At 41.4% G+C, this 57,366-nt stretch overlaps 1 protein-coding gene across 2 annotated transcripts; it reads right to left on the bottom strand.

Annotated features, from left to right (window-relative positions):
* Window positions 1-16,260: 16,260 nt before the first annotated feature.
* On the bottom strand, window positions 16,261-51,159 carry LOC149456116 (omega-hydroxyceramide transacylase-like). 2 transcript variants are annotated; one of them, XM_089685403.1, is made up of 7 exons: window positions 50,766-51,159; window positions 41,136-41,368; window positions 36,077-36,142; window positions 31,138-31,347; window positions 20,077-20,230; window positions 18,944-18,983; window positions 16,261-16,507 (listed from the first exon to the last, which is right to left on the bottom strand). In XM_089685403.1, exons 1-7 carry the CDS (start codon window positions 50,962-50,964, stop codon window positions 16,474-16,476), a joined length of 936 nt encoding a protein of 311 aa, XP_089541529.1. In that variant the 5' UTR covers window positions 50,965-51,159; the 3' UTR covers window positions 16,261-16,473. The 2 variants fall into 2 exon arrangements, with proteins under 2 accessions (XP_089541529.1, XP_089541530.1); XM_089685404.1 differs by lacking the exons at window positions 16,261-16,507; window positions 18,944-18,983 and having other exon boundaries at window positions 20,069-20,230.
* Between the last annotated feature and the right edge of the window lie 6,207 nt (window positions 51,160-57,366).

The raw sequence follows: 57,366 nt of genomic DNA, 5'->3' as shown, positions 1-57,366 counted from the left end.
TAATGCCGACCTGAAAAATTCTAGTTTAAAGGCATTTTAACCACTTGCCCTCCTGAGGATTTACCCCCCTTCCTGATCAGGCCATTTTCTGCGTTACGTCACTGCGTTACTTTAACTGACAATTGCGCAGTCATGCAACGCTGCACCCAAATGAAATTTCCGTCCTTTTTTTCCCCACGAATTGAGTTTTCTTTCAGTGGTATTTGTTCGCGTGTGCATTTTTTGTATTTTTTGCGCTATAAAAAAAAAGACCGACAATTTTGAGAAAAAACAATATTTTTGACTTTTTGCTATTAAACATGTCCGGTAAAAAAAATGTAAAAAATAAAATTTTGTCATAAATTTACACTAAAATGTATTCTGCTACATGTCTTTGTTAAAAAAAATCCCAATACGTGTAAATTAATTGGTTTACATGAAAGTTATAGCGTTTACAAATTGCAGTATATATACTGGGATTTTTTTTTAATTTTTTATATTTACTAGTAATGGCGGTGATTAGCGAATTATAGCAGGACTGCGGCAGACATTCTGACACTGGGGGGAACTGACATCCCCAGCGACAGCAATACAGTGATCAGTGCTAAAAAAAGCACTGACACTGTACTAATGGCACTGGGCAGGAAGGGGTTAACATGAGGGACGATCAAAGGGTTAACTGTGTGCTGGGAGTGTTGTACTAGGTTGCGGTGTCTTTGTGTTTCACTGTAATCACACTGCTTTGGATGGCTGTGCTGTGCCCGAGCTGACAGGGAGGAGAACTGTTAGTAAACAAAACAGTCCTCCTCCCCATCAGAGATTCTCGGAAATCACCGGGCGCTGGCGAGTAATCACCAGCTGGGACCCAGTGATTGACAGCCGAGCGCGCACCCCCTACCTACAGGTGTTTTTCACCTGCATGAGATGTGTTTTGATAATGTAGTATTACAGTGTCATTTTTTGCCTTGTATGCACAGCCTATAGTAGAGTAAATCTTCACATTTAGGTGTCAAATAATTCTGTTTGTGTTCAAACATGAGGTATATGGCATGGCACTGCACAGGTTAATACATGACCTCTATCTGCAGTCTGAGAACTGACACTTTCTGTGAAGAAGCTACATATCCCACAATCCTTCACTTCTCAGTCTAGCAATGGTGCATACAGTAATTAGATCTACCATAGTTTAAACAAACATAGCATTCATAGAGAGATCACCATGCTGGAAGAGATGTGTTTTTATCACATTAGCACTCCCACATGTGATTCAACACAGAGGAAATGGCAAACCATGATTTGAATTCTGCTTGACTCAGAACAAAAACATGCCTGTCCTTTCAGCAAATAGGGACAAGCTAGAATGAATACATGGACAGAGAAGGAATTGATCAGCCATGTCACTATGAGCTGCAGCCACAACATCATTACAAGTTAATGCAAACAAACAACACGGGATATAACTAAACTCAAACCTAGTAAAAGTGATACTAAATTCTTGCATTTTTTCTTAAAAATAACAAACATGTTATACTTACCTGCTCTGTGTAATGATTTTGCACAGAGCAGCTCAGATCCTCGTCTTCTCGGGTCCCTGCTGGCGCTCCTGCCCCTCCCTCCTGTTGGGTGCCCCCATAGCAAACAGCTTGCTGTGGGGGCACCCAAGCAGCTGTGCTCCTGAGACGCTGCTCTGCGTGTCCTTGTGAGATGGGGAAACAGCTCTCATTGTGAATTAAATGTTTTGAAATGTTTTACTGACATTCTGAGATTTAGCCACAAGATGTCACTGTTTTTCTAACACAGCCTCAGACTGCATAGATATTTCTATATTCAGGAAGGGGTGGGGTTTTACACATGGGAGCTCAGTGAACAGGAAGAGAGACTGCAGCCATGTTTTGATGATGGTGAAGGAAAAGAGCCATGTGAGCAGAGAATGTATTGGCATCCAGGTGTGAGAACTGCAGCTAGTGAAGCTGATGGTGTTCAAGACGCTGATCCTGTTCAGAGAAAGGAAGATCGCTGCCAGGAAGGCTGATGAGATCGCATGCTTGTTGGAGAGACATTTGTTCTGTTCGGAGTCACCAGCGGATGCAAGGCAGACCCGGGTCGGTAAGATCGTGCACGCACCTTATTTCAGTGTTGGCGCCTCCAGAGACTGAGACAGGCCTATAGTTAGTTAGTTAGGGTCTCTGTTTGTGTCAGGCCACAAGTGTTGTTACTGATCATTGGAAGGACTCCACAAGTTAAAGTGACATTTCACATTGGAGAGCTGATAAAATCCCACAAACTGAAGCCAGACTGGCGTTTTGCTCAGAAGGAATACTCAGGCATGTGCTACAGGACCAGTTATGGGAGGGGGAATACTGTAGATTTGTGTAAGATTGTAAGCTGTTGTGCTGCACCGCAGGCTAGCCCATACCATACACCCATACACTGATTCTTGCTCTTTTAGGGTAATAACAAGTAAGGTGTGGCAGCTTAGTTCTGCCCGCCAGTAGGTAAATTACTTCGCTTTCTACCGTCATCCATCAGAAGGCACCGTGCTGTGCAGCACAAGGGTCTCAGCCTTTGGGCTGGGTGTATGTAAATTTATTGTATGTTCCCAGCATTTGTGGTTGTGTTTATTTGCCACATCTAAGTAAAATTCTGTTGTGACAAAACCTGGTGTTGGGGTTGCCTTCCTCGTTCGTGACTTCACTGTATCCTGGGGAGCCCACCCTGGTACACAGCTTACAACTTGGCGTAGTCGGCAGGATACAGTGACCGTTATGGACGGGAATGCGGCGGGAGATCTTCCCCCGGCGCCAATGGCACCGGTCCAGGACCCAGCTCAGGGTGCGCTGATGCAAGACTAAGTTGTCCCAACACCGCTGATACAGGTGGCCCCCGCCCTGCCCATACCAGTAGGGTACATTCCCGTGGGGGCGCTGTTGTATCACCTGCCAAAATTTGACGGTAAAAATATGACATTGCAGGACTGGACTGAAAGAGTGCGAAGTGCGGTTAGAATGTGTAACCTGACGTCCGAGCTGTGGGCAGAGGTTGCATTGGGGGCTCTAGAGGGTGACGTCAGACGGACAGTAATGGTAAGGCCCAAATCTGAGAGAGACACCCTAGAGAAAATATTCTCCCTGCTGGAGAGAGCCCAAGGGGGGCGTGCTAAAGTAGTGCAGCTGCGGAGCCACTTCTTCAACCGACCACAGCAGAGGGCGAGACCCTGATGCAGTACTCCAATGCCCTACAGGAGACGCTAAATGAAATACAGCAGCAAGATCCAGAGGCCATGGGAGCTTTTCAGGAGGTGGACCGGCTACTATGAGACCAGTTCATAGTGGGGCTCTCCAACACGTTCTTACAGGACAAATTGCAAGAGATGACCCGGACAGTGCCCAACATGACATTCTACAGCATCTACTTAGCCGCTGTGGAGATAGAGGAAGAGTGCATACCTGTGGCGGTGAGAATAGTGAGTAGTACCCATGCTACAAGAGGTCAGTCTGCATTTGAAGACTCAGAATCCTTAAAGGATGTGGTCCAGGCCCTGCGGACGGAATTAAGAGAACTTCGGCTGGAAGTATCCCAGATGAAGGCAGAATCTCCCCGGTCTCCGGAAATGACCTCAGCACCCCGCGCGTAAAAAGGGGACCCCTCTGTTGGGCTTGTCGACAGTACGGCCATATGGCCAGAGAGTGCCCAGAACAGATGAAGTCCGAGCCGACGTTAAACTTCCGACCGCCGCAGTAGCTGGGCATCCTGCAGCGGTACACCAGAAGCTAAGCCCTAAGCATGAGGAACACGACCTGTATGCCAGCAGCCCCGTGATGGAAGCTGAGTTGGAAGGCCAGAAGGTACGCTGCCTAGTTGATACAGGGTCGGAGTGCACCCTTATGCTTCTGGAGTTCTTCGAAAGACACTTTGGACATATGATGGAGCCGGAAGACGGGAGCGTCATCAAGCTGACGGCTGTCAATACAGCATCAAGTTCTGGTCAGGTAGGGAGAACGGCAAAGCTGACGCACTCTCCCGAGTTCCTGTAGGGTTGTCGGCTCAGAGTGCCAATGAGGAGCTAGAGGACACAAACTCCTGACCTTGGTCGATTACCCATGCTCCCGGACGTGGCACATTCAAGTGGGGTGGCGTCTGGGATGCCAATGGTGCTGGGAAAGACATTGGCTGATTGGGAGAGGGTCCAGGATAGCTGCCCGGACCTGTGGAAAGTGAAAGAATGGGTCCGGACCAAGATCTGGCCTCGGTCAGAGGAGCGGGCTTGTCTGACTCCCGAGTGCCAAAAGTTGTTGAGGTAGTGGGATAAGTTAACTGTTACCCAGGGCCTCCTGTGTCGGACCATATACTTGCAGACAGAGTTGCAGTACCGGCGACAGATTGTCATCCCCATGGCATTGGGACCTGAGGCTGCCCGGGAAGCCCATGAGAGGGGTGCCCATTTTGGGAGCGATAGAACGTTCAAGTGGCTCCAACGGCTCGTGTACTGTCCCAATTTGGCAGACATGGTGGCCGAGGCATGTCTTAAGTGTTGGCCCTGCGGGCTGAGTAAGAGTACTGAACAGTGGGCTCCTGCCCAGGCCATCCGGACATCAGCACCCCTAGAGCTCCTTATGATCGATTATGTACAGATTGGGTACTCTTCCTCGCGACACTCGTACTGCCTAATCATGACAGATCATTTCACAAAGTATGCGGTGGCTGTACCCACCAGAGACCAGACGGCAGAGTGCATCCTGTACCCGGAAGAGGCCAGTTACATACAGGTACATTGCTGTGCCTGTATGGGCCGCCTGTCCGCAGTACATTGTGGGCAGTCCGCAAGTGGCTAAAGGAAACGTGTACTTAGGGAAATATGGAGGTGGCCATTGTTGACCTCATTTTATAAATAATCTAGTTGTTGGAGTTTCTTTGTTTTCAGAACTTTAAGTCAACCTGGACTAAGTATGATGCACGTAAACCTATAATGATAATGAAGTCATAACTCCTTATCTGCATATTTGTTCTCAATTATTCATAAAATATCTAGCTGCAGATATCCACGACTGTTTGTACAGCCAGCAATTATCTGTGGTCAAGGACAGATGATCATGGCTGAACATTGTGTCTAGCTATGGTCAACTGTCCATAATCACTGGCTGTACAAACAGCTGTGAACAGACATAGATAGCTGCAGTCACTCTGAGTCTCTCATTACAATGTATAGACTGAGCTCTTTGCACCAGACTTGCCAACCCTCCTTGACTATTTTTTTACTGGCAAAACACGGAAAATTTACTGACAGGGCTTATATTTTACTGACCGGAAAAATGTAAACAATATGTATATATTAACTGCTTCCCGATCGCCCTATAGCAGAAATACTGCTACAGAGCAGCATGGGTGCGCAAAATCATGTATGTATATGTGATTTTGCATTTCCGGGTAGGGGGTGCACGCACGCCCTACCCGCTCCGCCATTCGCAGCCACGGCTGCCAATCATCAGGTCCTGGCCAGTAATTACTCGCCGGCGCCCAGTGATTTCCGAAGATCACAGACAAGGAGGAGAACTGTTTTGTTTACTAGCAGTTCTCCTCCCTGTCAGCTTGGGCACACTGCTTTAGATGGCTGTGCACAGCACAGCCATCCAAAGCTGTGTGATTACAGTGAAGCACACAGACACCGCCCCCTAGTATAACACTCCCTGTACACAGTTAACCCTTTGATCGCCCCACATGTTAACCCCTTCCTGCCCAGTTCTATTAGTACAGTGTTAGTGCTTTTATTTAGCACTGATCATAGTATTGGTGTCACTGGGGATGTCAGTGACACCAAGTTAGTTTCCCCCCGTCAGAATGTCCGCTGCAGTCCCACTATAAGTTGCCGATCGCCGCCATTACTAGTAAAAAATCACACTATAACTTTCACGTAAACCAATTAATTTACCCGTATTGGGATTTTTTTTTTTTAGCAAGGACATATCGCAAAATACACTTTGGTGTAAATTTATGATGAAATTTTATTTATTTTATTTTTTTACTGGACATGTTTAAATAGCAAAAAGTCAAAAATATAGTTTTTTTCTCAAAAATATTTTTTTTATAGCGCAAAAAATAAAAAACACACAGGCTATCAAATACCACCAAAAGAAAGCTCAATTCATGGGGAAAAAAAGGACTTCAATTTAATTTGGGTGCAGTGTTGCATGACCTTGCAATTGTCAGTTAAAGTAACGCAGCGCCGTAACACAAATAATGGCCTGATCAGGAAGGGGGCTAAATCCTCAGGAGGGCAAGTGGTTAACAATTAAATTGCCTGGCTTTACAATTAAAAAGTCTAAGATCTGGGGAACCTTGGGATGAAGGAGAAAAACAAGTTCTGCGGTGTGCATAGCATGCTGTGGTAAACAGTGGTCATGGTCAGGTTGAGCCTAACACAAGTTAGGATAAGAAGGGGGTAGGGAAGAAGAAAGGGGGGGAGAGAGAGATAGAGAGGAAAAAAGAGAGAACTGGGAGAGAGATGGAGAGGGAAAAGAGAGAGATGGAGAGGGAAAAGAGAGAGCTGGGAGAGAGTTGGAGAGGGAAAAGAGAGAGCTGGGAGAGAGATGGAGAGGGAAAAGAGAGAACTGGGAGAGAGATGGAGAGGGTGGGAAACAGAGAGCAGAAGCTATTGTTGCCATACGCTAATACACTTTTGCAGATATCTCACTGCAGAGCCAGCAACTGCTGATCTGTTTTCAATGTAGATATGTGAGAAACAGAACAAAACCTAATTTTAAACAAAAGAAATAAAACACACAAGGTGAGGGCCTAACTTACTTGAATCAAGGAATAAATACTTTAGAAGAAATAAGATACTGCAGTAAAATGGGCCGGCAGCAGGACAGTTTTATTCAATGATAATAGGCCTAACTGGTGCACACCTAACTTTTATTTTATCTGTGGGGTGGGGGGTGCAATAAATGTGAGTGACATAATGTGGGGTGGTTTAGGTACCTCTGAAACAAAAACCATTTTATTATTTTTTTTTTAAATTGGTAATAAACTCTCCTTTCAAATTTTTACCTAGATGCAAGCTTATAATGAAACATACCTGTAGGTAAAATGAATATCTCCGAAATGTTCACCGTTTAGGAGATACTCTACAGGGCAGCAACCAGTTACATAACTGGGGCATGCTATCTGAAGGAACGACATACCTGTGTCATTCCTACAGAGCTGTGTGCGTGGCCAAAACTCCAGTGTGCATGCGCAGAAGTGATGTCATCAGCTTGGCCATTCAAGCAGTTGCAGCCCAGGATCCCAGAAGAAAGACCGGGTGAAGATGGAAGGCCTGTCAGCGGTGACAGCGGTTCGCTGGAGGGCTTTGCTCGAAGGCAAGTCTTTCATAATGTGCTAGTATGCAATGCATACTAGCACATTATGACTTTACTTTGCAGCAGAAAACTATTTTTTTCCCCAACGAGTTTACTACCACTTTAAAGGAAGCCTTGCGGGGGAAAAAAAAAAAAGGACTTTGCTCTGAACAGGCAGGCAAAATTGACCAATGAACTACAAAATAAGATTAAAGTGGTTGTAAATGTAAGCTCCTCTCCCTACTTTCTCTGACTTGGCTGAGAGCAGTGGAAGCCATTGACTCCTGCTACTGTCAGTGAAAACCAGTGCGCAGAGAGCGGGAGGTGGGGGCCGAGCCGGGCTGAGTCTGAATAGACTCAAGCAGCTTGGCTGGGGAGTGAGCCCGCATGAGTGACCATCATAGGAAGTGGCTTCCTATGGTGGGCACTCTGCATCAGGGAGGAGCCAGGAGCGCTGACGAGGTCCGAAGAAGAGGAGAATTGGGGCTGCTCTGTGCAAAATCATTGCAGAGCAGGTAAGTATTACATGTTTGTTATATAATAAAAAAGAAAAAAAAACACATGAAGCTTTACTATAACTTCAATGATATGTACCATAGCTTGTGATTCTTTCACACAGATCAAATAATATGCACTGATTTGGGTTATTTGTACCAAAATATTGTAGCAGTATTAATTTTTTTCAAAATGTATGAAGAAAAGTTAGTTATTTGCAAAATGTTATAACATAAACTTAGAAAAACTAATTTGTTTTAAAAATTTTCAGTCTTTTTTTGTTTATAGCAAAAAAAAAAAAAAAGTGATTAAACCCCACCAAAATAAAGCTCTATTTGTGAGAAAAAAAAGATAAAAATGTTATATGGGTGAAGTGTTGCATGAGTAATTGTCATTCAAAGCATGAGAGCGCTGAAAGCTGAAAATTGGCCTGGGCAGGAAAGGGGTGAAGTGTCCAATATTGAGGTGGTTAAGGACAAAGGAGATAAAGTATACTGTAAATAATAAGAGCAAAAAAGGGAGCAAAGCGGTTGATAAATGTTTGATTGCTCAAAAAGCTAGCAAAAAGTACAGCTTCCTGACTCTTACATCTCCCAATGCAGTTTGTCAGCGTTCCTACAATAGCTTTCAATACAATGATGTTATGCCTGCTCTGTGCACATATTTTATAGTAAAGGGGCTGGATTATCCAAAAACTCCCTAAATTACCTTTCTGAGCCCACAGGCCTAGTTCAAAGGCCATGCAGCACAATATCGTTTTAAAAAAATACATTTCAAATCAATTGTAGCGGTCAACAGGACCCGATTGCTCTGCAGCACAACTGTCTTTTCTTTCTTGGGTTTTTACAGGTTTGAAACTGTTATAGGCTTGATGTTTTCGTATGAAAAGGCATAGCAATCCTTCTGAACAAGATCTGCCTATCTATGATCAGCCTGGCAATATTTATAAAAAAAAAAAAAAAGACAAAATAAGCTCTAGAGAAAATGTGAAATAAGTATAATAGGATAAGAATAAAAATAATAAAAACCTTGCCATCCAGGCTGTCTGGCTCAAAAGGCAAAACATTGATGGAATAAACTTTGAATGTTCTCTTCCTTTGCAGCTCTTAAATGATATGTGATTAAATTCCAAGAACCACCAAGCAAGCTAATGCTGAAAGATGTGCAAACGTGTCACAATAAAGCATATCCATTTGGAATACCAACCTTTCATAACACCCATCGATGAAAGTGCACTAGGATACATTTTTCTTGGTGCATTTTCTTTAGCTCACAGAAATTTGTCCCTGCTATGAAAGGGTTAGCTGGTTGTGCTTGTCACTAGGCCAAATGTTCCTAGTCCTCCCCTCATCTCTAAAATAGTTATCTTAAAAGATGTGGGGGTAATTTTGTCATTGTGATGAAATGTTGAGGAAGACAAAATGTCTGTGTTTTTGTTAGATTGTTTTTAAGGGTACAGTGGGCTTTAAATGGCTCCTGAGCATTACAAATTTCTTTTAAACTATCCTAGCCTTGCCCCTGTGCAAAAAGAGAAACCTCATTAACTTTATTATTTAAAGAATTCTAAATTAAATAAACTAATCTACCCTACATTCCTCCTCCAAAAAACACCATAAGAACAGAGGAGGAAATAAGCTGATTTAATTCCAAGAAAATGTTGTCTAAGCAGCACAATAGCTCAATGGGCAAAACTAAAGTCTTGCAATTTTTACAAGTTTTTACCAATGGTGAAGTTGCTAATTTTGTCGCAGTTACTCCACTCATCCCCTACTTTCAAGGAATCAGGTTTTAACAGGTTTTTATTCTACATAGGTGTAAAGAGAATCTTTTGTAAACGAGTGATGCACTCATCTTCCATGAAGTAGTCACAGAGCCATGTTTTCTCAATCAAATCAATGTTCTTCACTTCCAAAGATGTCCAAGCTGCAGATCTTCAACATTCACTGTTTTGTCCAGTCCACCAAATACGAACATAAAAACTAAAAGACCATCCCAAAACATAGATCCCAGTTCCCCAATGGTCATAATGTGGATTTAGATCTGACATTCTCCTGAACAAATGTCTTGCCCGTTAAAAGACCGGACTTTATCGGCACAACATAAGAGACATCACATACACATCACGTGTTCAAAATAATAGCAGGGTGTTGAAAAAAGTGAATAAAGCTGAAAATCCTTCTAATAGCTTTTATTTCCATACACACAATTGCATTGGGAACACTACACATTCTATTCCAAATCAAAACATGAAGAAAAATATATCAAATTTGTGTTGTTCCTCTAAGTAAATCGAAGAAAAGTGAATATTAGACTGTTCAAAAAAATAGCAGTGTTTGTATTCTTTTTTATAAACTCAAACATTCACTATATAAACTGAAAAATGTTTGAAGATTTTGCTTTCCTTTGAATCACTTAATTAATATTTAGTTGTATAAGCACTGTTTCTGAGAACTGATGTACATCTGTGTTGCATGGAGTCAACCAACTTCTGGCACCTGTGAACAGGTATTCCAGCCCAGGATGATTGGACTACATTCCACAGTTCTTCTCTATTTCTTGGTTTTGTCTCAGAAACTGCATTTTTGATGTCACCCCACAAGTTTTCTATTGGATTAAGATCCGGGGATTGGGCTGGCCACTCCATAACGTCAATCTTGTTGGTCTGGAACCAAGATGTTGCACGTTTACTGGTGTGTTTGGGGTCGTTGTCTTGTTGGAACACCCATTTCAAGGGCATTTCCTCTTCAGTATAAGGCAGCATGACCTCTTCAAGTATTCTGATATATTCAAACTGATCCATGATCCCTGGTATGCGATAAATAGGCCCAACACCGTAGTATGAGAAACATTCCCATATCATGATGCTTGCGCAACCATGCTTCACTGTCTTCACAGTGTACTGTGGCTTGAATTCAGTGTTTGGGGGTCGTCTAACAAACTGTCTCCAGCCACTAGACCCACAAAGAAAAATCTTACTTTCATCAGTCCACAAAATGTTGCGCCATTTCTCTTTAGGCCAGTCAATGTGCTCTTTGGCAAATTGTAACCTCTTCAGCACATGTCTTTTTTTCAACAGTGGGACTTTGCGGGGGCTTCTTGCAGATAGCTTGGCTTCACATAGGCGTCTTCTAATTGTAACAGTCCTCACAGATAACTTTAGACCTTCTTTGATCTTCCTGGAGCTGATTGTTGGCTGAGTCCTTGCCATTTTGGATATTCTTCTATCCATTCGAGTGGTAGCTTTTCACTTTCTTCCACGTCTTTCAGGTTTTGGTTGCCATTTTAAAGCATTTGTGGTCATTTTAGCTGAGCCGCCTATCATTTTCTGCACTTCTTTATATGTTTTCCCCTCTCCAATCAACTTTTTAATCAAGGTACGCTGTTCTTCTGAACAATGTCTGGAACGACCCATTTTCCTCAGAATTTCAGAGAGAAATGCACTGTAACCAGCATGTACAACATTTGCTGCCTTCCTTCCTTAAATAAGGGCAATAATTGCAACCTGTTTTTCAAAGAATGAATTTTGAACATGCCCCTTTCAATGAGTGATTCAATTACACAGAATCAGCAGCATGCATGTCATGACTGTTGGATCTGTTGGATTTCTATTACTCTACTACACCTGCTAGTAAATTATTTGCCATGTAGAAATATCATTTCTACCAAAATCAGTGATTGATCAGGTTAGTGATGATGTCTGACTGCTATTATTTTGAACACAACTGTACATTATTGGAGATGTCAAATACGTTTTATTACAAAGGTTAAAATAACAGAGCAATGCAGTAATAAAATTAAAAACAGGGGTGAACCCCCAAAAAGTGGAAACTCCCTGCAGCAAATACTCTCTATGGAACATGGAAACAAGGCACCTATCTAGGCAATTACATAAACAAGCATAGCTCCAACATGTATAAAGTGCTACAGGTGTACTTGTCCAATTCCAAAGGTCAACGTGTTTTGCATATTTGTAGCTTCTTCAGGACCATAGAGCTGAGAGGGTATCACTAAATACATTAAGCAGATAAAACACATATTAGCACTTTGAACATATATGCAGAATATTTTCGTTATTTCATCACAGAGATTGTACGCGCACACAGACATCTTACGATAGGAGGCACATTTATTGGTCTGGGGGGGGGGGGGGGGGGGGATAGGAGCACTCAGGACACACCAGGCCCTGCAAGGACAATGGCAAGCAGCTCCAAAATTGAGCATACACCCTAAAACAGATAAAATTATATATTAATCTACCACCACCTTTAAAGTACAGGCCTAAAGAATATATGTAAATGTAATAGTATATATAGTAGCTGGGGTTTCAGAGCACAGTGCAGCCTTCTACTGTAGCCCCCATGGAGGCCTTAGTCAGTAGAATATAATTGATCTGGACAATGACCTTCGCTAGCTGGGGAACATCAAGAACATCTCTAGTAGGCTCAGCATAGGGAGAGTAGGAATGAAGAATTACCCTGAGTGGGTGAAAGCTGGGCATTACTTTTGTGTGCTGCAAGTTATTGGAAAGCAAGATCTGTTACATTTACAGTAATGCAAGCAGAAAATCAAGATCCAAATTTAGCTTTTATTGTGTGCCTGACTGTGATCTATACCTGAAAAGGGAGTATACACCTGGCGTATCTAGGTTAGGGCTGGCAAAAGCTATGAAAAATAAAAGTGTGAGACTTGTGGCGTTATGACTCCTTCAAGGAGTGCGGACCAACATCAGCCAAGTGAGGCCTGAAGCCTGCTGGTGGTGCCCAAGTCAGGAACATATGGTGAATGTTAGCCAAGTCTTACACACTATCAAAATTATAAGCCATCTAGGACATGTTCTGTGTACTAAACAGTGGTGTATTTATGTTTTGTGCTGCCCTAGGCAAAACAAAAATTGCCCCCCTCCCCAGCGCACTCCCACTGTCTCTAGGGCACCAACATTTGCAGAACTTGCTGGTCGGCCACATCTTTCTGTGAAGATGTCAGTGGTATAAGCGGTGTGAATAGAGGTGATTGTTTGCCTATAGGCTCCGATGATGGAAATCTAGCTCTGGAGCTAGTTTGTGCATGAAGTGGAGGAAGACGAAGAAACACTGGATTTGAATCATTCTGCATTGCTGGCATAACATGAAAAGTGGATGTAATAATTTGTAAACTGTTTTTGTGACACATTGGTAGTTTGCTATAAATATGTGATATATGGCAGCTTCATCCCCAGCATCTATTTTCCGCTACTGTATATTTGGGTTATGTTTATGCTTGTACAGTTGTGTCCAAAATTATTCAACCCCCAATGCTGTAAAGGGGTTTAGGGACTATAGTGTACATTTGGAATTGTATTCAGAATCAAATCCTACAAGGACGTTGTAACTACCCAAATGCAACTAAAATGACATCAATTGTTTATGTAATACAGTAGTAAATGGTTCTTATGTGGTTTCTTCATTGCCACAATTATTCAACCCCTTAAAGACTACCACTCTGAAGAACAGAGGTTCATACAGGTGCTTTCCATCAGGTATTGAAAACACCTGTGGATGTCACCGAGCAGCAATCAAGCATAATAAGCACCAATTAGGCAGCTTTAAAATGACTGTGATACTCAGCTCCTTCTAGACATTTACTGGTGTGGTTACAAACATGGTGAAGGCAAGAGAATGGTCCAGGAAGACAAGAGAAGAGGTGATTTCTCTTCACAGGAAGGGCAATGGCTATAAGAAGATTGCAAAGATGTTAAACATACCAAGAGACACCTTAGGAAGCATCATTCGCAAATTCAAGGCAAAGGGCACTGTTGAAACGCTACCTGGTCGTGGCAGAAAGAAGATGCTGACTTCGACTGCTGTGCGCTACCTGAAGCGTAGAGTGGAGAGAAGTCCCCGTGTGACTGCTGAGGAACTGAGAAAAGATTTGTCAGATGTGGGTACAGAAGTTTCAGCCCAGACAATAAGACGCACACTGCGTAATGAAGGCCTCCGTGCCAGAACTCCCAGGCGTACCCCCTTGCTGTCTCCAAAGAATAAGAAGAGTCGACTGCAGTATGCCAAAAGCCATGTGGACAAACCACAAAAGTTGTGGGATAGTGTTCTGTGGACTGATGAAACAAAATTAGAACTGTTTGGGCCCATGGATCAACGCTATGTTTGGAGGAGGAAGAACAAGGCCTATGATGAAAAGAACACCTTGCCTACTGTGAAGCATGGTGGAGGGTCAATCATGCTTTGGGGCTGTTTTGCTTCTGCAGGTACAGGGAAGCTTCAGCGTGTGCAAGGTACCATGAATTCTCTTCAGTACCAGGAGATATTGGATGGAAACGTGATGCAGTCCGTCACACACCTGAGGCTTGGGAGACGTTGGACCTTTCAACAGGACAATGATCCCAAGCATACCTCCAAGTCCACTAGAGCATGGTTGCAGAGGAAAGGCTGGAACATTTTGGAGTGGCCATCGCAGTCACCAGACTTAAATCCGATTGAGAACCTCTGGTGGGACTTAAAGAAAGCAGTTGCAGTGCGCAAGCCTAAGAATGTGACTGAACTGGAGGCCTTTGCCCATGAAGAATGGGCGAAGATACCCGTAGATCGCTGCAAGACACTTGTGTCAAGCTATGCTTCACGTTTAAAAGCTGTTATAACTGTAAAAGGATGCTGTACTAAGTACTAAGATTGAATGTCACTTGGGGGTTGAATAAAACTGATAATGCTGTGAGCACAGAAAAGACATTTGTGGTTATTTCATTATAACTGTTATGTTATATTTGTCTGACCTACAAGTGCCTCTTTAATGTAAATGTAAGCAAGATGACTGAATGATCAAAAGCAATGTCAAACTGGCCAAAACACTCAATTTCAGTGGGGGTTGAATAATTTTGGACACAACTGTATGCTCTAGCATAGAATTGTGAGCAATGATATTGGCATATATACTTCACCCCTCCCTTCCCACACACTTACCCAGGCATGTGTATTTCCTAACTTTGAATAACTTATTGTTTCTGTACCTTGGTAGGTCCAGTAATACCAGTAATAATAGGTTTCTTGTCAGATTAGTCAAAATGCATTTCTAGCACTCGGCTCACTCTATGACATAAGACAGACAGAAATTAACCACTTCAGCTCCTGAAGGTTTTACCCTCTTCATGACCAGGCCATTTTTTGCTATACCACAATGTGCTACTTTGACAATTGCACAGTCATTCAACGATGTATCCAAATGAAATTTATATAATATTTTTCACACAAAAATAGAGCTTTTTATAGAGTAGAGTTTTCTCTTTTTTACGATAAACGAAAAAGACATAAAAAAAATTAATATATTTTACTTCTTGCTATAAAACAAATACATTTTTTTAAATCGAAATTTCTTCCTATATTTGCGCCAAAATGTATTCTGCTACAGTCTTTAATAAAAAAAAAAAACCATCATCAATAAGTGTATATGGATTGGTTTGCTTGAAAGTTATAGCACCTACAAACTATGGTACATATACACTGGAATTTTTTTTTATATACTACTAATGACGGTGATCAACAAGTTATAATGGGACTGCAGGAATGTGGCAATCGACACTACCTGAAACTGACTAACTGCCGCTGACATCACTAGTGACAATAATATAGTGACAATACTATACACTGTCACTGTACTAATGACTGCACCACCATGCAAAAATGCAACACGTCTGCCAATACGTGTGGGTGCCATTACGAATTCATGGCACCCCAGGGTGTCTGCTAAAAAGAGCAGCGTGGTTTGCCAACCAGGTGGGAGCATGCCCAGGAGAAGTGGCAGATTGTCTGAGGACTAGCTGTAGTTGCCTTGTCTACCTGTGACTCTTCTGTAGGTACTGTAGCATGATGCATATGGTCTTGGGAGCCTGAACAGAGTCTTCTAAATGTGAGAGACAGTGAAACCTGGGAATAGATGTCATCAGAGAATGTGCCTGGCTCAGCAAAGCTATAGATGGGACATTTGGAGGAGAGTGTCAGTATACCAATGGAAGAACCTTGCCTACCCCCAAACTCTTAGATGTGGGTCCTGTTTTCTATTTTTCCATTGCACTGCAAAGATCTGAATGATTTAAGTCCAGAGCTTTTTTAGCTCTACTGTTACCCTGCTTTGGAGAGTCTTTTCGTGTCTTCTTCCTTTTATACAGCTGGTGCATTTCATTGTTTGATCACATGGACTTTTTTTTATTCCACTTGCTTAGTCATTTCCAGTTCATTTCTTTATTATGCCAGGACTTCTGTGCCCAAGTCATCTGGAGCATGTGTGAATGCAGATTCAATGTGTTTCTTCCTTGGCACTATTAACCACCTCATTGCAGTTCAGCTCATACAGTCCATCTGTAATTGTAGCCTTTAGGATATCCCCTTTTATGATGGCACAACTGTCACCTTGGAAGGTCACAACATTGCCTTGTTTTGTGAGCTGCTTTACTGACAAAAAAGATTAGTTTCTTTTCAAATGTTTTTTATTGAAATTTTAACAATTACATCAAAATAGAAATGTCCAAGATAGAAAATAAGTACAAACTTATCTTAGCACCATGGTGATAGCACGCTCTTAAAATTAAGAAAGATATCATATACTAGGCCTAGTCGGCCAACTAAGGTATACATAAACAAAACTAATCAATAATTGCACTTTTAGCTACCAACAATATTGGTTACAATTTAGGTATATTATACCAACATAGTGCACTAATTGCCATCACAGAAGAGCAGACCAATGTATGGCCGGATTTTCAGGTAGTATAGCGTTAGGGAGAAAAGAAAGGGAAGGGAAAAGAATGAGAAAAGAAAAAGGAGAAAAACAAAGGGTTAGAGGTTACAATCCATTTCTTCAGATTCACAATATGATAATCTCTAATTTGCAGAAAAGAGTGTAAGCCTCTGTTTGGTACAGTGTTCCCTATGTCAGCAAAAGTGCTGTAACCTAGATCCCTTAAAGGGTTGGTATTGAGATTAGGGATAAAGTATTCATACGCTGGTAATGGTATATCAATTTGAAGCTTGGGAGAGGATGATGATATTTTGTTCAGGTCAATTATCCACGCTTCAAGTGTTGCGGAGATGGACGGAAGAAATTTATTTAAGAGTTTGGGTGTAATGGATCTAGCTAATAGTAAGGCTTGAAGATCTTTATTGGGAACCACACTCTGCTCTATTTGTACCCATAATTTATCTGACGGGAAAGACCATGCCAGAAGTTGATCTAAAATGGCTGCATAATAGTAAATGGAAATTACTGGAAGACCTATACCTCCTTTAGATTTACAGTATATCCCCAGGAGCAGGACATCGCACATGAATGATGGAGCGGGCAGGACTTCCGGTTACCGTATTTTTCGCTCCATAAGACGCACTTTTTTCCCCCCAAAAAAGGGGGGGAAATGTCAGTGCGTCTTATGGAGCGAATATAAAGCGGCCGGTCTGGTATTTTTGCGGCCGCCATGTCAGAATACCGGGCCGGCCGCTCAGCTGTTGTCTCCTGCAGGGCCTTACCTGTTCCTCGCTCCAGCGCTGCACAGTCTTCCCGCACTGGCTTCTGTGACAGCCGGGTGCCCACTGCGCATGTGCTGCACTTTGTGAATGATCCGGTGTCTTCTGGGACACATGACAGGTCCCAGAAGGCGCCGGGCCATTCACAAAGCGCAGCGCTTCTCACGCATGCGCAGTGGGCACCCGGCTGTCACAGAAGCCGGCCCGGGAAGAAGAGGTAAGGACAACTCCGGAAGTGGGAGCGGGTACCTGAATTTGACAGGTACCCGCTCCCCCTCCCTCCCCAAAGGTCAGCAGTCTCTGGTCATTCCGTGCACTGTCTGCAGTCTCTGGTCATTCCGTGCACTGTCTGCAGTCTCTGGTCATTCCCTGCACTGTCTGCAGTCTCTGGTCATTCCCTGCACTGTCTGCAGTCTCTGGTCATTCCCTGCACTGTCTGCAGTCTCTGGTCATCCCCTGCACTGTCTGCAGTCTCTGGTCATCCCCTGCACTGTGTCCGCAGTCTCTGGTCATCCCCTGCACTGTGTCCGCAGTCTCTGGTCATCTCCTGTACCGTGTCCGCAGTCTCTGGTCATCTCCTGTACCGTGTCCGCAGTCTCTGGTCATCTCCTGTACCGTGTCCGCAGTCTCTGGTCATCTCCTGTACCGTGTCCGCAGTCTCTGGTCATCTCCTGTACCGTGTCCGCAGTCTCTGGTCATCTCCTGTACCGTGTCCGCAGTCTCTGGTCATCTCCTGTACCGTGTCCGCAGTCTCTGGTCATCTCCTGTACCGTGTCCGCAGTCTCTGGTCATCTCCTGTACCGTGTCCGCAGTCTCTGGTCATCTCCTGTACCGTGTCCGCAGTCTCTGGTCATCTCCTGTACCGTGTCCGCAGTCTCTGGTCATCTCCTGTACCGTGTCCGCAGTCTCTGGTCATCTCCTGTACCGTGTCCGCAGTCTCTGGTCATCTCCTGTACCGTGTCCGCAGTCTCTGGTCATCTCCTGTACCGTGTCTGCAGTCTCTGGTCATTCCCTGCACTGTCTGCAGTCTTTGGTCATCTCCTGTACTGTGCCTGCAGTCTCTGGTCATTCCCTGCACTGTCTGCAGTCTCTGGTCATCTCCTGTACTGTGTCTGCAGTCTCTGGTCATTCCCTGCACTATGTCTGCAGTCTCTGGTCATCTCCTGTACTGTGTCCGCAGTCTCTGGTCATCTCCTGTACTGTGTCTGCAGTCTCTGGTCATCTCCTGTACTGTGTCCGCAGTCTCTGGTCATCTCCTGTACTGTCCGCAGTCTCTCGTCATCTCCTGTACTGTGTCCGCAGTCCATTGGTTCAGAATATTTTTTTTTCTTGTTTTTTGCCTCTAAAACCTAGGTGCGTCTTATGGTCAGGTGCGTCTTATGGAGCGAAAAATACGGTAATTCTATTCCAGTCTAGTGGAATGCACACTGGAACACCAGTGACACTTCCTGGTTTATTACTGCGAACACCTGACTGCATATAAAACATTGTAAGTGCCTTTTTAAGCTGGTTTATGATTTAATAAAACGTCATAGGCTTCTCCTTTCCTTCTGCTGTGTATGCTCGGTGGTTATGGGAGGACTTAAGAGGCAAAGTAGGAAACAACATGTTACTTTGGTAACTTCTCTGACTTACCACACATTGTCCCTGGTTTCCATCTTCGGTCCTGAGGTGCCTATCATACCAACAAGCGGAGTTAGACTTTGTGTAAACAAGGGGTCTGGTTTATTAATACAGATTTTCTTTTTGACTTTTAAAAAAGTATTAATATTATTTTATATGAGTAAAAAAATAAAACACCTATGCTTATGTGGTTACCTGATGAATAATACCTTCATAAAATGTGCAGCTGCTGTTGTGAACAGCTGAGTGTTTTGAACAGAGATACAAATAAATGAAAAACAAACATCGCTCACACTTATATCTATACAAAATTGTGAATTAATGCAATATCAAAGGAAAACTGGCCCAAAATAGTAAAAAAAAAAAAAATCATTTTTTTTAAATTTAGCTGTGTGTTTAGTACTACCATAATCTACCACCAAAGAACAACCCAAAATAAATTTTCCAGCTCTTGACGATTGCAGTGATACCATATATGTGCCCAGAAACAATAGTGCACAATTTGTTTTGTTTTTTATTTTTAACTAAAACACACTGACACTTATATCAATTTTTTTTTTTTTTTAACAAACTTTTTTCCTCTATGCAAGGAGTTAGAGAGATACAATGTATCTCTCTCCTCCATTCATAGAGGAAAAAAAAAAAAAAAAGGCTATCAAAGCGATCATGTGACCTGGAATCAGGAGTCCCAGGTCCCGATTGTTAGAACGGGCCTTGGGGCTCTCAGTGACAGACAGATATGCAAATATACGGCCCCATGGAAAAAAGCCCAGTTCTGTGAGGCCACATATTTGTGTGACGTTGGCGTGAAGGGGTTAAAGATATCTGCAACGACTAATATTTGGTGTTCCAATTCCTGTAGACAACAATCAAGGCACCAGTGGAACTAACATTCATGCAAACACTAAGTTCATTAAATGGGTGGAATTAAAATGAAGAGCACCATATTAATCCATTCCCTAAATTAGGTATATTGTTCATAGCTTTAACCCTGTATGCAAGGGTCTATAATGAAGTCCAATAGCATTCAGCCAGTCAGAATTTGTATGCTTCCAGCGCATGGTTCCACTGTTCCAATTTGTGTTTTATATCTCCAGTACTGTTCTTCTCACTTCATTAAATTTAAATACTGATCTTCTATTTACCTGGTAACTTTTCATGTTGTCTCAGTTTATTGTCCTTGTTTCTCAAGACTCCATTGGTATGGTTTTGATCCCCAAGGTACAGTCGATGTTTACCATTCTTAATGAGATATAGAATAGCATCTTTATAGCCTTGGTAATAAAAGTCATTTAGCACCTGTGGGTGAAGAGGGTGATCTATTAAAAAGGTATGAACCATTACTTTCTACCTGTGATATTCATGCAATCTTTACTGCCAACTCTAGCTTACATATTGTTTCTCTTTCTGGATAAAAGGAATATATTCCACTTATTTTTATTTATTTCATGCTCAAAGCCATGCCCCAGTTTATGACTATGCAGTATAGCTTAGAGGAGAAGTCTGGGTGACAAAAAAAAAATTTAAATATTCAAACTCACCTCTTTGTTGTGCCATCAGTGTGATGCTGCAACTGTCCCATGCTGGTTCTAACACCCCAGTCACATCAAAGCCAATTTTGAAATCATGCGAATTACAGTGAGGTTGCACTATTTCAAAATCGGGTGACTTGCTGATTTGAGGTGCGATTTGCAAGACATCTGACACAGATGTCTATGCAAATCGCACTAAAAGTAGTACAGTTGTGTTCAAAATAATAGTAGTCAGACATCACTAACCTGATCAATCACTGTTTTTGGTAGAAATGATATTTCTACATGGCAAATAATTTACTAGCAGGTGTAACAGAGTAATAGAAATCCAACAGACCCAACAGTCATGACATTCATGCTGCTGATTCTGCGTAATTGAATCACTAATTGAAAGGGGCATGTTCAAAATAATAGCAGTGTGGAGTTCTATTAGTGAGGTCATTCATTCTTTGAAAAACAGGTGGCAATTATTGCCCTTATTTAAGGAAGAAAGGTAGCAAATGTTGTACATTTCTCTCTGAAATTCTGAGGAAAATGGGTTGTTCCAGACATTGTTCGGAAGAACAGCGTACCTTGATTAAAAAGTTGATTGGAGAGGGGAAAACATATAAAGAAGTGCTGAAAATGATAGGCTGCTCAGCTAAAATGATCGTAAATGCTTTAAAATGGCAACCAACACCTGAAAGACGTGGAAGAAAGCAAAAAACTACCATTCGAATGGATAGAAGAATAGCCAAAATGGCAAGGACTCTGCCAACAAACAGCTCCAGGAAGATCAAAGAAGGTCTAACGTTACCTGTGAGTACTGTTACAATTAGAAGACGCCTATGTGAAGCCAAGCTATCTGCAAGAAGCCCCCGCAAAGTCCCACTGTTGAAAAAAGAGACGTGCTAAAGAGGTTACAATTTGCCAAAAGAGCACATTGACTGGCCTAAAGAGAAATGGCGCAACATTTTGTGAACTGATGAAAGTAAGAGTGTTCTTTTTGGGTTTAGTGGCCGGAGACAGTTTGTCAGACGACCCCCAAACACTGAATTCAAGCCACAGTACACTGTGAAGACAGTGAAGCATGGTTGCGCAAGCATCATGATATGGGGATGTTTCTCATACTACGGTGTTGGGCCTATTTATCGCATACCAGGGATCATGGATCAGTTTGAATACATCAGAATACTTGAAGAGGTCATGCTGCCCTATGCTGAAGAGGAAATGCCCTTGAAATGGGTGTTCCAACAAGACAATGACCCCAAACACACCAGTAAACGTGCAACATCTTGCTTCCAGACCAACAAGATTGACGTTATGGAGTGGCCAGCCCAATCTCCAGATCTTAATCCAATAGAAAACTTGTGGGGTGACATCCAAATGCAGTTTCTGAGGAAAACCCCAAGAAATAGAGAAGAACTGTGGAATGTAGTCCAATCATCCTGGGCTGGAATACCTGTTCACAGGTGCCAGAAGTTGGTTGACCCCATGCAACACAGATGTACAGCAGTTCTCAGAAACAGTGCTTATACAACTAAATATTAATTAAGTGATTCAAAGGAAAGCAAAATCTTCAAACATTTTTCAGTTTATATAGTGAATGTTTGAGTTTGTAAAGAAGAACACAAACACTGCTATTTTTTTGAACAGTCTAATATTCACTTTTCTTCAATTTTGTTTAGAGGAACAACACAAATTTGATATATTTTTCTTCATGTTTTGATTTGGAATAGAATGTGTAGTGTTCCCAATGCGTTTGTGTGTATGGAAATAAAAGCTATTAGAAGGATGTTGAGCTTTATTCACCTTTTTTCAACACACTGCTATTATTTTGAACACAACTGTATATTATATATATATATATATATATATATATATATGTAAAAAATGTGATATTAAAAATAAATAAGTATGAAGACCAGACCAATAATTCAACAAGACGCATGTCATATAACAAAATGACCAATCATGAATAAAACCAAAACAGACATAATAGTACATAAAATAGATGTCCAGACTCCAAAGTAGTAGTGAAAAGTTTGATAAAAAACCTTTTTATAAAAAGGCAAAAAAATAAAACGGAGCATGTAAATGCAGAAATAGAGATGCAGAAATATAAATATGTATAAAATAGAAAAAGATCTATAAAATGATGTAAAATGTTAATGAAAGATAAGAACACGGATAAAAGGAAGGACAGGGTCTAACTGTTATCTATGAAACAGTTTATGTCCAGATCAATGTTTAGGCCATTTGGAGAAAGGGATCTTAATTCGATAATCCACTTGGTCTCTAATTGTGAGAGAGCTCTCCGTTTATGGCCACCACTCCAGTGTGGTGTGATAAGATCAATTCCATTGAACTTCAAATTAGTTGGATCTCTACAATGATGATCTCTAAAATGTTTAGAGAGGGAGTGTTCCTTGTAGCCCTTCTTAATATTGTAAATGTGCTCTCTAAGCCTATCTCTTAATCTTCTGGTGGTTCTGCCAATGTACTGTTTCTTGCATGGATATTCAAGCTAATAGACCACATGTGTACTATTGCATGAGATAAGAGAATTAATATTATAAAAATTCCCTGTTGTGTTGGATATAAAATCTGTAAACTTTGTGTTTATGAGAGCCATTATACTGACAGGCCATACATCTATTATATGGAAAAAAAAACCTTTTAATTCAAAAGGAAAATTATAAATTCTTAGGCGGATCAACCACATTAGGTGCCAAAGTGTGTCTCAGAGAAGGGGCTTTTGGAAAGGTGATTTCTGGATGGTTTGGCAGAATATCACCCAAAATGGGATCATTTTTTAGAATCGCCCAATTCTTTTTAATAATTTTTGTCACCTCTTTATGTTGTATTGAAAAATTTGTAATAAATTAAAAAAAAAGGAAAAAAAAGGCAAAAAAGTTTAGACCTTACTTTTTTATCTGATGTAAGTAAGTTCTTTGATACTGTTAATAGTGGTGAAGCGCTCAACTAAAATAATCAAAAAACTAGTGCAATACCTCCTTTGTAAATATACCCTGGTGATATAGTTATAAATGATACCTCTTAGACTAAAAATTATACGATGGTAACTAGTGCAATATCCTCATCCTGAAGAAGCCACGTGCTCGTGGCGCAACGCGTCGACGTATAGGGGTGACGTACTTCAGGTTCCGGGTTCGGACGCCATCTTTGGACACCTGTATACACCCATAGTACATGGGAACTGCTTTACTTTGCTGAAAGGACATGTGAGTGTAATGTTTTATTTTACAGATTAAGTGCATTAAACGGTGTTGCACTATGGAGATGTGATTTTGTTTTCCATATGCACCCTGTGTCTGTGTCCATTCTGTGAGGGGTATTGGAGTGTAACTGACTGCCTGGAGGAGGATCTTGAGCGGTGAAGGCAGTGGAGGAGGATTATATCTGGCAGAGTCCGTTTGGTGAGGGGAGCTATTGGAGTATTACTTACTGCCTGGAGGAGGATCATGGTCGGTGGAGGCAGTGGAGGAGAATTAATCTGGCAGAGATATATTTATATATAAAAAGCTCTGTGACCCGCAAGGGTCGAATGTGGAAGGTGAGGGGGCATTTTGGCTATCATTGAGGGGAGTCACGTCAAGATTTCACGAAGAGCACTATTGCAGCATGGAGTGATATTATTTGAACACTTTTTTTGCACAGTGTGGCATCACTATCTTATTTGATTTTTATTTAAATTGGTTTGATTAATTGTATTTGAGTATCTCTTTTTGCATAGGTTAACAAGTAATAATCGTTTATCACTACATCACTAGCTATTTAATATACAGTGATGAGGATATTGCACTAGTTACCATCGTATAATTTTTAGTCTAAGAGGTATCATTTATAACTATATCACCAGGGTATATTTACAAAGGAGGTATTGCACTAGTTTTTTGATTATTTTAGTTGAGCGCTTCACCACTATTATATTATTTTGTTTCACACATCTTGCGGTATAGAGAATAGGTGATAGCAGCTTACTCACTAGGTTCTGTGGAGCGCAGGGGGATTTCTATATATTTATTTTCTTTGATACTGTTGTCCAGAGTAGAATTGTCATAGCCTTTTTTCTAAAAACCTATCTTTAAGAACATCTGCTTGACAGCAATAATCATGAATATTTGCACAGTTGCTACGCAACATGAGAAATTGACTTTTAGGTATGTTATTCAGCCACACAGGATGGTGGCAGCTGTCCATGGGCAGAAAGCTATTTCTCTCTGTGCTCTTTAAGTTTTAGTAATGATATCAGTCCGGTCATTTATCAAAGTTAAGTCAAGAAAATTGTTTTCAATAAGATCATACTGGAAGGTTAATTTAATATTAAGATCATTAAAATGTAAAGTTGTAAAAAAATTTAAATAGAGAAAATTTCCTTGCCATAAAAGAAAAATGTCATCTATATACCGAAGGTAAAATACAAGGGAGGGCCAGTCTCTTGAATAATTCAGATCCTCCTCCCACCTGAACATAAATAAATTTGCTAGACTGGGAGCAAATTTTGCTCCCATAGCAACTCCAGTGATCTGGAGATAAAAAGCATAGTTAAACCAAAAATAGTTGTGGTACATAGCGAAATATAATAGGTCTAAAATAAACATTTTCTGTTGTCCAGGTATGTCCATGGACGCATTGAGATAAACTCTAACGGCTTCTATCCCGTCTACATGCTTGATATTGCTATATAAAAGCGGAAACATCCGCTGTGACTAGATAAGATGTCAAAGGTTAACACCTCCACCTATCAAAACATTTTTCACTATTAATTTGTAGTCTGGGCATCTATTTTCTTGTTCAAACAATTTTATTAACAATAAACCGGAATGACACAAACAAGGAGACATCATTAATGTATACTAGGCATTAATGTGACAGTAGGACATTATAAAATGAATGAGGGTCAAGGCATTAACGCCTATACATTTCTAACGGAAACAGGTAAGTAAAAATCAATGACAGATCACAAGATGGTATCAGCCAATCATGGCAATGTCTCCCAAGTGCATTAAAGAAATAGAGGGAAGTCTGGAGGGGGTCAGACAGGGGCGGAAGGGGGGGGGGAGGGGAAGAAGAACAACAACCATGACTCCATGATCATTCATCAAGTTCACAACAGCCTCTACGCGCTACGCACGAGGGGTTATGGACCATATCCTTGGCGTACAGTACTGAACTCAAGGGAGAAGCAGTGATTCGTCAAAGTTAGACGGAAGGAAATGCTCTACCCAAGGGCTCCATATGTGCAGGAATTTAGGGATCGTGTCAATAACTGTGGCTTCCACCTTTGCGTGTATCATGGCTTGTGTTATTCTGGTTTTGACGGCCGCGACACTAAGGGTAGGGGATTTCCAAGACTTTGCTATAACCTGTTTAGCCGCTGTCGTGACTTGCATAAGGAGCTTAAATTGCGAGTTGGAGATGCCAGAAGGGCATTGGTTGAGTAGGACTGTTGGGTCTGGCCGTATAGTGATAGTGCTAAATGTAGATATCATGGTAAAAATTTCATCCCAAAAGGTTCGGGCTACAGGACAGTCCCACCATATATGGTAATGTGTTCCCAGATCCGCACAGCCTCTGAAACAATTGGGCGAGTAATTAGGGGTAAATTTTGCGATTCTTGCTGGGACCAAGTACCAGCGGGTTAAAACTTTATAATTCGTTTCCAATGCTACAACGTTCTGTGAAGACGATTTTGTGTTGGCCCAAATGTGGTCCCAATCAGACGGGTCGAATTTCTTACCTAGATCCACTTCCCATTTATGGGTATATAGAGGGGGGGACATGGTGGTCGAAGCGGCGAAGAGTGAGTATAAGCAGGAGATAAGCCCACGTCTATGAGGGTCTTTGCAACACGCTCGTTCAAAGAGAGACATGGTGTCTGGCCGATTGGTTATTGTAGCGTATGGGGCGTAAAAGTGTTGTAGCTGCAAGTATCTAAATATCTCAGAGGCCGGGAGGCTATGCGTTTCCCGCAGCGAGGCAAAGGATTTAAACTTATTCCTCTGTAGGAAGTGATGCGTACGGAGCAAATTAGCAGAGGACCAGGCTTTGAATAAACGGGGTGTCTGCCACGCCGGGGGAAAAGCTGGGTTTCGCAGAAACAAGAGCATAGGATTATGTAGTGATTGGAGGTGGTAACGGGTTTTCAGTTTATCCCATAAGGATAAAAAATGAGAAGTGATGGGGTTGGTTATAGAGCGGCGGTCTATTGGCCTCAACCAGAGTAGGTTAGCGGTGGATAGGGGATCACATTCTATTGATTCAAGCGCAACCCATTGAGGGATTTCAAAGGTTGCATGATACTTAGGTAATTGGGCTAAATGCGCTGCTTGATAATGTTTGCTGATGTCGGGTAAGCCTAGACCTCCATCGAGTATAGGGTGGAGCGGGGTATACGAGGGCGAGTATTGCCCCATACATAGGAAAAGATGCGACGCTGTAGTGTGCGGAGGTAATGAGGGGGGACTGGGACTGGAAGGACTCTAAACAGATATAGAATTTTTGGGAGGATTGACATCTTGATAACTGCTATTCTGCCTAGCCATGCGAGGGGGAGGGAAGACCATTTGGACAGAAGGGCAGAGAGATGGTTTAGCATCGGAAGATAGTTAGCTGCGTAAAGGTCTGATAACTTAGGGGTCAGTTTGATTCCCAAGAAAGGGATATGACACTGTGACCAAAGGAATGGTAAAATCTGTTTCAGATGCGTCAACTCTTTAGGGGGGAGAGAAATGTTGAGTGCTGTAGATTTATTCGGGTTTATTATTAGACCAGAAAGCGCGCCAACGCCTCGAGAAGCTGGAGTAGGGAGGGAGAAGAAGTCAACGGAGACGTGAGAAAGAGCAAGACGTCATCCGCAAAGAGACATAACTTATGGTGTGTGCCCCCTATCTCGAGTCCCCTGACATCCAGGTTAGCTCTAATTAAGAGGGCTAGGGGCTCTATAGCCAGAGCAAAGAGCAAGGGGGACAGAGGGCAGCCCTGTCTCGTGCCCCAAGAAATCGGGAACTGAGCTGACCTGTGCCCCAGATACCTAATTCTGGCCGAAGGCTCTCGATACAGCGAGAAGATCCAGGTTAAGAAATGTGGGCCAAAACCCCACCGATGCAAAATATAATCGAGGTATGGCCATGAGACTGTATCAAATGCTTTCCGGATATCTAGAGACAAGAAATATGCGGGAATATTACGGGATCTTGCTAAGTTTGCCAAAAGGGATGCACGTCTGATGTTATCTCCCGCTTGTCTAGTTGGGATAAAGCCCACTTGGTCATTATGAATTAAAGAGCCAATATACAGGTTAAGACGTGAAGAAAGGACTTTTGCTAGCAGTTTGATGTCAATGTTAAGGAGAGAGATTGGCCTATAGTTGGACCACTGCGTGTCATCAGAATTCGGCTTTGGGATCATTGAAATGTTTGCTTGCACTGTTTCATGATTGAAGGTTTGGCCAGATAGTAAAGCGTTAAAAGCATTAGTGAGGATGGTGTAAGGAGATGAGCAAATTTTTTATAGTAAGTGGCTGAGAAGCCATCTGGCCCTGGGCGTTTACGTAGCTTTAGACTTTTAATAGCGTCTAAGGTTTCGGCTTGGGAGATGGGTCGTTCAAGTGCCGCTAACTGGCACTCTCTGGGCATCTACTGTATTTTATGTACTATTATGTCTGTTTTGGTTTTATTTATGTTTGGTCATTTTGTTATATGACAGGAGTCTTGTTGAATTATTTCGGTCTGGTCTTCACGCTTATTTTTAATATCAGATTTTTTTACAATATATATATTTTTTTGGGGGTTATATTAGTTTAAATTATAGTATAATTATTATATTTTATTTTAAGTCTTTCATCATAATTTTTTTGTGTGATCATTTTTATTGTTTTAGGTCTATTTTTGCTCAGCACTCACTGTTTTATATACTTACTGTTACTTTTCATATAATAATATGTTTTATGGGTTATTTATTGCCCAGTAGGCTGCACATTATTATTATTTTTTAATTTGATATATTTATTTTGTATTTCTCACACCTAATTTATTTGTGACTTGTAGTCCGTTTTCATAATGGATATCTAATGATATACTAAAAACTGCCTATGACTGTATGGAGAATGTGTTGGTCTCCAAGAAAATGGTGGCTTATATACATTTGATTTCCTATACAAGTTACTTATTAATTGTGAGGTTGTTCACTAATTTTATTTTTTTAATTTCTCATGCTATATTAGCAGAGATTTGTAGCACACCATTTTATAGACATATAATTATGTATTTTGATAATTCTATTATTGTATGGAGACCGTTTTGGTCTCTGACAAAATGGCGGCCTTCAAGGATATGGTCCCCTGTATAATTTAGCCTTCAACATCATGGCGATCCGTTGGTTTTATCCAGGATCGTTTCTTTTCATTTCCATGCATTTCTACATCTTTATATGTGAACCAGTACAGCCACCTGGTCAATCTGTGCCTCTGTTGTTTCCACCATGGGAACTCTGACGTATTGTCCTTTCCCCGGGTCCGTCCCGCTCGTGCATGCGCGGTATGCCGTCATGACGCTCCCCCGTGCATGCGCGAGGGACTATTTAAGTCATGGCGTCCTCCGGGTAGGCTCATCCCTTTGATAACGTGCTAGTGCGCGGAACGCGTCAGAGAGGAGCCTACCAGAGTGACGTCATGCCGCACATGGCCACCAGGAAGACCGGCGGCCATTTTACCTGCTTTATATCCCATGTGAGTGCTCTCTTATCACGTTTGTTACTGAAGCCATAATAAAGAAAAGACTACACTATTAGCACCGATTTGGTCTCTGGCTCATGTTATGCGAGCCCCATCAATTTACGCAGCGCTTTACATACACATTTATTATACATGCACATCAGTCCCTAACCCACAAGGGGCATACAATCTAAGGTCCCTAACTCACATTCATATATAAGGGCCAATTTAGACAGGATCCAATTAACCTACCAGCATGTCTTTGGAGTGTGGGAGGAAACCGACGCAGGCACAGGGAAAACATGCAAACTCCAGTCAGGAGGTGCCGTGGCAACCAACGACCCTAGTACTGCCAGGCAGAGGTGCTAACCATTTAGCCACTGTGCATATTTAGACATATAATTACCATATGTATTTTGAGAATTCGATTATTGTATGGAGACTGTTTTGGTCTCCAACAAAATGGTGACCTTCAAGCATATGGTTCCCTGTATATTTAGGCTCATCCCTTTGATAACATGCTGGTGCACGAAACGTGTCAGTGAGGAGCCTACCAGAGTGACATCATGCCGCACACGGCCACCAGGAAAGCCGGTGGCCATTTTATCTGCTTTATATCCCATGTGAGTGCTTTCTTATCACGTTTGTTACTGAAGCCATATTAAAGAAATACTACACTATTAGCACCTATTTTGTCTCTGGCTCATGTAATGTGAGCCCCTAAGGTGGTGATATCGCCCAAATCTCTGATGCTTCTGATCTGGTGGTCTGATATTAACATGGAGCTGTCCCCGCGAGAGTTTTGGTTTGATGGTCTGATGACAACAGTGAGCTGTCCCTAGGAGCTGAGTGTGCCCTATGTGCCTGATGACCCCGCAGCCCCTGCCCAGACTCTGGATGACCACTGCTGGATATTTATATACATGCGCATATCTCATGCGCTTCTGGTGTGTGCATTCATATTACCAGCCCTCACCATTTAGGATCACCAAATTTTTTGGACTTTATTTACATTCTTGCTTATGATGCACTACCGTCACTTTATATATTGATTTTATATTTATTCGTTTATTACATCATTAAGAGACGATTTATCACAATATCACTTTACAAGCGCAGCACTAGCGCTCACCTTTTACCATTCATTTTTATCTTTTTATTTGTAGCACTGCATTTATATCAAGCTCAAGGACTGGTTACTGTCTCCTGGATGCAAGTCTGTGGGAAGGAAATACGTGTTGCCTAGCTGAGCAGGACTATAGGGGGACCCAAAACTCAGCAACTCCTAAGGGGGTAGCGCTACACAAGGAATGTTAAAGTGTAGCTATGGGCAAAATAAAAAAATGACATATGCTTTAGTCTGTCAATTACATTAACCCAAGAGTTTTTGGTTTTCCCCCTTGAAATATAATTTCAGTACATTACCGGTTGATCCTACCAGTGGACCAGTTTTCCCCCTTCCTTTAACAGTGTGACAGGGGGTTGCTCTACAGTCTGAGGATCTTAAAGTCCAACTAACACTAGATGTTCATCTAAGTAAGACAAACAATTTAAAACCACACTCCAGCCAAGCCTTTTAAAAATGTACAGAAACGAGATTTGTTTTCTTTTGAATGATTGGTTTACAACTAAGGCTACATTCACACTGGCGATTTCGGCTGGTACAAATTGTAGTGTCAGGAATCAGAAGATTCCTGCTGCGGTGCGGGTGGGTGTGGCAGCTGGCCCCATTCACTATAATAACAGGTCGCTGGTGGCTGCAGGTATTCGTGGCTGTCTGCACAGTCAGCAATTACCTGCGATGATGGATGCATACCATCACCATATCATTCATAGAAATGTGTTACTTTGCCATTTCTTTCCTGCCACTGGTGCTCTTCCCATATGCCAGTTCTGGCAGTAAGGTCAATTCCTTCCAAATGCAGTAGAATCTATTAAGGCAGTTTCATGATACTTACAAAGGACGGAGGTGGGAATAAGGAATAGCTCACTCTGCACATATTTTGGACAGATAGCTGGAAGCTGGTATTAACAATTTGAAGGCATAAATGGCTGACAGGACAGTCTCGAGGGCAAATGTCAATCTCTCCAGTGAAAGGTGACACTGTAATGATGGACTGTAGGTCATAAAATGGTTGGAAATTTGATAATCCTCCATCAATATACCTCTGTTGAAAAAAAACAAAACAAAAAGCTTATGATTAAAGTGGTAAAACAGACATAGATGTGTTACCTAAATAGCAAGAAAACCTAATCTAATGCAATTTTAACCACTTGCCTACTTATATCCCCTTCCTGCCCAGGCCAATTTTCAGCTTTCAACACTGTCACACTTTGAATGACAATTGCGTGGTCATGCAACACTGTACCCATATGACATTTTTAGCATTTTTTTGAGACAGCTTTCTTTTGGTGGTATTTGATCCACCTCTGGGTTTTTATTTTTTGCTAAAGAAACCAAAAACAACTGAAAATTTTGAAAAGAAAATAGTTATAAAATTTTGTAAAAAGGCGATTTTTCTCCTTCACTGATGTGCGCTAATGAGGCTGCAGTGATGAGCATTGACAGGAATCACTAATGAGCATTGAAAGGATACTGATAGGCGGCACTGATAGGTAGCACTGAAGGGCAGCTCAGATGGGCACTGATATGTGGCATTGATTTGCACTGGTAGGCACTGATGTGGCATTGATGTGGCACTGATGAACACTGACAGGTGGCATTTATGTGGCTACACTGATCATCAGGGCACACTGACCATCAGTGCCCTGATGATCAGTGTACATGTCCCTTCTGACGAATGCCGATTACCAGCTCTCCTCTCCTCACGAGCTGTCACCGTGACAGCTCGTGAGGAGGGGTATGCCGATAACCGGCATTTCCTTATTTACATGTGATCCGCTGTGATTGGACACAGCGGATCACATGACAGAGCCAACGTCATTGGCTCTGTTGATCAGTGATGCGCTGTGTCCCAGGGACACAGTGCACCACCGATCGCCACGCTGAGCACCCCAGGGAGCGCACACGTGCGGTTAGAGTGGGAGTACGTCATATGATGTCCTCCCAGAACAAGAGAACCACCTTGCGCCTGTCATTACCTTATATGGCGGATGGGAGGCAGTTAAAGAAGAAAAAAAATAAAAATAAAAAAGTGTGTGTATATACATACATACCATATAACATGAGGTCAAAATTCAACACTTTCACATTTGTATGCAATCAGGAGGGTAAATCTAAAGGAAATTGAATAAGAAAATTGTATAATGTATTTCCAGCTTTAGAAGGAAAGCTTTTCCAGCTTTCAGGCTGCTGAGGTGATTATCTAACTGCCTTTCTGGTGCTATTGTGTTGGTTCTCACTGCTAGACCTCTTTAGCAAGTTCTCACAGCTGTATACCCCCATAAACCAGAGAAAGGTTTACTTTCATGCTATGTATCAACATCCACAGTTCACATTTCATACATAATGATATAACAGCTCAGTGCACACAGCCTGTGACAGTCACTTGCTCATTTTGCATATTTTCACTTGTATTTAATAAAATAAGTGAACTTAACGGGTCATTTTTAACTATTCAATTGTACATAAATTTTACAGCAGTATTCTGCTTTTAAATAATCACAGCCCTTCTGGAAAACATCCAATTACATCCACTAACTGGTAACTTTGTCAGATCATAGACTGCCATCTAGTGGATAAACATTTAAATGTACTGTGTTTAAATTCATAAGGAAACCATTCTATTGTCTTACAGTTAGGTCCATATATATTTGGACACAGGCACAATTTTACTTTTTTTTTCAAGGTATTTACTAAAACATATTCAAGCTATAGTTATATAATGGATATGGATGGAAAGTGCACATTCTCAGGTTTAATTTTGAGGGTATGTACATCCAAATTGGAGGAAGGATTTAGGAATTACAGCTCTTAAGAGTAGCCATCCCCCCCTTTTTCAAGGGACCAAAAGTAAATGGACAATTGAATCAAAAGCTGTTTCATGGCCAGGTGTGGGCTACTCCATTATTTCTTCATCAACTAATCAGGTAAAAGGTGTGAAGTTGATTCTAAGTGTGGTATTTGCATGTGGAATCTATTGCTGTGAACCTACATCATGCGTTCAAAGGAGCTGTCCATGCAAGTGAAACAGGCCATTGTAAGGCTTCAAAAACAAAACAAATCCATCAGAGAGATAGCAGCAACATTAGGAGTGGCCAAATCAACAGCTTGGTACATTCTGAGGAAAGAAGAACGCACTGGTGAGCTCAGTAACATAAAAAAGGCACATATGTCCACGGAAGACAACAGTGGTGGATGATCGCAGGATCCTCTCTATGGTAAAGAAAAACCCATTCACAACATCCAGACAAGTGAAGGACACTCTCCAGGAGGTGAGCGTATCATTATCAAAGTCTACAATCAAGAGAAGACGTCTTTGGACAGATGAAACGAAGATTAATCTGTTCCAGAATGAGGGGGAAGAAAAAAAAAAAAAAAAAAGTGTGGAGAAGGCTTGGAACAGCTCATGATCCAAAGCACACAACGTCATCTGTAAAACATGGTGGAGGCAGTGTGATGGCATGGCCATGCATGGCTTCCACTGGCACTGGGTCATTGGTGTTTATTGATGATGTGACAGAAGACAGAAGCAGCCGGATGAATTCTGCAGTGTTTAGAGATATACTGTCAGGCCAGATTCAGCCAATGCAGCAAAGTTGATTGGACAGCGCTTCCCAATACAGATGAACAATGATCCAAAACACGCTGCAAAACCATGCTAAGAGCTTTTGAAGGAAAAGAAGTGGAATATTCTGCAATGGCCGAGTCAATCACCTGGTCTCAACCCAACTGAGCATGCATTTCACTTGCTGAAGGCAAAACTAAAAGGCAAAAAGACCCACAAACAAGGAACAACTGAAGACCGCTGCAGTTAGAGCCTGGCAAAGCATCAGAAAGGAGGAAACCCAGTCTTTGGTAATGTCCATGGGTTCCAGACTTCAGGCAGTCATTGCCAGTAAAGAATTCTCAACAAAATATTAAAAGTGAACATTTTATTTATGATAATAATCATTTGTCCAATTACATTTGATCCCCTGGGACTGTGTATAAAAATGGTTGCAGTGCCTAAAAAGTTGTACTTCATATTTATGTTCAATCCCTTGCAGCGCTTACCTTGTCCTTCGCTCCCGCGATGTGTCCCCTGCAGCGTCCCCGGCCATCTCCTTCGGCCGATGCCGGCATCCGGCTTCCGTGTTCCTGTCCCTGTGACGTCGGGACAACACTGTTGTTCTGGCATCCATTGTGAGGATCTAACAAAATATGAGCTTGAAGGACTACTCCAACTCCATGGGCAGCTTCCTGAACCATTGGGAGAGGGACAACCTCGTTTTTGGAGCCATAAAAAAGAGATCTGTTACCAGCACTGGAAAGACATATTCCATCACAACAGAATGGGGCTTTGCATAGATTTGGATTGAAAGGCTAAAATTTTAAGTTTTAAACACTTCTGAGCCGCTTCCTGGGCTACCCCAGATACTCCAAATGAGGAGTCAGTTCCAGTGAATATTTTCAAGGTGTCAGGGTCCACTTGAACTGCCGCAAACTTCTAATCGGTCAAGCCAAGTTGTCCTACAGAGCCTGCCTCAACCGCTCTCTCAACGTCAGATTGTCTAAGCATCTCACAATGGGGATGCCACAACAGAACAGCAGGGCTAACACTGGTGGACAGTTGAAAGACCAAGAGGACAGAGCCACAAACTAGAAAGCAGGGGCTCAACAATGAAAATTCCAGATTCTAATAAAAGACACATAGAATGTAGATATCCAAGACCGTTCTCACACAGGAACTGGAACAATAACACTGAGATTCTGGAGTCCTGAGAGGGCATGATGGAGATCTGTTAAAATGGTAGTAAAGTCCCCCTTGTTTATTTGTACCTAAGCAATAATAAGGCTTAGCTGTAGGTACAGTAAATATCTCATAAGTGTGCACTGCTTAGGAGAGATTTACTTTAGTAGCAGCTGGTGACATCACCGGTGCATGTACACTGTGCACTCAATGGATGGCCTGCTGTCTTGAGAGAGTTGTGCCATGGCCATGACTCCCATGCACATGCATGGGAGGAGTGATGTCATTGCAGCTCAGCCATTCAAATGGCCCAGAAGGAAGACAAGGTGAAGATGGAAGCCCTGTTAGCAGTAACATGCCACTAGAAGGCTTCCTTTTAAAAGGCAAGTATTTCATAATATATGTGATTAGCACTTTATGCCATTATCCCGCAGGGGACCAATTTTTCTTTTTGTGGTTTACTACTGCTTTAAGCTGTGGGGTAAAAAAGGAGGGGTTGGAGGTGAGAATCTGTTTGTAGCCCTAGGATACAATGCCTCCAAATGGAGTAGATGCAAGTTGTCTAAGTGTTCCTGCACTGTAAAAGTGGGGGTTCACCTGCAAGCCTATGGGAAAGCTCGTCTAAGAATTTGATGGTCAGACCTTGTAGACAGACTGGAAACCTGGAATGGAGGATCTTGATGAGCAAGCAGAGAAACAAAAAACAAGAATGTTTTGGTTGCAGTGAATCTGAACTTTATCCCCAAACATAACTTTTGTCTTTTTTTTTTCTATTTCAGCCTCCTTTATATTCTACCAGATCTTACATACCAACCTAGGGCACTGTAATGCTAAAAAGCAGCAAAAACAGGCAAAAATGTTTCCCAATAGCAACATCAGATTCAAGCTTTCAGAGTATAGATATTGGCTACTAGTGAAAATGACGATATAACGTGAGCAAACAATACTTCCTGATAAAATATGACATCTGGTAAAAAAAAAAAAATGTACATTTGTAGTCAATAATTTGGGTATCATACTTTATAAAGAAATTATTGTAACTTACCACGCCTCGGAATGAAGGTGGGACAAAGCCACAGTAAAGGGGAACAAAGCAGCTACAGAGCAAAGCCTGTAATGATACAATCAAAATGTTCTTAGTAAAAGGAATACCATCCTGGAAGAAGCATAAGGTGATGGAATATGTTGTCCTAAAGCCCACATCCAGGAATAAGAAAAAAAAAAAAAATTATATATATTAGTAAAAAAAAAATTGCATCGAACTTTTAAAAAAAAATGCTTTTGATTTTAGGTAAACTTTGAGCCTCTCAACCAAATAGGACTAAAAGTTCTTTAAGTAGGTGACTGGCTTTTAGTTGATTAATTAGCAGTATAGTTCAACAGTTTTAGCACAGAAACGAACAAGCATTTTGTACATGAGGGTCAGAATTCCTTATCTGTGACTCAAAGGGTATGCAAACTTTTTAGCACACTGACGTGAAAGATTTCCTTTGTTTTTCATCAGGACAGGAAGTGATGGGAAATCTCAAAAACAGGGACAGACAAAAATACATTTTCCTGCAGTCTGCAGCTTCCATATCCTTCTCCCCACCGTCACTGTCATAACCACAGAAATCTATGAAAAAAATCTTCCCAAGGAGATCAGAGATAAAAACCTGATAGAAATGTTAACTTCTCTCTGTGTTATCAAAAACTAAAATAATAATAATATATATATATATATATATATATATATATATATATATATTTATATATATATATATTATATTATATTATATACACACACATATACATACATACACACACACAGACACACACACTTGCAAGAAAAAGTATGTGAACCCGTTGGGATTACGTGGCGTTTTGCATGAATTGGGCATAAAGTGTGCTCTGAACGTCATCTAAGTCTCAACAATAGAAGAACACAGTCTGCTGAACATAATACTACACAAACATTAGATGTTGCCATGGTTTAATTGCACATAACATGTAAACATTCACAGTGCAGGGAGGAAAAAGTATGTGAACCTTTGGACTTAACAACTGGTTGACCCTCCTTTGGCAGCAATAACCTCAACCAAACGTTTCCTGTAGTTGCAGATCAGACCTGCACAACGATCTGGAGTAATTTTGGACCACTCCTCTTCACAAAACTGTTTCAGTGTAGCAATATTCTTGGGATGTCTGGTGTGAATCGCTCTCTTAAGGTCATGCCACAGCATTTCAATCGGGTTGAGGTCAGGTCTCTGACTGGGCCACTCCAGAAGGCGTATTCTGTGCTGTTGCAGCCATTGTTTTGTTGAATTACTTGTATGCTTTGGGTCATTGTCCCATTCTCTGCGGAGCTTCAGTTGGCGGACAGATGGTCGTACGTTTTCCTGCAAAATGTCTTGATAAACTCTGGAATTCATTTTCCCATCAATGACAACAATCCATCCAGGCCCTGAGGCAGCAAAGCAGCCCCAAACCATGATGCTCCCTCCGCCATGTTTTACAGTGGGGATGAGGTTTTGATGTTGGTGTGCTGTGCCTTTTTTTCTCCACACATAGTGTTGTGTGTTCTTCCCAAACAACTCAATCTTGGTTTCATCTGTCCACAGTATATTTTGCCAGTAGTGCTGTGGAACATCCAGGTGCTCTTTTGCAAACTTCAAAACGTGCTGCAATATTCTTTTTGGACAGCAATGGCTTCCTCCATGGTGTCCTCCCATGTACTCCATTCTTGTTTAATGTTTTCCTTATTGTAGATGTGTCAACAAAAATGTTAGCATGTGCCAGAGATTTCTGTAGGTCTTTAGCTGACACTCTGGGATTCTTCTTTACCTCATGCAGCATTCTGCGCTGTGCTCTTGCAGTCATTTTTACAGGACGACCATGCCCAGGGAGAGTAGCAACAGTGCTAAACTTTCTCCATTTGTAGACAGTCTGTCTTACCATGGACACATGAACATCAAGGCTTTTGGAGATACTTTTGTAACCCTTTCCAGCTTCATGTAAGTCAACAATTCTTGATCGTAGGTTTGCTGAGAGCTCTTTTCTGCGAGGCATGGTTCACATCAGACAGTGCTTCTTGAAACCAGTAAACCCAAAACAGGTGTGTGTTTTTTAAGGGCAGGACAGCTGTCAGCAACACATCCAATATCATCACACTGATTGGAGTCAAGGTTGGCTCACTCCTGCTCCAATTAGCTCTGGGAGAAGTCATTAAGCTAGGGCCTCACATACTTTTTCCTCCCTGCACTGTGAATGTTTACAGGTTATGTGCAATTAAACCATGGCAACATATAATGTTTGTGTAGTATTATGTTCAGCAGACTGTGTTCTTCTATTGTTGTGACTTAGATGACGTTCAGAGCACATTTTATGCCCAATTCATGCAAAACGCCACGTAATCCCAAGGGGTTCACATACTTTTTCTTGCAACTGTATATATATAAAAATGGACATAGGCTTTAAAAATGCATTCAAATAGAAAATCAAAAGGCCCAATGGACATTGGCACGGTTAGGCCTGCACAGAAATGAAGTAACCAATTGGTGCGGTTTAAAAAAAAAAGCAAAAACTTTTCAATTACCATCTTTGCTCCCCTTTCATAAAAAATGCTTGCCAGACCTTAGATTGCATTGACTTCAATTTCTGTTGTAAGGGGTCATGCACAAGGGTAAATTATTTGGTGCAGCACTATAAGTGAGACTACCCAAAGCATGAAATCATGCAACAAACTTCAGTAAACAGAGTGTGCCATAGTGAGTTCACAGTGAATAAATAATAAAAAGTCTAGTAATGGTGATTCTTCACAGTATTTTGCACTGATATACATAAAAGTGCCTGTGACACCCAGCAACGCTCCTATTAGATGCACCACATGTCTCCACACAGAAATAACCACTGATGAAGGCACATCTTGTGGGCGTAACGCGAAAGATGGAGACAGGGACATTATGTCATCACTCTATCCGAAAGCCGCTGGGTGAGTCAGTGTAGAAGTTACAACAGAACTCGTGCCTGGCTGCTGCATGATCCTGCGTTAAATCTATATTCCATTTTTTTATGAGTACAATATTGCTGTATATTTTAATAAATCATTATACAGAGAGCACTAGGAGTGTTTATTTTTCTCTGATGGAGGAGAAAGGGGGAAGAGTGCATTATTGACCCAAGTAGGGAAACATTTTTGCTGCTGTGGTGTGAAATCCCTGGATTAATGAAAAGGTTTTATACATCTGGTATTAAGACCTCTTATAACTTGGAGGTCTTTGGAGAGGTTTGTTTATATGTGACTTTTTATTATTCATTCATAGTTTATGGACTTATTATAGCACACTCTTAACTGTTGCTGAAGTTTGTTGAATGATTTCATGCTTTGGGTAGTCTTACTTCTAGTGCTGCACTGAATCTTTTTTTTTTTTAATGTGAAGGAATCTAAGTGTTTAGCTGCTTATTATAGGGGGAATTTCACCGTGCAATCCTTTTTTATATCATGCACAAGGGTGCATTAAAAAAAAAAAAAAAAAACACCACACAAGAGGTTTGAGACACAAGGGAAGCACAGGTACAGTGTACATCCCACTACCAGCAGCCTGTTAAAGTCAATGACAGGCTAAGATATGTAGCAGCTGTATGTGGATGGATGCTGTTGAGTTGTACTTGCTTTTAAAGATTCTGTGCATTAAAGGTACATAGGCCTAAATGTGAGTATCACTCAGAACACTATCTAGCTGGTGTCACTATACTTCAGCCTGTCATTGGATTTTGACCAGCTGCTGGCCATGGGCTGTACACTGCACCTGTGCCGCCCGGGAGCATAAAAACCCCTATTTTTTACACTGTATAAGCCAAACCGACTGTCTGCATTGGCCCTAGTGTATCGTTGGCTTGTTGAAGTGGTTTTGTAGCTGCAGTGTTTCAGCTAAGGGTGAAAGTAAAAAAACTGTGTGATTTCTATGTCCCATAGAACTTTATAGTCCTATACAGGGCTATTTGAATTGTTTAGTGAATAAAGAAATAAAATCACACACATGCAAATTGTACTGGATGGACCTGTGTCTTTTCCACCTTATAAACTATATAACTCAACATGACAGAAATAGCCAAGGTGAGATAATGTAGAACAGAGGTCCCCAAATAGGCCACATCTTGCTTGCTACAAGATCCAGTCCTCAATTAGGGTCAGGGGTGTTTCCTTAAAGTGGAACTATACTCACTTCCGAACCCGTGATGCACTGTCCTGGAGTTCCCCACCTGACCGCTTTTTCAGTTGGCCGGATTCCAGGTCCTGAATACCGGCCGCTGTCATTGGCCGGGTGGGGATGACATCAATCCTGTGCATGCGCAGGAACGCTGTCAAATTTGGCATTGCTGGATTTGTACAGTGAGCTGCACCTGCGTGGCTCACTGTACAGGGGTGGACAGGCAGGTAGGTAGCTTTAATGCAGTAGAGACCAAGCATGTTTCTCATGCATAAAAAAAATCCTGCCTGTCTGCCCATTTGTATTCCTAGCCTAACGTTCCATTTTAATGTGCACAGATTGAGGATGTCTTAGTCTCCACTTCAGAGTCCCCATTAAATGGGAAGGGAAGGTTAAGAAGTCCATGGTGTAGGGAGGGGGATTCTGATGGAGACCCTGGAGCAGGAAGGGGGATTCTGATGGAGACCCTGGAGTAGGGAGGGGAATTCTGATGGAGACCCTGGAGTAAGGGGGAGATTCTGATAGGGAGTATGGACCTTGATGTAAGGAGAACTCCGACAAGGACCCTAAAGTAAGGGAGACTGATAGTAACCCTGATGCAAGGAGGTACTGTGATCAGGACTTATGCAAAGAGGGACTCTCTTAAGAATTATTTTTGGGTCTGCCAATATACGTAAAATATAGGGTGTGGTCATGGTACTGGAAAGTTTGGAAATCTTGGACCTGAAAGCTAAAAATACATGGAATGTCAAAATAGAGCCATGCACTGCTAAACCAAATGCCAAGCTTCACCCATACCCATGTTTTGGGTATAACTCACTTGCTAAGGAGCTTCATATTTCACTGCTGGCTTAGCACCTATGTAGCCTGTCCAAAACAAACTCATATTGTTATGGTAGCATAATGCACTTCTACCTGTATAACCTCCTCCTTGGAGTTGAAATCAGAGACCAGTATAGTTTTTCCATCTAACAGTCGTGTAAGAGCAATATGAAGCCTTCCACTAGCTAAGTGATGTGCATTTTCTGGCACAAATCTAGGCAGTGCCTTCTTCAGAATGGTATGTAGATTAAAGCCTGGGTAAAATGGCCCAAAAATTGATTTTCTAGCTTCATTTGCTGCATCATTGATAATTTGTTGCAGTTCATCTGAAGAAGAGAAAATAAACAAATAAATAGAATACAGTGAACAGTAAAAATATAGAGCACATCATGATTTATATTAACCGTATAGGTAAACCCAAAGTCTTATATAGGTTTGAACATTAATAATGTCATCTTACTCATGCAGGGAAAAGTGACAGTGTCTCTGCAAAAGGGCTCCTGACCCATAGATATGTACCTTGCCAGTGCTCCTTCCTCTGTTGCACCCGGTACTAATACTGTAGAATGGTGTGAGACACTGTTAGAGATTCTGTATATAGCCCTACAGAACAGACCGTGCACTGTCCAAATGTGCTTTTCTGTGGCTTCTCTGCAAACAGGAAACAGGAACTATATTATTATAGAGAAAAGACACAGATGCAGCTACAAAAACTTATAAACACTGCCATCTACTGGTTGATGTACCTGCTGAATACTTTTACTGATGTGGCTGTACAAAAATACATGAACATTGTATTCCAACAGACACTAGAGGAATTGGTGAAATCATTGGTTGCTAGACATGAGCATGGTCATGGCAAAGAGGTCACATGCTTCCCCACACCAAGAAGTAATACCACCAGTTGTAATTGAGGCAGCAAAGAAAATGTCACTTTGCCTTGTATGAACAAGGTGTCAGTGTCTCGCAAGTGTATAAAAACAAAAAAAAAAAATTTTTTAATTGTTCCCAGTCTCATACTACAGTGTTCCAAAAATCGATGTCCTTGTTCACTATCCACCCTCATGTTTTTTCATCGTCCTCTACATTCTCTTCCATCACTTAATACACAGCAAAGATTCAGCTCACACTCCACTAAATTTTTTTTCCATTCAGTCAGCTTTACTGCATCCCCATAATTAAGCGCCAAGGGTGAAACATGTCAGAAGGAGCTACAGGGAAGGAAATAAGTATTTGATCCCCTGCTGATTTTGAATGTTTGCCCACTCACAAAGAAATTATCAGTATAAAAATCAAATGGTAGGTGTATTGTAACACAGAGACAGAACAGCAACAAAGAATTCTAAAGAAATGCATGTCTAACAAATTATGCACTGATTTGCATGTTCATGAAGGAAATAAGTATTTGATCCCCTATCATTCAGCAGGATTTCTGGCTACCAGGTGTCTTTCATACAATTAAGCTGAGAGTAGTCTCATTTTGTTTTTTGTTTTCTTAAGCTCATTTGCTTACTTAGGCTACTTTTATACTGATCCGCAGCAAAAATGCATATGCTTTTTTGCCGCATTTTCACTGCATTTGCAGTGCGTTTTTAACATGTGACTCAAGAACTGCACCAAAAACCGCACCAAGGGTGTGTTTTTAACCACCTCCCACCTTTATATACAACGGCCGGACGGTGGCACTGCAGGGTCGGGTGGCTGTTTATAAATGGCCTTCCCGCCCCCTGCTTGTGCACGCTCCCTGGGAGCACGCAGCACTGCGATCCGGTGCCCGCTGTGTCCACTGGACACAGTGGAACACCGATTGTCGTACAGGACCTCTCTGCGAGGTCCCGATCATGTGATCACTGATTGGCCAATCAGTGATCACATGCAGAGTAGTAAGCAAGATGTCACTTCTGACATCATTGCTTACTACCAGGGGCAGACTGACAACTCATGGGGCCCCCGGGCAATAGGGGATCATGGGGCCCCTGTGCCTTTGCCCAAACTAAAAAAAGCCTATGAAAGAGGTACCAGGGGCATCTCATGGGACCCCCTATTGACCCCGGGCCCTCGGGCAGTGCCCGAGTTTCCAAATGGTCAGTCCGCCCCTGCTTACTACGTGTGAAATCTGTGAATGATCACAGAGGTCACATGGTACAAGGCCATTCACAACAGCCTTGTACCATGTGAAAAGCTGTGACCAATCACAGCTCACACAGTAGTTCTCAATGGCTGCAAGAATGCAGCCAGAGAGAAGGAGAAATGATTGCTTTAACAGCCTGTATGGATATAAAAGCAATCAGTGTGAAAAAAAAAAAAAAAAATCATCACCCCCCCACAAGTAGCACAGTGTCACCATGGTGACACTGTACTGCTAGAGTGACAGTATGTAAAAAAACAAATAAAATAAAAATCTAAAAAAAAAAAAATTTTTAAATTATAATTTTTGGTTATAAACTAATTTGGGTTATTTATTTATTTTTTTTACTAAAAAGATAACGGAATAAATTTTGGGCAAGATTTATGATGAAATATTATTTATTTGCTAAATTTTATAAGAAACACTTTTTTTCAAAATTTTTGGACATTTTCATTTACATAGCAAAAAAAATAAAAATCCCAGTGGTGAATAAATACCACCAAAATAAAGCTTTATCTGTCTTACAAAAATGCTAAAAAATTCATATGGGTACAGTGTTGCATGACTGCGTAATTGTCATTCAAAGTGTGATAGCACTGAAAGCTGAAAATTGGCCTGGACAGGAAGGGGGTAAAAGTGTCCGGACTTGAAGTTGTTAATGTGTTTTTGCCCCATTTTCCATTGATTTCAATAGGGAGGTGCGTTTTGGGTGGTTTTTTTTTTACCGCAGCAAACCTGCTCTAAAAATTAAACAAACAGGATTTTTGAAAATGCACCTGACACCCAATGGATCAGTGTGAGGAGTTTCATCGGAATACATGGTCTCACGTCTTTCTTCCACTTTTTTTAATGCAAAAGTGGAAGGAAACGGATCAGTGTGAAAGTAGCCTTATGGAGTACCAGTTAAAACATGTACTCCAATCATTAACATTTAACTCCATCTTGTGAGCACAACCAATGTGTTTCCAACTCACTGACTTTGAGTAAGTATGCAGATTGGCAGTTCTGACTTTACTGCCTACATGCTTGTTCTGGGTCTATCAATCAAAATACTGAAACCACTGGACCAGCATGAGAGTCAGGCAAATAGCATTTTCAGAAGGCAGACTAAAATATTTCAGGTCTCCTTTAGGGCCCATTTACACTCAAGTATTCAACTGCAGTGTGTTAATGCAGATGTGCTAACATGCATTATGTCCTGTGTTTTGTTGATGCAGTCCATTTATTAAGAATGCAATGCCAACGCATGAAAAAAGTATACATAACTTTTTTTGTCAATGTATTGCAAGGTATGTGGTGTGCTGCAGTACCTTGTACTCTACTGTGCAATGCATTTGGTGCCATTTACAATGAATGGCACTGCAACACATGGGCCCTGAAAAATCTACCCTTCGCCTGGATTTACCTGGAAAAATAGCAGTCACTTCCTTGCCTGTGAGTGTGCCTAGGTACATCCGTGCCTACAGCCTTAGCTGTATACCAGCAGTGTGAGATCTAAGGCACTGCTGCCTCTACCCATTAGTCTAAGAAGATCTGGAGTGAGACAGTGCAGAATAAGACCTGCTAAATCAAGAAATGGAAAAAGATCTGCTCCAGGTAGACCACAGGCATTACTGTAGTAGCAAAATTGGGAATACCAGGTAAAACTCCGGCCACAAACTTGAGGAAAACAAACCTTTTATTAACCAGAGCTGGTTGAGACTTAGCAAGGACTCATGTCTGCAACCTAAGTTGAAAAAGCATCTCACATGGTATATTTTATATATACATATCTATAGATCTATCAGCAATTACGTCACAATGCATATATTTCCTTTTTCACTTTCTGTACATTTAAAAGACTTTCTAAGCAGTGCAGAATATGACCTTGTGGTTTCACAACTCTTCAGCTGAAAATAAGAGTTCCAAGTGCAGACCGGAACACATTGTTACACAGGAAATAAAGGAGGGAGGGAAGTGAACTGATGACCTTGTGAACAGAGGATGTTAGAAATGTTAAAGTTTAAAGGGGAACTCTGCAATATTTGGGAGCTGCCACATTACTGCTGTCATGTTTTTGCACACAACTTGCAGAGATTGGATATTCTTTAACATGGAGACATTTTTACACTTGTGCTTTAAAGCTGAATTCCAGCCTTACCCTCAGTCTTGCACAGTTGTACATGCCCCTCCCCTGTAATTAATTTGCTTACTCTGATTTTACTGCACACTGTGAGCATTACAGCGTGCATTAGAAGCTTCAGCAACTCCAGCATCATCTAAATATTTCCTTCCAAGCTTGACTGTCCCTTGCCCATCCCTTTAATTCACTGGATTTCAATTCTCTCAATCATGGAAGTTCAGTATCACGTTACCAATGGTGGTCTATCAATTTATCGATTGATGTCCTCTAGGCTGACATTTACTCATCAAGGCATTTTAATATTTGCATAAAACTCTTCCCAAGAGCCAGCCAACTGCTTGCATCAGTGCTGAGGGCTCTTGAGAGGAGAGCTGAAGCAGGGTGCTGTGAGGTTTTCAGGAACCTATTTACTGAACCTTGCCAAGCTGTCGCCATGATCTACCTGCATTAAACAGGGAAGCACAGAGACCCAGTGATGACATCACCAGGGAAACAAGAAAAATGCATTGATAGCAAAAGGATATTATATGAAAAAAATATATGTACATGTTAATGATGGGAGTAGGAAGTAGGAAGAAACCGAGAAAGGCAAAATACAAGCAGATTAAACTCTAGGTTTGAAAAAAAAAAGAAGGGGAAGAGGGTTAGTATTCAGATGGGAATTCAGAAGAATGTACAACTGTGTTTGTCTTCTCATTCATGAGTTCATATGTTCAGGTCACTGACTTGCTGGTTAGCTTACAATTTGGTAGTATTTAAGCAGCATTGAACAAATATTTATATATTAACCCTAGAATAAAGCAGTTTTAAAATAACATTGATTTTTTTTGTATTTATATGACATACCATATTTACATAAACATACAGTACATAAGGGAATGCATAGTCTCTTTATTTAATTTTTTTTTTTTTTTTTTTACATACAAGTGATCAGGTTGATATAAAACCGGCATCAATATATGTATTTTTTCCTAACCACTTTTATTCCCTTTCTGCCCAGACCAAATTTTCACCTTTCAGCGCTGTCGCACTTTGAATGACAAATTACACAGTCATGCAGAACTGTAACCAAATTAAACTGTTGGTTTTTTTTACAGTAGTAGAAATTTTCATTCAATTGTATTTTAATCATCACTCAGTTTTTTTTATATTTTGCACTATAAATGAAAAAAAAAAAATGGTTTCTGTTCTAAAATATTGCAAAACATTTTCTTTCTACACAAATTTAGGCCAAAATGTATTCCTCTACATTTCTGTGATGAAAATAATCCAAATAAAAAAAAAACAAAAAAAAAAAAACACACAACAAAAAAACCCCCACGATAAATCCTGATGTACTAACGGCCTCATTTCTTGAAGCCCAAAATGACCGCTTTTCGGAAAGTAGACAGTCTGAGGTACTTAGTAAGAGGCATGGTGTGTTTTTTGGAGTTGTAATTTTTTGCCATAATTTGTGGAAAATTAAGAAATTAAAACATTTTTCACAATTTTTTTTTTTTTACATTCTGTCACCAATGCAGTACAGCGCCACCATATAACTGGTGAGGCAGTGATCAGGGACACTGACTGGCAACAGTATGTTAAAAAAAAATATATATATTTTTAATTTATTAAATTTGTTTTCTACTTCTCTGACCAGAGCAATACAATGTTACCATAGTAAAATTGTATTACTCTGGACAAGTGATCAGGATATTTTTTTTTTAAACACATTATGATTGCTTATTGCAAATTTCATTGACATATGCAAGCATTTTTACTGAATGAAACAAACTCTTGCAGTACTTTTTGTTGTGATCAGCTGTGATTGGCCACAGCTGATCACATGCTACAGATGGGCTGTGATTGACCCAGTCTATACATGTGACCAATCACAGCTAGCAGCACAGTTGTAAGCAATGAATAGCATGAAAGGAAGCCATTCATTGTTTACTAACTGTTGTGTGATCTGCTGTGATTGGCCACCATCTTACAACAGTTACAAAAGTATTTTGTTTCTATGTACAGATTGCAGATATAGCCTCATTCACATGGGGCATACTAAGTATAGGGTTGCCACCTCATCCCTTTAAACCTGAACACATATTAATGACACAGGTTCTCTCGCTGATTAAGATGGTAATTAACCACTTCCCGTTTGCCCTATAGGTGAAATACTGCTACAGGGCAGTAAGGGAGCGCAAAATCACATATATAAGAAATTGTGCATTTCCGCGTAGGGGGTGCGCACAAGCCGTGTGCACGCCCTACTGGGGTCGCTATTCGCGGCTGCAGCTGGCAATCACTGACTGGTCCCGGCTGGTGATTACTCACCGGCGCCCAGTGATTACTGAGCATCTCCAGTGGGGTGGACGACTGTTTTTTTTACTAACAGTTCTCCTCCCGGTCAGCTCGGGCACACTGCTTTGGATGGCTATGCACAGCACAGCCATCCAAAAGGAGTGTGTTTACAGTGAAGCACACAGACACCATCCCCTAGTAAAAACACTCTGCACACAGTTAACCCTTTGATCGCCCCTCATGCTAACCCCATCCTGCCCAGTGCCATTAGTACAGTTTTTTTGTTTTTTTTTTTAGCACTGATCACTGTATTGGTGTCACTGGGGATGTCAATAACACTAAGTTAGTTCTTCACCCAGTGTCAGAATGTCCGCCGCAGTCCCACTATAACTTGCTGATCGCCGCCATTACAAACAAAAATAAAACATTTTTTAAAAATATCCCAGTATATATACTGCCATTTGTAAACGCTATAACTTTCACGTAAACCAATTCATTTAAACATATTGGGATTTTTTTTTTAAGCAAAGACATGTAGCAGAATACATTTTGGCCTAAATTTATGCCAAAATTAAGTGATAAAATATAATAGTGGTGTAGCGCTGATAACTAAAAGTGCAAACTCTACAATAAGAAGATAAACATAAATCACATAAATGAATGAATATAAATATATAAGCGATAGATCTTTCAAGATCTAGAAAAACAGTGTCTCAAACTGTGATATTAACAGTACACAAAGTGCATATGATGAAGCTGGTCCTATGCCCGGACCCTCATACAGTGACAATACCCAGTCCCACTTGGGACCAAACCCCAAAAGACTAGGTGCTATATACAGTAGATCCCAAAATAAGGGATTTGATCACAAATAAAGTGAATGATATATAAAGTGTATCCCAAAATTGGGATATATACCAAATAAAGTGACTAGTGACTAATTTTAAAAACAAAATATAAACATAAACTTCATAAACGCCTAAACCGATAAAAAGTGTCCAACAAATTGCCAAGAATAACAAAGATAGCAATGACTGCCAAAGTGTGCCTATATCTTCAAACAACGTGCTATAGTGCTGGTTGAGATGGTGAGCATTCTTAGGATGGCAGGCATGCCCCCTCACCTCCTTGCTGTGACCCAAAAGGGTCAACACGCCTCTTGGATCACTCTGGATCCTACAGGTACCAACTCTCCAGGTCACTCTGATTCCACTGAACCTCACTGGTAACTTCCTTCTAATATAAATCACTCTTCCATTCAGGGATAAACACAGTGCAGGCCAAAAAATGAGTATCACATTACAGCCATGAAAGGACAAAAAGACAAGTCTCCCATAGTGCAACACTATTTAATATGTTAAAAGCATGTATATGTACCAAATATTGCACTCACATTAATGCAGATCAAACAAGGCTTGTCACACCACTCCGTATGGGTGTACTGTGTAAACCTAGTGTAGCAAGATGGCGCTCTGCCGGAAGTGCGACACCACGTCGCATCTACGCGTTGCGTCACGTACACATGACTTCCTTAGGATGGTGTCATTTCATTTGGGTGCTGTGTTGCATGACCGCATAATTGTCAAAGTAATGCAGCACCGTAAAAAATGGCCTGGTCGGGGGGGGGGGAAATCCTCAGAAGGGCAAGTGGTTAAGCTCGCTTTGTGCCTTTATCTGCATTAAATTCGCTTGAGAACCTGTGTTATTCATGTGTTAAGGTTGCCACCTCATCCCTGTAAACCCGAACTAAGAGGACACACATGGAGGACTGCGTTTACCTGCACGGAGATGCACAGGGGTTTCGTACATCCACAGGCAGGCAGTCTCATAGATGTCAATTGGGACACAGCAGGTGCATGGACACAGATGCTGCTCCCAATCTGGTATCCATTCAGGTGTTCAGGACCGTGCACCCATGCAGATGTCAGATTGGGTGTCCGTGCAGTTGCTGCATCCCAATCGACATCAAATTGGACTGCCTGCACAGGGATGTATGAAACACCTGTGCATCTCCATTAGGGTTTCCACCTCATCTCTTTAGGGCCCGTTCACACCATAGAAATGCAGCCCAGATGCATTCTGGATGTGTTTCTGCATGCGCGTTTCAGTGTAATTTTCCCTTTCTCTTCAATTTAAACACGGACATGTGCGTTTTACCGCATTCTAGTACGCTTCTGTGCAGAAAAAATGCAGCCTGTTCTACTTTATTTTTTTCTGTATCCGGTACACACTGGAACTGCAAGCACTGATATTAACTAGGACATTGACAACCATATAATCCACTTTCTGTGCGTTTTGGATGAAAAAAAAAAACAAAAAAAACCCACAGCAACTGAAACACGTAAATAAACCCAAAACACAATAATTACACAAGTTCTAAGGCTAATTTAATGCAGATAAGACACTAAGGCTCCATTCATACTGGTGTCCAAAGCCACATGACAAGTCATCCCCTCCCCACATGTTTCCCAATGGGTACTATTCATATCTGTGCAACTTGAAGTCACAGCGACTTTAAAAATAGTTCCTGCACTACTTTGGTCCGACGTTCATGCAACTTGAGGGCCATAAACTTCATGTAAACCCTCTAAAGTTTCACCTGAATGTTGTACATACAACTTGTGTGCGACTTTGTACAGCAGAGACAATTATCCTTGGTCAAAATATATTTTAAAATATATTCTGATTTTCTTAACATATAAAGTCATTTTAACATATTTGTAAATGCATTCCAAAAATGTAGATTTGTATCTTTGAAGACATACAGTATATTTGAAATGTATTTATAAAAATATGTTTCACATATTTTGTAATAACAAAATGCATTTCAACATGCAGTGTGTATATATATATATATATATATATATATATACTGTATATATATTATTTTTTTCTAATTGAAATATATTGAATATGGCCAAAATAGTATTTCAAATATATGTCAATATATTTTGGATGAATATTTTTATAATGTATTACAAATATATTTTTCTTCCATGTGGGACATCTCCGTACAAATTCTAGCGTATTGTCCTTGAGTTACATTCAGCTTTTACAATCATTACTTATTTGTGTAATATTAGCGAGCTTGGTACATGCGTGAAATTAGATCTATGAATAACATCAATTGTAAAGAACAATATAAAATCAATTTCATGCTCACAATATGCTATAATACATAAACATTCCATACCAAGGTTTACATTGAAGACCACCGCAGCTGCAACCAAAGATCCTGCTGAGGCTCCATACACTTTGGGAGCAGCCTTTATGATCTCAGGTGCCAGGTCCAGAAGAGCCTTTACTGCTCCAATCTGATACAAAGCCAAAAATCCACTCCCAGAGAATGAGAGAGATAGAGGGTAGTTTTTAGGATCTGTCCCCTCTGCCATGGCAGGCTGTTAACTGCTGCTGTCTTGATGGCAGAGCACACCATCTAGAATTCTGAAGAGAATAAACCTGGCAATTAGTCTACCAAATGCTGAGTATGGACAAAATCAGCTGTCTTTTTTTAGTTATTCTCTATTTAAATAGCTAATTGCCTCTGCTAGTTGCATAAGTTGATTGATAGGTAACCGGTCTGGTTGTAGCAGTTGTTTTCTGGCTGCTGGTCCCAGTTCTTGTACGCCTCTTGTGTCATATTTCAGAGAACTCCCCCCAGAGCTTAACCATTGCTGAGTGCATAACTAGCATGCTTAATTACATTGAGAGCAGGATTCAAGGCTTCTGCTGCCAGTCTTGTGATAGGTATTACTGCTTGAACAACCCCAGATATGCTCAGCACATTTCCTCCATGTATAATTTGGATTTTTTTTCCTTTGCATTTTCCATGTTAAAGCGTATTTCCCATTTTTTTTTTTTTAATTTCCATTCAAGTCGATGTCTGTACATTGCATGGATTACAGTAGACCTTTTTGCAGGGTCGTACCTTTCTTTATTTGAAAGCAATTCACATTTCCCTTTTCAGTCCATCTGATTTCTGGGTCTAAATATTCAAACCATAGTGCAGCGCTCCCTTACTAAATAAATGATGTACTAATATATAAATTAGTGTACCAAAAAGTATTTTTGAATTTATAAATCCTACACTTGTGATTACAAATGCTCTATATGATTAACCTAAATATAAACAAGTATATTAGTGACTTAAAAAATCATCCAATCCCATAACCAAAAAACGATATATCACATCAACCAGTATCCAAAATAATATTCAAATAAATAGTTCTTCAATGTTAATATAAGGATCTGTTCCAACACATAAGATGGCTTCAGGATAATTGTTCCTCTATTATGCGCTCACCTCATTATTTGCCTACTTAATATAGGCTGAAAATAGCTGTTTGTCCTATAAGAACAGATGAAAAGACTGCTACTCCTGAACTCCTTCCCAGATGGTTCCACACTGCAATTTTTCTGATTATCCACCTGATATCTCTCCAGTGTGTGGTTTCTTATGGTGGTATAAAGATGAATGGATGGATGGATTTCCCCTTCTCACCTCCAGGGGTCTATTCCTCCTTGTATCCCCTCCAAGTCAAATCCAAACGACCACCCAAGAAGTGTTAAAAGTGTATTGCACTTGGGCTGCAGCTTCCATCACACAAAACAAGTGATGACAGATTGCATAAAAAGTGACAGTAGCTTGATGCATTTGTCCACGAAGAGCTAGTAAGCCTTAACACCAAAGAATTGCCATCCAAGGGCCAAGGTAAGGCTGATGCATTCAAGGGTAATCCTCTTCTGCAGAGCCAAGGGGACCAGAACCCTCAAAACGTCCTGTCAGTGGTGATCTGCCAATTTCTGGGTCTGCATTCTTTACTACAAGCTGATCAACTGCAGGCTTGTACTGTATATGGAAAGGCACAGATTCTGCATCCCTTTACATAGCTCCCAACTGTTCCTGATTTCAAGGGACTGACCCTGATTTGGAACAAAGTCCCTCTGTCCCTCCTTCCTGCTCATTTGTCCCTCGTTTTGGTCTGATCTATATAGTTGTAAGTAAAATGCAATATTTATCTATTAAAACTGTTTCACAGTGCTAAACCTTTCATCCAGTTTCTAATTTGCTGCATTTGTAAATTTCAAAAGCCAATATAAAGGAATAGTAGTGGTAAAAAAAAAGCACTTGTAGGTTTAACCTATCTGCTTTTTTGTATAATTCTCCTTTAAGAGGGTGTGACAGGGGGTGTGTCATATGCCTACATTCTTTTGCCAATAGGTGTCCCTCGTTCCCATCTCAGAAAGTTGGGAGGTATGCCTTTAGTCGCGGATAAGTCTAAAGCTGGCCATACATGGATTGAAATTTGGCCAGTTCAGCAGGGACCTGACAATTTTCACTTATGTGGGGCCACTGTGGTGGAATCAGTGGTGTATTTAGGGTTTGTGCTGCCCTAAGCAACACAAAAATTGCCCCCCCACACAGAGAGAGCTTGACATGACCAACAACACCCCTGTCCCCCCACCTGAGAGAGCCTTCTACTACCATCACCCCCCCATACACTAGCCCCTCACAGCAAGAGAGAGAAAGACACTCACTTCCACAGCTCTGGACATCCCCAGGAACGAGAGTCAGGCTCTACATACACTATCAAGCAGTCCACAGTCTCTCTCGGTTCACACTTGGTCCCCATGTCATGTGTGTCCCTTCTTCCATCTCTTCTTCCAGTGCTGCCCCCCCTAAAAAATGCAGCCCTAGGCAAATGCCTTGTTTGCCTTGTGGTAAATACACCCCTGGGTGGAATAGAAGTCGACATACCAATCAACTTCTCTTAAACTTCCCTGTCGGATTAAAGTCGCTTGATCAGTGCTGCAGGCAATAGGCTGCCGTGCTAACCAGTATTCACGGGACTGATACTGAGCTCTGCAGTCATTTTGTCAGTAGTTGTTTTCTTATTCTGGATCACAATCTTGTGCAATGTCCTTTTTGTTTCGGTTAGCTGAACATGTTGAAAAAAAACTGTTTTCCAGGAAACTGTATATTCTCTCACTGTACCTCGCGACACGGCAAATAAATTGGCAACTCCAGTCACAAATGCATCAGCTAAGCAGGCACCAACAATTTGCCCTCTTTGAAGCTCAGTAAGCTCTGACATGACTCCATATTACTAGTTGTGCACTCAGTGAATGATGAAAGTGAGGCTTCCTGTTAGCTAGGTGTCTCATCACACAGCGGAAGCATGTAAAGAATGTAACATCACTTCCACTTTCAAAGCTAAACGTGTCATCACTTTCACACCTGCAAATCATGCAGTGTTTCCATTTTTTTGGCTAACTGCTGTATATGTTTTGTAAAATATATAAATAAATGAATACCTAAAATTAAAATATAAAAAGGAATATAAAACTTTTAAGCTGAAAAAAAAAAGAAAATAAACAAAACTGGCAGTCAAAGTTTCCCGTCTAATAAAACTAAAAAAAAATTAAAAAAAAATTTGTATAGAGTAACTAGGGGTGTAGCTGCTGTAATTTTTTTATGCATTATCTGTGCCCCATTGGGGAGATTTTCCATCACTTACTGTTCTACAGCCAAAATAGGATGTAAGAAGAAATCCTTTCAAAGTGAGGGAATCCCTGTTTCTCAACAGAACTAGTGTCCCCATTGAAAGATTTCCCCTCTATTCTTGTTCTGGTGACAATCCAAAATTTGGTATTTTCTTTTACTTGCAAACTTGGTGATAACTTTAACCAGTTGCTGACCATGCTATAGCCGAATGGAGCATGCATCTGGAAGTATCTGTGATCACTGTGTCCCTTGGGTGCATCACAGATCAGGGTAAAGGGCCAATCAAAGAGGCCCTTTACCACACAATTGCTATATCCAATGACAAGTGATCACAAATGAAAACAAAACAAGGTCACTGCCAATGTGATAGCTCTTCTTCCCTTACACCGACACAGACTGTGAGTGAAGGAGAGAGATTGGATCTTATCAGTGAGTTACATTGCTTTACAGTGCCCTACAGTGTACACCAGTGCCCTTTACTTCCCATCACTGCTGTCTCATCACTGCAGCTTATTACTGCACATCAGTGCTGCTTAAAAGTGCCCATCAGTGCCGGTCCATTAATGCCACCTCATCAGCGGATCCACATCAGTGCCCATAAGCGCTGCCTCATCATTGTACATCAATGCAGCCTCAGTGCAGTGCCCATCAGTGCCTCATAATTGCAGCTTATCAGTGCCTATCAGTGCTTCATCACTGCAGTTTATCAGTGCACACCAGTGCCCATCAGTGGATCCTCATCAGCACCCATAAGTGCCGCCTCATCAGTGCAGCATTAGTGCACATCATTGCAACCTCATCAGTGCCAATCAGTGCAGCCTAATCAGTGCCTATCAGTGCAGCCACATCAGTACCCATCAGTGCAGCCTCAATAGTGCACCTCAGTTCATCCTCATCAGTGCACATCAGTGCAGCCACATCCCAGTGTCCCCATCAGATCAGTGTTTCACTACAGCCCACAGTCAGCACTATGTCTAAAAAATTGTTTACCAGCGAGGAGGCATACCAAATCCTAAGTCTGACCGACGATCTGTGTCTGATTCGGAATACGAGTAGTGGGACTGTGACAGGAGTAGATGAGGAGGAGTTCTGGCAAAGAGCAGGCTACCACCAGTAGCACAGTGCATATACCAGTAGTGCTGTGGCATCCACCAGAAACTGAGCACCTCTGCATGAAAGGCTAGGTACCAGTGGGGCTTCACATCAGCCCCAAAAGGTTAGGGCCCATGCCAGTCTACCATATGCGCTTCAAAACCCTCTTTGGCTTCCTCCTAACTCAGGAGAGCTAATATCCCCTCTGTTACTGCCCAGCCAGGTGTTCAGGCAAACATGGAAAATATTGCACCCATTGATTGTTTAAATTTAGTTTTGATTTATTACGTTCATTTGTGGACCAGTGTAACCTCTATGCCCAACAATTTGTAGCCAACAACCCAACTTCAAGTTATGCCTGTCCCTATAAATAGAGACAGTTAACAGTGAAGGAATGTCAAATCTTTTTGGGCCTCACATTTAATATGGGACTCACAAAAAAACAAAATACTCTCCTACTGGTTTACCCACCCCATCCATCAAATGCCCATTTATTCGTCCATTATGTCAAGAACAAGATATTTAATGATCATGCAGTTCCTTCATTTTAACAATAACACCCAATGCCCTGCCCGAAATGACCCAGCATACGATAAACTTTTAAAAATTTAGACAATTTTTAATTTTTTTCCTGGGAAATTATTTCCAAATTATTTATCAGAGAAAATATCTGTGTGGATAAGTCACTTATCCACTTCACTGGAAGGCTGGGCATCAAGCATTTCATCCCTAGTAAAAGGGCCTGATATGAGATGAAACTGTACAAGTTATGTGACAGAGCCACAGGGTACACGTATGCCTACTGCGTGTACAAAGGAAAGGATATCCAGACTACCTAAATTATATTGGATCAAGTGGAAAAGTTGTTTGGGACCTTGTATTCCCACTCCTCGAAAAGAATTATCATTTACAGTATATGTTGATCTATTATACGAGCCTGCTCCTTTTTCTACAATCTTTGCTGGGAGAAAACACTGGCATGTGGCACAGTAAGAACTAACAGGAAGCGCTTCCCGCAAAGGCTAGTGAATACAAGACTACAAAAAGGGGAGTCGGTGAGTTTGATGTATATATGCTGTCCACAATCCACAATTACATCTCTGTGCAAATCCATGGAAGGAATGGCCAAGTCTGGAAACCAGAAAGTGTGCATGAATACAATATGTTCATGGGGGAGTAGACTACAACGAACAGATGATCCAGCCCTACCTTGTAACCCGAAGAACCCACCATTGGTAGAAGAAAGTCAATTTTAATGTGATCTACTGGAAATCCAAAATCCGAAAGACCCAAATCTTTTCTTTGATACCAGGAGGAAGTTGTCACTGTCATTTTGTACCTGAAAGGCCCACCAGCATTCGCTCAGATGCATTGAGCAGACTCCTTGAACACCATTTTCCTGATAAAGTCCCTCTCTGAGAAACAGGCCAAAGGCATAAAAGATGGCGTGTGTGCTCCAGAAGAGGAGTTCGACAAGACACCAGCTATTATTGTCTCCAGTGTCTTTCCCAACTAGACCTCTGTATAGGTGACTGCTTTTGCTGTTACCAAATTCCTCAACAATAATAGACTTCTGACTTCCTGCAGCTTGCCTTCACACTCCTCATGCCTCTGCCAGCTCCTGAACTGACCCTGGCCTGTTATTTAATGACGCCACTGCCTCCCGCCTAAACTGACCATACCTCTGCCTGCTCAGAACTGACCCTGGCATGTTATTTAATGGCGCCACTGCCTGCCGCCTAAACTGACCATACCTCTGCCTGCTCAGAACTGACCCTGGCCTGTTATTTAATGGTGCCACTGCCTGCCGCCTAAACTGACCATACCTCTGCCTGCTCAGAACTGACCCTGGCCTGTTATTTAATGGCGCCACTGCCTGCCGCCTAAACTGACCATACCTCTGCCTGCTCAGAACTGACCCTGGCCTGTTATTTAATGGCGCCACTGCCTGCCGCCTAAACTGACCATACCTCTGCCTGCTCAGAACTGACCCTGGCCTGTTATTTAATGACGCCACTGCCTGCCGCCTAAACTGACAATACCTCTGCCTGCTCACAACTGACCCTGGCCTGTTATTTAATGGCGCCACTGCCTGCCGCCTAAACTGACAATACCTCTGCCTGCTCAGAACTGACCCTGGCCTGTTATTTAATGGCGCCACTGCCTGCCGCCTAAACTGACCATACCTCTGCCTGCT

The sequence above is a fragment of the Staurois parvus genome, unplaced genomic scaffold (genome assembly GCF_062004578.1).
Source record: "Staurois parvus isolate SC_StPar_1 unplaced genomic scaffold, SC_StPar_1.0 ptg000375l, whole genome shotgun sequence".
Lineage (NCBI taxonomy): Eukaryota > Metazoa > Chordata > Amphibia > Anura > Ranidae > Staurois > Staurois parvus.
Note: the sequence above shows the minus strand (reverse complement) of the source record. Positions and strands in the feature narration are given on the sequence as shown.

Excerpts from the sequence above, each read along its gene's own strand:
- LOC149456116 (XM_089685403.1), bottom strand. The coding sequence starts at position 50,964 with ATGGCAGAGGGGACAGATCCTAAAAACTACCCTCTATCTCTCTCATTC. Across the intron at positions 20,231-31,137 it reads TATTCCCACCTCCGTCCTTT|GTGCTAAATGACTTTTATTA; the intron begins GTAAGTATCATG and ends CTTCACCCACAG. Across the intron at positions 18,984-20,076 it reads ACAACATGAAAAGTTACCAG|GCACCTCAGGACCGAAGATG; the intron begins GTAAATAGAAGA and ends TTGGTATGATAG.